The sequence below is a fragment of the Rhipicephalus microplus genome, chromosome 3, assembly GCF_043290135.1.
Source record: "Rhipicephalus microplus isolate Deutch F79 chromosome 3, USDA_Rmic, whole genome shotgun sequence".
Lineage (NCBI taxonomy): Eukaryota > Metazoa > Arthropoda > Arachnida > Ixodida > Ixodidae > Rhipicephalus > Rhipicephalus microplus.
The window spans coordinates 73,774,037-73,846,125 of record NC_134702.1 but is presented as its reverse complement, the minus strand read 5'-3'; the positions used below and the strand labels follow the sequence as shown (position 1 = coordinate 73,846,125).

At 49.2% G+C, this 72,089-nt stretch overlaps 1 protein-coding gene across 1 annotated transcript; it reads right to left on the bottom strand.

The window, feature by feature from the left end:
• Window positions 1–50,843: 50,843 nt before the first annotated feature.
• LOC119185337 (alkaline phosphatase, tissue-nonspecific isozyme) lies at window positions 50,844–71,189 on the bottom strand. The gene is made up of 4 exons (XM_075887887.1): window positions 70,992–71,189; window positions 69,903–70,077; window positions 67,902–68,033; window positions 50,844–50,884 (listed from the first exon to the last, which is right to left on the bottom strand). Exons 1-4 carry the CDS (start codon window positions 71,187–71,189, stop codon window positions 50,844–50,846), a joined length of 546 nt encoding a protein of 181 aa, XP_075744002.1.
• Between the last annotated feature and the right edge of the window lie 900 nt (window positions 71,190–72,089).

Here is a 72,089-nt window from a genome sequence, read left to right as displayed (position 1 = left end):
AGTAAAAAAGAAACGTAAATTTAATAAATAATTCATTCTTCGAGATTCTTTTCATAATATTAAACAATGTCAAAGAAATACGAAGTAGAGTTGAAAAGAAACAGCAAAAATATGCAAAGCTATGATGGATGAAAGAACCTTTTTAAAGTGAAATAAAGGAAGCCGGTTCGCTATCCTACATAAGGAAAGCACGCAAAGCAGCGTGCACCGCACATGCCTAGAAAGTCATAAAATTTTGAACTGTCATACAGTACGCGTCAACTTCGACTGTCGTAGAATAAGTACATTGCATGCTATGATGTTAAAGAAGGCTTGTAAGGACTGGCCCCAAGATATTTGCTTTTAACCTTGTTTCCGTGGTAGTCTCCATTCGGTTAAATGAAGTTTTACTTGTGCATGATTAACGTTGGTTGTTTGCGTTGTGCCCCTCCAGGTGGCAGTTGCCAGCCTTGCTTTCTCCCTCTTTCCTCCGTGTCGTGGTGTATCTCTGCGTGCAAATCAAATAAATAAATAAATATTACCCCAGCCTTTGTGTGACTTCAAGACCCAACAGCTCAAAGTCAGCCACAAAAGTGCTATTAGGGAATCACAAATGTGCTATTGGTAAACGTGGTTATTACTAAAGATATATATGCTGTAAGGAGGAGGAAGAATAATTATGTAGTAGGACAGAGATGTTAGCTAGTTCTCAGCCCTGCCAGCTGCCCTTTGTCAGGGAAGGAGCTGGTGGTGATATGATGAAAGAAGAGAGATTTTACAAGAAAAAGAGACAGCAAGAGAAGGAAAAATATACAAAAGTAGAATACGACACTGCTCATTCATCAGTGTGTGTCTAAAAAAAGATTTTTTTACAATGCCCTATTCTAAGCGAGGCTTTGTAACGGCGTACTAGTATGGGGTACGCCAACAGCTAAAGAATAGAACAAAGTTACAATGCTAGGAAAGAACATCCTTCACTGTTATGTAAATTACCAGCGTATAATGGAAGATTTGCGCACTTCAGTGCTCTTTATTAAACATTAAATGTTAAAGGCAAACCAGATATAATATTTTAAAGTTCTTCAAGAGGTACAAAGAAAATGACAAACGTTATCTCGCTCAAAAAACTTACAGGTTTTATCTAGAAGCAGTACAAATTATGAAAAACAAACGCTGTATTACCAATGGACACAAATAGTTAACAAATTCTAAATGGTTTGCCGTATGACGTCAGTCTAGCGCCATTTGATGTGAGGATCGCAGAAAAAATTCTGGCCCCGGGCCCGTTTACTAGCCTATACAGCCTACAAACCAGCATACAGTAAGCACATTTGACGTGGTGTTCTTTTTTTTTTGCGTTGCAAACAAAGCTCGTAAATCATGAAAAAAAATTCATGCGACAAGGAGCTTTCACGCTGAAGCCAATTTTTTGTCACTCAAGCGTCTATCGAGCTTTTTTATTTTTTTTTGTCACGTGCCATGTACTCTCCTAAAGGCTCAGGTGCCGCATGAAATGCGAGACGTGACCGTCCACAGCGTCAGTGTGAGGGACGAAAGATATATTCTTGAAATAACAGCATCGTGACGTAAGAGGTCACCAAAAAACGCCAGGCTGGCGCGGAAGGTACCGCACAGTCACAGCCACAGCTAGAAGAGCGGCCTTTCAGAGCCTTTTCTAAACACTCATTGGGTAACTGCTGCAAGCACACTTGCTTGATGCCCACTACGGCATTAGTAATAAAAAAAATTCTGGCGTAGTAGGCCGGCGTTCGCTAAGCTATCTTTCGTCATTCGTTTGAGGAGCGTGGTATCTGCTGAACTATTGCGAAGTATTCTGGGCCAATGGTCCATGCAGTGGTTGACGATGATAAGGAATTATGCCTGACGTGGGTATGCGCCATAGTTAGTAGCTGAACAAAAACAAGCCTTTGTAAAGTGTTGGATGATTGGACTACCCACTTGTTACGCCATTCGCATTGTGCGACGACTGCTTGTTCTTTCGCTGTTTTAAAATGCTTTATGAGTCATATTAACGCGATCGCTTTCCCGACATTAAGCCTGCCTAAAGCAAGTTTGCCAACAAGTCCCAAGCACTGGCGTGGCTGGGTTCAAGCCCCCACAGTGTCATCGGTAGCAGTTTTTTTTTTCTAATTTCGCACGATGTAGTTACGGACACCGGTGGCGGCGGTGGACAACTGCACGAGACCCGAGTTTGGATCACATTACAGCTTTCGCTGTAATGTATTGCCATCGTAACGTCACTATGACGCCACAGAATTTTGCGCCATTAGAGGACGCTGTCGTGAATTCAAAGATATTCTGATCACGAAGGCACTGCAGTAATACATAAGGGCTACAAAGCTTCCACTGCTTCCGATACCGGAGGCAAAGCAACATCTCTTTGGGCGCGGACAGCTTTCGAACAATACCAGTACCATCGACGGAGAGGTAAAAAGAACGTGGCTTTTGTGTGAGCCATGCATATAGGCCATCATCATAATCAGTTGTCTTAGTCATAGGAGATCGGAATACTTTTCTCGAACAAAATGTCAAATGTACAGGAATGTCTGTATCAATAACCTAATGTACCAGGTGACCCGTAATGCTGTTATTTCTCATTATCAACCCATAAATTTCTGCCGACGAAGCGAGTGAAATAATATTTTTCCTTTCTATTTATTTTGTCCAAGCTTTTATTACGCGGTGGAAGAAAAATCGCAGCGCCTATTTTTTCCCTCCAACAACCACAAACGAGGTTTAAATTACAATCAACTTACCTCAAACTTTCAGCGAATCGAAATTGACTGGAGATGAAGAAGAGGAGGAAGAAGAAGAAGAATGGACCAAGTGCAGTCGCCTGCATCGACTTCGGCGTCTACACCAAGAGGCAACGTCGCCCAAGTCCACAAGTCACCTCGAACTTCGGGGCAGAAGACGAGCAGCCGTGGCCAGGACCATCCCCACGAGGGTCATGGCGGCAAAAGATGGGCCTCGGGAAAAAGTGCTTCTGAACGGGCCCACCACAAGGTGACTGCATGCATTGAACACTTGTAGTCGCTTGTACGCATGCTCTACTTCCAGATAACCTTTCCAGACTAGCATTTCCAGACTAGTATTATTGACAGCGTGTTGCTTTTTTGGTAATTTATACCTGGGCTAGTTTGTTTCTACGCTTCCAAAGTATTTTGTTCACAGGGGAGGACCCGGGGTTTCGAAAACTAGATTCCCACGCGAGGGCGAAATACCGCTGCTCCATGGACTGAATAGTCACGTGATTAGTTTAATCCAGCGCAGCAGAGGAGACTTCGCGTGCACACAGCTGGAGCTACGCTCGCGGAATCCTAATTGGCGATTGATATGGGGGGTTTAATGTCCCAAAACCACCTTATGATTATGAGAGACGCCGTAGTAGAGGGCTGCGGAAAGTTTGACCACCTGGGGTTCTTTAACGTGCGCCCAAATCTGAGCACACGGGCTTACAACATTTCCGCCTCCATCGGAAGTGTAGCCGCCGCAGCCGGGATTCGGTCCCGCGACCTGCGGGTCAGCAGCCGAGTACCTTAGCCACTGGACCACCGTGGCGGGGCAACGCGATAAAAAAAAATCACTCTCCTCTTCCACTGTCACACGAAACACATTCAGGCGTTTCCGCAAAACTAAAACACATGGCTTTTAAGCTGGCTGCCTGCATCATAGCCTGGGCAATCCAATCAATATTGACAGATTTGACGGTGAATGCTCTCTATCAAGGACAGACAATGGTCAAATGGATGGTGCGAAATAGGAGCGATACATTACTAGAGTGTACTAGTATACTGCATTACTATCCGTGCCGTGAGCGGAGGAGAGTCAGTAAAACGAAGACAGCAAGTTCCCATCACGCACGCGTCACGTGATGCGCCGTCCACTGCCCAAATTCCTCCGTCCCCTCGTGTGGATCCAACTTACCAGCAGAGCTGTAGGAGCCTGGCGCTAGTCCATCCATTATGGACAAAAAAACCTTGTGGAGCGATGATCTCACATCGTTTTAGCTAGCGACTGCTGGCGCATCTGTGCATAGATTAGCGTTCGCTTCACGGTCTCGCTCTCTCAATATCTCGAACTTACATGGCAAGGCTGGCTGCTTGGTTTAAACTAGCTGGGCATACCTTGCACTGGTGGCGCCAGGCCAGACACACGGTGTTGCTGATCGGCACCTAGCTGGTCCTGGCCCACAGCTGAGCATTACTGGCTACCACTCAGAAACACTGGTTTCCGCTCTAATGCTGGGACACCTCGCGAGACTGAAAGCCGGTTTAGAGTGATAGAACGTGAGACTCGGTAAGTCTGTGCGTCGTTTTTCAACACTTGGGAAGACTTAGCGAAAACCGCCAACTGCCTATCAACTTCTTGAAACTCAGAATAAGCGAGAAAAACATAGCAAAACTTACCAATGTCTAGCGAAAGAGCAAACACTTAGCAGTGCTGATCAACAGTAAGCATAGCCACAAGAGATATAGACAGCGCAAACCACCGTAGAAGGATAGGCAAAACGAAATAGCGCCAGTTTGCAAGCAACATTAGTTCTGCGAAACAACCACAATATATCGACCGTGGCACACATGTGCAATAACACACCACACGTCACATCGCACATTCTGACACTCGAAGCACGTGCCGGCTCATACACCTGCAAAAAAAATAAACTTCAGCATAACGTATAACTACTGACGTATCGCTCATGCAATTATCTTTTTTTTTAGATATGTTTCTAGCATCTTTTGCTCAATCACCTCCTTGCTTCTACCCGGAACGGTGATGTTAACAAATATTGCCTCATATCTGCACGTGTTGCAGTGCACAGGCAAATGTAATGAAAAATATTTTGATCGAATGATCTTGCTCTCTTACATGATCGTTTATGCAATGGCTGGTCTAGTTGATGTAAACGTTTTTACAGTCAAGCGTGATTTTGTTGATCCCTCCCATTGCACAGGTGAAATGTGCCTCGGATCAACACCGACAAAATTTCAAAGCCGAAGGGCTGCCGCAGGGATGTCAGAGGGTGGGGGCCCAGTTATGTTCCTGAGGAGTTAAATGTTTTCCCCACATCTGTTATTTGGCCCAATCTAGCCGAAGCAGCTGTGACAGCGGGAGCGTTGGTTCTCCTAAAACGTAAACAAAACACTGGCATTCCGCTGGTGTTTAACCTACATTCACTCTTAGTGGTACGTCTCTATCTCCTTGAATAACGTTCATGATCAATAATAAACAAACGTTTGTGGCAGCCGTAGTAGTTCGCGGTGTGCGAATAATCAGAGAAAGTGCTGTCGCAACCATAGCAGAGTGTCGTTGATTCGACGAAGAGCTTGGGCGAAGGTCACCCAAAGCCTCTAGCCCGGCCATAATTGCGCTTATCTTGTTCGAAACGCTACGAGAGGAATGAACGCAGAGCAATGACGTGCTGCAAGAGCTAATTGCGGAGGTCATGCTAAATAATGAATGGCGTGTGTAAGATATGAAAAGCGCGTTTGTGTGAAAATGTGTGAGATTTGAAAAGCGCGTTTGTAAATCATCCAGCGTTTGTGACCGTATTGCCACGTTCCATTTCCCAAGTTTTTGTTATCGCCCGAAAACACCGCACGATTCTCAGCGCAAACCGCGCCTGCAGTTTTCTAGAAGGTTCCGGACTGTAGTAGATCATTTCGATAAGATCACGCCCACTGTGCGAACGGTACAGATTGTTCTGGAAGCTACGCCACCGCCAGCGATAACGCTAGAACATTCGACGGCAAGAGTATAAATGCCGACGCGCTTCGCCGCTTGTCAGTTGTTGATCGAAGGCCGACGCTCCGTTCGCCGCTATCAGTCCGAGACTGCTATCTGTGCGAGACTGCTGCTGTAATTGGACTTTCAGTTTACCGGGCACAGGTTCGCCCAAATAAACAGTTAAATCCTAACACGAAGTCTCCTGTCTTCGGCCACGTCACGACCCCGTGACATCTGGTGGAGGTGCTGCTTCGTTCATGTACCGCACGCCCCCGTCAAGCCGTGAACCCAGCCCACGTCGCGGAGAAGACGCCGACGCCAACCAGGAGCAGCGAACAAGCCGCCGACAGCAAGGGCTACCACCGGAGTACGGGATTCTAGAAGACAAGGCGCGGAAGACCAAGGCCATGACCGCGACTGCAGCGACAATGACAACCGCCGCATCTCTGCCCACGATGGTCATGCATCAACCCAGGGAACCACCAATTTTCCATGGGTCATCGTTCGAAGACCCGGAGTCCTGGTTAGAAACATACGACCGTGTGGCCGCCCTCAACCACTGGGACAACGAAGAAAAGCTCCGGCGTGTGTACTTCTACCTGGAAGACACCGCAAGGACCTGGCTAGAGAATCGTGAGTCCACGCTCCGAACGTGGGATGTCTTCTGCGGCGCATTTCTGCAAATGTTCGCGAGCGTCGCTCGCAAAGAAAGGGCCGCAGCTCAACTAGAGACCCGGGTTCAGCTACCGAATGAGAAGGTTGGAATTTTCACAGAGGAGATGACCCGCCTATTTCGTCACGCTGACCCAGACATGCCTGAGGAGAAGAAAGTTCGTTTCCTCATGCGAGGGGTCAAACAGGAGCTCTTCGCGGGACTAATGAGGAATCCACCAAACACCGTCCAAGAATTTGTATCCGAGGCGACCACCATCGAAAAAACCCTTGACATGCGCACCAGACAGTATAATCGTCGCCTGACTCCAGAATGCGCTGCTGCTCAAACCAGTGACTCCGAAAACCTGCGTGAAACGATCCGAGCGATCGTGCGGGAAGAACTGCGCAAACTGTTGCCTTCGGCGCAACCTCAAGTGGATTCGATTGCCGACATTGTGCGAGAAGAAGTTCGGCAATCACTTCGAATTCCCCATACACCGCTGCCCGAGCCAGAAACTATGAGCTACGCCGCTGCAGTGTGCCACAACGCTCCTCCCCGTCCACGCCAAAACGCCGCCCCGTCGCACTTCCGTCGCCAGACACCACCGCCGCCACCACCCCCACCGACGACCTACCGTTCACCAGCGGGCCAGCGCAGTGCGCCGAGGAAAACCGACGTTTGGCGCACCCCTGACCACCGCCCACTGTGCTACCACTGCGGCGAGGCCGGGCACACTTACCGCCGTTGCCAGTACCGACAGATGGGACTGCGTGGCTTCGCCGTCGATGCACCACGTCCGCAGCCAGGAGAACGACCACGTGACATCGCCGACTACCTGACAGGAACTCGGTGGACACCACGAAGCCCTTCGCGTTCGCCGTCGCCCAGCCGCCGCACGTCACCGCACCACCGACAATACTCTGGCCCAACGCGGGGCCGGTCTCCTAGCCCGTATCCGGGAAACTAAGGGCAGCAACCGGTGGAGGTGCGGTTGCTGTGCGACGAACTACCGAAGATCCTCCGACGACGACGACGCCACGACGGAGCTTTCCGAACACAACGCCAACCAGGCAAAGCCCTGACGGCGAAAGCTCACTTACTGAAGGTGACCTGACAACGCAACATGGAAGCAGCGGAACAAGCCGACGCAGCCGTGACCCGACGCCACGCCCTAACTGTAATGCGAGACGGCGAACTAGCGACCTCGACGTTCTTATCGACGGCCACAGTGTGACCGCTCTCGTCGATACTGGAGCCGACTATTCTGTCATCAGTGGGTCGTTCGCCGCGAAGTTAAAGAAAGTTAGGACAGCTTGGAAAGGCCCTGAAATCCGCACAGCCGGAGGTCATCTCGTAACGCCTGCAGGAATCTGCACAGCGAGAGTCACCATTAACGGCCGTATTTATCCTACAGACTTCGTAGTCCTACAGCGTTGCTCGAGAGATGTCATCCTTGGCATGGACTTCTTATGCCTTTATGGTGCTGTCCTCAACCTAAAAACAAAGTCGAAAACGTTATCCACAGAAGAAGCACTACCGCCGCGCACGCCGTCAGGACACCATGCCTTGAATGTGCTGGAAGAACAAGTCACTATTCCGCCTCGCTCAAGCGTCATTATTTCAGTCGGCGCTCCTAAATCACCTGACTTGGAAGGCGTCGTTGAAGGCAGTCAGCATCTGTTGGTCACCCGAAATATTTGCGTCGCAAGAGGAATCGCAGAGCTGCGGGGAGGCAAAGCAACGGTTTTGCTCACGAATTTCAGCAATGAGTACAAACATGTGAACAAAGGAACAACGGTCGCATACATCGAAGAAATTGTCGAAGCCACCAGTGCTTTCGCCCTCGCCGATTCTGCGGAACCTGCTCAGAGGCACCAAGCCCCTCCCATATCTTTCGACGTCAATCCCAGACTTCCGAACGATAAGCAAGAACAGCTCAAGGCCCTGCTCCTGCAATACGAAGATTGGTTTTCGTCGTCATCGAAAATTCGGCAGACCCCAATCACGAAACATCGCATCATAACCGAAGAAAATGCCAGACCACTCCGTCAGAGTCCGTACAGGGTTTCGACGCGAGAACGTGAGGCCATGAAGAGACAAGTTGATGAAATGCTGCGGGATGACATTATCCAGCCGTCCAAAAGTCCATGGGCATCCCCCGTGGTGTTAGTGAAGAAAAAGGATGGGACCCTACGTTTCTGCGTCGATTATCGCCGCCTGAACAAAATCACGAAAAAGGACGTGTATCCCCTCCCACGAATAGACGACGCACTTGATCGGCTCCATAACGCCAAGTACTTTTCGTCAATGGACCTTAAGACTGGCTATTGGCAAATCGAAGTCGACGAAAGAGACCGAGAGAAGACGGCGTTCATAACACCGGACGGCCTCTTCGAGTTTAAGGTGATGCCCTTCGGCCTTTGCTCAGCGCCTGCAACGTTTCAACGCGTTATGGATACAGTACTGGCAGGATTGAAGTGGCAGACTTGCCTTGTGTACTTGGACGACGTCGTCGTGTTTTCCTCGAGTTTCGACGAGCATCTTCGGCGCCTTGAAGCTGTACTTCAAGCCATCAAGACTTCCGGACTCACACTGAAGCCACAAAAGTGCAGATTTGCGTATGAGGAGCTCTTGTTTCTGGGGCACGTTATCAGCAAGTCTGGAGTTCGTCCCGATCCACGGAAAACAGCCGCCATCGCCGACTTCCCACCGCCCACTGACAAGAAAGCCGTGCGCCGATTTCTGGGCCTGTGTGCCTATTATAGGCGGTTCGTGAAAAACTTCGCCCGCATCGCCGATCCTCTCACTAACCTTACCAAGGCCGACGTGGAGTTTAAGTGGGGAACGCCGCAGGAACACGCTTTCCAGGAGCTTAAACATCGCCTCCAGACGCCTCCGTTACTTGCCCATTTCGACGAATTCGCCGAGACAGAAATACATACTGACGCAAGCAGCGTAGGTCTTGGCGCCGTTCTTGTGCAGAGGGCTGACGGACTTGAAAGGGTTATTAGTTACGCCAGCCGATCGCTATCCAAAGCAGAAGCAAATTATTCCACAACAGAAAAGGAGTGCCTCGCCATCATCTGGGCTACGTCGAAATTTCGCCCCTACCTCTACGGCAGGCCCTTCAAAGTTGTGAGCGACCACCACGCATTGTGTTGGCTAGCCACCTTGAAGGACCCCTCAGGTCGCCTCGCACGATGGAGCCTGAGACTTCAAGAATATGACATTACTGTCATTTACAAGTCCGGCAAAAAACACTCCGACGCCGACTGTCTCTCTCGTGCGCCTGTCGACCAACCGCTACCCGACGACCCGGATGACGACTACTTCTTAGGAACGATAACTACCGACGACTTCGCTGAACGACAGAGGGCCGACCCGGAACTTAAGGCCCTAATAGAATACCTCGAAGGCAGGACCGCCGAAGTCCCGAAGATATTCAAGCGCGCACTTGCGTCGTTCTTTCTACGAAACGGTCTTCTACAAAAGAAAAACTTTTCACCGCTTCGAGCTAAGTACCTTCTTGTGGTGCCTTCAGCTCTGCGACCAGAACTCCTGCAGGCCCTTCACGACGATCCGACGGCAGGGCACCTCGGTGTTTCTCGCACGCTCGCGAGGATACAAGAAAGGTACTACTGGCCACGTCTTACCACCGACGTCACTCGTTATGTTAGAACATGCCGGGACTGTCAGCGACGCAAGACACCGCCGACAAGGCCAGCGGGACTTCTGCAGCCAATTGATCCACCTTGCCGACCTTTCCAGCAGATTGGTATGGACCTACTGGGGCCGTTCCCGACGTCGGCTTTCGGAAACAAGTGGATCGTGGTAGCTACCGACTACCTCACCCGCTACGCCGAGACAAAAGCCCTGCCAAAAGGCAGTGCATCCGAAGTAGCTAAATTCTTCGTCGAAAATATCGTCCTACGTCACGGCGCCCCAGAGGTCCTTATCACCGACAGAGGAACGGCATTCACTGCCGACTTAACTCAAGCAATCTTGGCATACAGCCAAACAAACCACCGCCGGACGACAGCGTACCACCCACAGACCAACGGCCTCACCGAGCGGCTTAACAAGACGATCGCCGACATGCTGTCAATGTACGTCGATGTCGAACACAAGACGTGGGACGCCATTCTTCCGTATGTGACCTTCGCATACAACACGGCAGTGCAGGAGACGACGCAGATATCGCCATACAAATTGGTCTACGGAAGGAGCCCGGCAACGACGCTCGATGCCATGTTACCCAACGTCACCGACGAAGAAAACCTCGATGTGAGCGAGTACCTTCAACGCGCCGAAGAAGCCCGACAATTTGCGCGTCTACGTATCAAGAATCAACAGACGACCGACAGCCACCGTTACAACCTTCGACGACGCTTCGTGGAATACCAGCCCGGTGAACGTGTTTGGGTGTGGACGCCGATACGCCGACGTGGACTAAGTGAAAAGCTTCTGCGACGGTACTTCGGACCGTACAGGGTGGTTCGACGGCTCGGCCCACTTGATTACGAGGTTGTCCCCGACGGCATCACGAACTCTCAACGACGCCGATCGCGACCTGAAGTCGTCCATGTCGCGCGCCTCAAGCCGTTTCATGCGCGTTAACAAACTTAACTAGTGTTTTTTTTGTATTATTGTTGTATCGTAATTTATTCATTGTACTTTATTGCATTATTATTGTACTTTCATCTTTAGTTAAAGCATCGGGACGATGCCTTTTTTCAGAGGGGGGCAATGCCACGTTCCATTTCCCAAGTTTTTGTTATCGTCCGAAAACACCGCACGATTCTCAGCGCAAACCGCGCCTGCAGTTTTCTAGAAGGTTCCGGACTGTAGTAGATCATTTCGATAAGATCACGCCCACTGTGCGAACGGTACAGATTGTTCTGGAAGCTACGCCACCGCCAGCGATAACGCTAGAACATTCGACGGCAAGAGTATAAATGCCGACGCGCTTCGCCGCTTGTCAGTTGTTGATCGAAGGCCGACGCTCCGTTCGCCGCTATCAGTCCGAGACTGCTATCTGTGCGAGACTGCTGCTGTAATTGGACTTTCAGTTTACCGGGCACAGGTTCGCCCAAATAAACAGTTAAATCCTAACACGAAGTCTCCTGTCTTCGGCCACGTCACGACCCCGTGACAGTATCATAGAGGCTTGTGCACCAATCATCTGTTGCCGCTGACCGACAGATCATGATTTTAACTCCGGTTGAAGAAAGTTTTTGTTGCCATCTTATCGTGCCTATTTTTGAGGTCATTTCCGTGCCGGAACTACATCACTGAAGTCTTGGTGAACCCCGGCCTAAAGCACTTTCATGTCAAAATGCGATAATAGAGAGTTTTAGTACAGCGTACGCTGCATACGTGGCGGCATTGTGTACGTAAGGACGCCACGTTCTGCGTAGTGCGCATGCGCAGACCGCAACGCGCACGTATCGCGTTACGTACGCAGCCGCTACGTACGCACGCATGAGATGCGTGCGTGCGTACGTATGAGCTGATCGCGCCGCTCTCGAACAAGTTCGCATTCGCGACAGCGCGAGACTTCGTTTTGCAAAATGGAGGCATGGAAGGCAAGCATCGACCGGCTCTGTGGCTTAAAATATCGCCACAATCTGGCTATAACACTTGGATTGGCTCACATTGGCTGTCAACACCACGTGCTTCTATTTTGATTTACCAGATTACGCAACACGCTTCACGCTCGTTACGTACGCGTGTACTACGGTGTACTAAAAGCCGATTAGTGGCAAACGACGCCACGTAACGCAAGACGCTTGCGTGATGCGTACGTAGCACCATTCCGCAGTACTAAAACTCTCTAATAAGTGCTAAGCGTTAGTAATGATAACCATTATTCTTCACTGTTAGGCACATGTGGGCTTGAGCAAATTTCTACATGTGGTATGTTCTTGTTTGTTGAGCGCACATAAAAGCGATTCGCTGTTTCAACCTTTTGCCATTTTTACGATCTTACCTTCATCTGACCTGTTCATAGGTAACGAAAAATTATGATCCATGTAGGGAAAATCAAAGCCTGTTGACAACCTGCAGCGAGAAAGCAACCGGCATGCAAGGGACAAGCGAAAGAAGAGCCTCGTCACAGCCGCTGATACAAAAGTCAAGCCTTCGAAGGTTGCCGATGCGGACAAATCTAAAGCCTCAAAGAACGCGCACGATTCTTCGAAACCACCGAATGCCGCAGCTTCGTTTGATCCACAAGGCGCCAAGAATCTTCCATCGAATGCTGCCGCTGAAGCTACGGATGTTCGACAAGGCGCCGGGAACCTTTCATCGAACGTTGTCGCAGAAGCTTGCCATGATCATCAAGGTGCCGAGAATCTTCCACCGAACGTTGTCGCAGTAGAGGATCCAGAACTGCCTAAGCAAGGAAAGCGTATCACACGGCGCAAGAGGCTGTATTTACTTGTACCAGGTGAGTTATTTTAGTCTTTGGGACAATCAGTGGTCCTTAGAAAAAAAAAAGCTACGCCTAACGTCTCTAAGTCTCAATATAGGCTAACAGTGGCGTCTCCAACTTACGCTACATGCATCCTTTCACAAACGTTTCACAGAATTGGCGGGGCGTTATTTCACGTATCTTGAGCAAGGTTTTTTAAGTTGTGCAAGACAGTCATGAACCTTTTATAACAGGCAACAGTTTTACAAGATGACTAAACCCACATTAAAAGCACCAGTTTATTGTCTGTGAAGGGACATTCTTTATATCGTAACAGGTGTACAAAGGTCGAGGGACCAGTTTTTACTAGACACATTAGCGCGAAGCCAAATAGTAGCGAAGCTAAGGAAAGCATGCTGGGTGTATTGAGTAGCTTCGAATTGAAGTTCAGTACTTTTGAGATACAGTAAATATGAATGAACGTGTACGATCAAGCCGTTTTCAGCGAAAGGGCCGTCACTCATAACCTTCGTAAATTCTCATCGTCTACAAACGAGAGATTTCTTTTAGAATGGTACATTGTCGCCAACGCTTCCACACACTTCTGGTGTTTTGTTAGATACCTGAAATGTGGGTGAAGTTCACGCATAAGGCTATAAAAAATACTGAACGCTATAGTTGGAAGCTCTGTCCTGCAACAAAGCATTATAAAGCTCTAACAATTAGGCCACAATCACACGCATGCATGTAATGTACCAAAGTTCCCTTCTAAAATGTATGCTTCCTGAATCGCATACCGACCTCTCGTTCTGCGAAAGTATTAATTACGCTGGGCACGCATTCTTCAGACTATACATTGCATTGTGGAACGGTGCGCGTCTTTACACTTCATTTCCTGGAACTGTAACTTCGACTGGGTCCACTTGTAAATGTAATAAAAAAGGTTCATGGCCAACCTGCAGAACACACTTGACTTGTAGTCAAGTGACGTGCAAAGCACGCCGTTATTTTCGGTGAACTTGTTTGTCTTATACACTGAAAGGAGCAGCTGTATCATCAAAAAAAGAAGGCTAATTCTTTTCTCGTTAGAAACTGCACAACACGAAAGTGAAACGTCTTCTTACAAAAGTAGTTCATTGCTTACAGTACATTAATGTACGATAGTTAATGGAATGCCTGTTTGTGTCCGACAGCGAAAGCAACAATTTTCGTGAATTCATCAACGTTGACGCTTAGTGATACATCTCCATCCTGATGACTAACGTCTGTAATCATTGATTGATTAATGATTAAACGCACCACGGAAGTCATGGTTGCCTGTTGTAGATGTATCAGTTAGCGCTAAGAGCGTTGTGTAACAGCCAGAAGAGCAGGACTGCTCGTACGCCAAACCTGGGCTAAGGTTGCCTACCCTCGTGGTATGTTATTGAACGCCACTGTCCTATAAGAGGTGAATGCAACGCGCATTGGGTTTTCTCTGTTGGCCGGCCATGCTCTTTCGTCTAAGGGAACGCGGAGTTACATCTAGGCGAGCAGGCGCTTATGCGTTGCAGAACTATTTTTGATATGAATGGACGCTATCAGTCACTCCAACGCTTTGGCTAAGGTCACCATCCGCCCTGTGTTAAAGCGTTGACGAAATCACACTTCTATTGGAAACGCACCGCATATATGCCAGACGCGTAGAAACGGTGCGTTGAAAAAACTGATCATGGATAACACAGTCATGATGTATTGTTGTTATACTTTACCAAGAGAACTGTGAGCGGGCATTGGTAGATATTAAAAGCATATTTTTAAAGCCCATAAAGTATGTGACCGTTGCGCAGCGGGTATCGCACCCGGAAGCTGTTTTCGCCAATCGAAAGGTCGTGGGTCGACTACTGTTGGCGGAAAAGTGATCTTCTGAAGTTATTTTTAGACGTCATTGCCTTGACGGAAGTTCATCACTAAAATCTTGGTAGACTCCGGCATAAAACATTTTTGTGTTAAAAATGCTATAAATAAATTATCTATGGAAAGTTGTAACGATAGTCTGTGATCACTGATGGTCGTTCTAAAATGATGGTTCGAGTTCAGGTCAGGTTTCGTAAGCCTGTAGAACCAGCTTTCGCCCTTTTAAACGTAACGCTAAGGCATCAGAAGCATCATCTAACAGCAAGACTGGTACGAAGTTATCTTTTTCCTCGAATGGCAAGCTTATAGGCTTCGAAACATTAAATGCTTTTTCAGGACTCTCTGAGATGTGAGCATTATAGCCCGCAATTAAAGCCTTTTAGATGCGGAGCATCTAATACTCGAGGCTTGTAGTGCGGCGCCGTCCGCAAGCTTCCTCCTCCTTCTTCCACCATCTGTGCATCCCTTCCTCCTCTACACACCGCGCGCGCTTCACTCCTCCACCATCTGTGCACCCTTCCTCCTCTACACACCGCGTGCGCTTCTCCTCTTCACGAACATTCGCTAGCTGTATAATGTAGCGCGCATGCGCCGTCACGCTTCGAGAACATCGGCAGCTGACGCGCGCGCATGCGCCGTCTCGCTTCGAGAACATCGGCAGCTGACGCGCGCGCATGCGCCGTTGCGCTTCTCCCCCTTCTCGAACATTCGGCAGCTGACAGTGCATGCGCCGTCGCGCTGTATATATACTCAAGGTCGGTGCTCGCTCGATCAGTTGCCGCTCGTCGGTTGGTTTGTATGGCGCGTCGACGTCCGAGGTCGCAATGATCGACGTCCCTTCGACCAGCGCCGGCCAAAGTGTTGGCGGAACCGCAACCAAGTCGTCGTCCGAAGACAAGGCAGCGCGGAGAAGAGCTCGCGACGCCGAACGTAAACGTCGGCGTCGAGCGGAAGATTCTCAACTTAGAGAACGTGAAGCCGCTGAGAGACGTCAGCGTCGAGCAGCAGCACCGGATTCGGCCGCTTTGAAACGTAAGCGTCGACAAGAGGACCCGGATTTTCGAAAACGGGAAGCCGAGTGCAAGCATCGGCGACGAGAGGCCGATCCCGATGCTGCCCGCGAGCGCAAGCGCGCCGAGGTAGCGGCGTGGCGCGCCAAGCAGTATGCCACGCCCAATTAACACCCAGTTAACCAATTATATGCTCCGCATCCTCCTCAGTGTTCCCCCGAGGGAAGCTGCGGGCAATTTTTTTGTGTGCATCTTCTCCGTGATGTAATGCGTTTTCAATCTAGCATTTAAATCTTAGCTAGAAGGAATTTTCTTGTCTGTTTTAATGATGTCCGTATTTGTCGCATCCTGCGTGCAGCATACCTTCGCCATCCCATTTCGTCAGCCTTCAAGACAAAAGGAGAGCAAGACACGCCCTCACCGTCTTCTAGACTCGTCATCTCAATTGTGGTTGCCTTGGCAACGGTCCTGGTATCCGCTCTCACTTCGTCGATCATGACCTGGCTGCTTCCTTCTGACGGTTCAGTACACCATCTGCTCACACAGCAAATACAGGGCGTCTGCGATTCCAAGGATTGCAGTACCGCCGTCAGGCTCCTGGATTTCTCTTTGAACAGTGGCGCCAGCGCTTGCCACGACGTCTATGACTTCGTCTGTGGCCGCTGGAACAACACGGGTTTTAACGGCTCGTCCCGGTCATACTACGAAAGTCTTCACGACCAATACGTTCCCCTGGCACATAACACGCTGACAACCAAGAGGTCTCACCACAGCTACAGTATTAGGCCGGAAGTGCACCAGCTCGTCACGCTTTATAGGTCCTGCCTCGCCTTTTTCAGCAACGGATCATCGAATTTACAGGAGCTGTGGAAGGCGGCTGGCGTGGATGTGGCAGAGTGGCTCAATGTGACCAATTTTGCTGGGCTCGTCAGTCTAATTGTCAACTCCACATACCGGAACAAGATGCCTTCGGTGGTGCACATACAATGGAGTGATCGAGGTGACAATGAAGATGTGATCGTGCGGACGGGCCGTTCCTTAAAGACAGATGCGCCGATTTCAGATATAGTTAAGGAAGTTCTTGACAAAGTTCCGAATGCTCTGTTGGCGAACGCGACCAAGGCGGAAATATCGGCAGAGTTCCTGCGGTTAGAAGACGCGATCAGTAACCTCACAGAGGCGTCGACAGGCTACGAGCCTGCGCTTCCCGTGGCCGCGACAGCGCTGGACATGCCGGATTTGCACGTCACTTGGGCGCCCCTTCTGAACCGTACTGGCTTTGTGACGACCGTCATGTGCAACAATGTCAGTGGCATCAGAAGCATCATGGGCGCCCTCGCTTCCACGCAGCTACGAGTGGCGGCTCTCTACGCGTTGCTGGTGCCCTTCTCAGCCCTGATGCGCTTAGACGTTCGAGCGGCGGAACACCGAGGCAACAATGACTCCGCTACGAAGAGGAAGATCTGCCTGGGAAGCATGGAGCTTCTCCTACCGAAAACCTTTCAACACACGCTGCACAAAATCGTCGACGTGAGAGTAGCCATGGTTGACTTATTTCTCATGTGCAAGCGCCTTCTGATGGTCACTCAACATCACTTGACCATCGCCAAGGGCGTGAAGCTGAACGCGACGCTTGTCAAAGAAGCTTGCGCTCAAGGTAAAAAATGTTTCTTTAGTTTAGAACATATGTCACTTGCTTCTTCACGACTACTGCTATCTTTGTTGTTTCTTTTACCATGCAGCACTTTCATGTTGTATCACTGCTGGAGCCTCCAATACAAAATGTTTTCGTTCTTTAAGATTTTAATCTCTCAGAAAACGCGTGTCTCCCACACCTTTTTTTTTTGTCTCGCTTTCTTGCATACGTTCATCCAGAACAGGATTGAATCAATTGACTCGTAAACTTGTTAAAATACCGAACATTGCGTCTTTACCTGTAGTATGTGGTAACATAAAACATGACAGAAAAAGAAGGACGGGGTGTAATTAAATGCTGTCGATCATGGGATCTAGAAGAGTGTCCTTTTCCTCGCGCTCATTTGTCAACAATAATACACGTAGCACTTCCAGCATGGCATTTCTTTGTAGGAGTCAGTAATTATGGACTCACAGTGAATACGCAAGCATAGAGAAAATGCTATACATGTATTCAGTACTACCTGGTTCAGCTGCGCTGCTGTAGAAAATGCTGCTTTGTCCATAATTATTGTAAGCAGGGAATTTCACGGTGTTTTTGTCAGCATTCGTGGCATGTTACCGGAGGTATAAAATGCATATATTGCGACGTCCTCAACTCCTTCACATTTCTCTAATACGCATTCCACAAACTCTTAAGAGCTATTTTCACGTAAAAACGCTTCCTGCGTACGGGCAGTGGACTTGGGATTAGCAAGCGCCTTTTTTGCCTGAACAGTTCATACAAGAAATGCCTGATGATCCTGAGGTGAGAAATATGATTATTTGAGGCGATCGATCATTGACAGTAAGCATTACTTGACAGTAAGCATTAGAAGCAGTAAACATTGACAGTAAGCATTAGAAAGCGTAAATACGCTTTCTGAGGGCCAGACCAACGTTCCCTTTCATTAACTATAGTAACTACGCGTCTCTTTCGTTGTTATGGATTTCAAATCCCAGGCCTCGCAGCATAGGCATGCGCACAAGTACAGGTATAGGCAGTGGAGGGGTCCCCCTAAATTCATTTAGGAGTGTCGCTCAGTCCATCATATAACTCCCGAGATAATGCCACTTTTTTATGATTATGGTTGCCGAGCACCCCAAGTGGTATATTCTAAAAACGGCTACCTTCTGACTTTTATCTTCGGAAAGGCGGGGAGCAAAGGCCAACCATTGTGAACACGACGCCAATGCTTATGTTTTTTAGCACGCCGTTGAGTGCAGTGGTGCTTGCGACTGACTGATCTGATGGGTGTGAAGCAAAGGTTCGCCCACTCCCCTTCTTTTTTTTTAAATGGGATTCCATGTGCCCGCCTGCCTCGAAGTGCCATCCCCCATCGACGGCCCTTCTACTCCGCAGGGGCACGCAACGCCGAGCCTGCAGTGGGTAGCAACGAGGCTGTGCTGAAGACTACAAAAGTTTGGCACGGCGACGACTTCGCCGTCAACCTTGTGCTGTACACTGGAGCCACGGGCCGGGCCGTGAACGTGGGCGAAATGCTCCTCGAGAACCTTCGTCACCGGCGGTTCGTGTCTCTAGTCTTCATGCTTCCCGACTTCTACTACTCACACGCCACCGAACCGAGCATCAATTACGCCACGCTGGGTGTGTTGCTCGCCGAGACGGTCGCGGAACACGCCATGCCGGTGCCGCGTCCTACGGGCTACAAGGAATGCTTCGCCTCGTACGCAAAGGTGCGTTTCTGGTTCAAGAAATTAAAGGGGAAAAACCGCCGATGTGGGCCGTATAAAGCACACTGATTGCGATGCTAAACGATAAGCTTTGCGCGGAAACCATTAGAGAGTAACTGCTGGGCGGCTGAGGGGGCCTGGTGGAGGAGCGGAGGAGCTTGCAGAGTGCAAGACGAAAGGAAGAATAATATCCGAGCTTATGGTGCGCTTGTTTTGCCGGAAACAGAGGAGTACAGCGGAGCAAGGAGAGTAAGCAGAGTAACTGTACATGCTCCCTACGTGAGAAGGTATCGCGTATACACTTACTGTAGAAGTCAGTTGAGTTACTGTATATTTCTAGGAGTAAGTGCATCGCTGCGCCACCTGTTGAAAAAGGTTGAAAATATTGTCCATCGAGCTCAGGTTTTGCCTGCAGAACGTTCGCACGCTGTACGCTGCGCCGAGGGGTCGAAATGAGCGGTAGAGCGGCACGTTCCGTTGAGTCGCTGGCTGGCGCAGTTGGCATCCCCGCTCATTCAACCGCTCAGCTATTACTCTCTATTGTGACCGCCATTTTAGAGAACTGGTGCCTCGAGTAGCTGCTTATGGCAGGGTGAGTGCACCTATAGTCAGTTGATAAAAGGTAACAATTATTCTACTCGACGAGAACTGTCACGAGATGATATCGTGACCTGGTGATCAACCATTTCCGCAGTGTTTACGTAATGGACGATAGAGAGTCATAGCTAAACGTCTAAGCGGGCCTCAGTAAACGAGCGGAGGCGCCAACAGCGCATGCGCGACACTCTGACACAGGCAGTGTGTTTTTCTTTTCTTTTTTTACAGAGCATTTTACGTGTGCCCGCTCATTTCGTTCCATGGTGAGGCGCATGCGGCAGACGAGGTTACGAGCGTTTTCAAGGCAAAACCTCTGTTCAGTGGACAGCGAGTTCTACTTTTCTTTTCAACAGGATGCCCAGCAATGCGCTTCTTTCTAAGGGGCACAAGTCTGCTAAAGCAGGCGGGGTATCGTTCAGCTATTTATCTCTCTTCCTTGCACTCAGCTGCACTCTCCGCTCCTCCGATCAGTCCCCAGGCCCACTGAGCCACTAGGCGATTGATAATCTCAGCGTTCGTTGCACCACGGTGGACGCAAGCCTGCCAGACGCTTGCACAGGTAGCCTGCACCTTTAGCCTGCAAGGTAGCCTGCAAGGTAGGCTGCACGGCTGCTGCGGATGTTAAACAGAAGGTGTCCAATATGGCTCGGCGAGAAGTGGGTTCTAAAGAATCGTCTGTCATATCTTATGCGAACAGTCGTCCACATCGAAGGTGAACATCACATAAGCTGATATAGGACACATTACTTGTAACATTATTTTTTGGCTTATCGACACCATGATCAGTCACCATACAACGGGCATTTTTCTCCTGAAGTACAATAATCTTTTGAAGTACAATAAACTGCTACTGGAGATTGACCCTGCACAAAAAAAGCAGCACGAAGCTGGACAGCTTGCAAATATGAGTCGAATTTGTAGCCACAGTTGATTGGGAAATGTGTGTGGGGGGGGGGGGGGGGGGGTTGGAGCGTGAGGCTAATTTCTTAGAAAGAAAGTCATCCCATCATCCATACCAAAAGGGTAAAAAAAATGTTGCCCTGTTATACGACTTACTAGATAAATTTCGGCAGTGGAGTGGGAGGGGGAGGGGGGGAGGGCTTTCTGAGCGCCGCCATGTCTACGAGCATGATAACAGTATACGTAAGCATGGTAACACGGACGAAATAAAACCACCCCTCTTGCTTTCGGCATGCGCAGGCAAATCTTGGGCTCACGTTGCCGCTTCCCGACGTTGACCGCGTGTGGCGCACCAGGTGGGCCATGATAGCCTCACAGAAGGGGAGCTCCAGGGATGGCAGGGACCTCGACCTGACTGCTTCGAAAAGGCTCACACAGCTCTTCTACCTGCGCTTCGCTCACACTTTCTGCGGCGAACGGGACAAGACGCGCCTTCTGGCGCTGCGTTACGCCGTAATGACGTCACAGAACTACGCCGAGACATTTGACTGCCCCATGCCCAAACCAATCGAATGCTGACGCGTCGCGAGTGCTCCACGTGGTCAACGGCAGGCTGCGATCCGAGTGACATGCACTCCGGCTTGGTCGCTGTGTACCACGTGCGATTCTCTATGCAGCGACTTGGCCACCTAAGTCGCCATAGTGGACGTACACCTTAATTTGCAGTGCCAACTAATATTTCATTACGACTTCAATATTTCCATTATTTTGTCAGAAGAAGTTACTTAATTCGCAATGTGTGTTATACTTGACGTAGTCTGTAGGTATAAAAGGAATTTTTCTTGAACGCAGGACAATTTCATTTCTATAGACTGTCTCAATGCAATGTGCCGGAATTCTGTCTTGTTTTTTTTTTGCAAACCTCAACATATTCCTTTTGTTATGTTGAGCCGCCCCTATTTTTTTATCTGAACCCGCGAACGTCGACCACCCAGCAGAGTAGCGCCGTATAACAAAACATGGCAGCGGAACGAACGAGAATATGTGCATTAGCGCAATGAGTAGCGCTGTACAGCTGTGTTCTATCTACGTGGTTTTGGGGAACTAGAAACTGGGAAGCCAGGAACCAGCACTTCTGATTCGATGGTCGACGCTCGCGCGTTCAGTTTTTTAAAAATGGGCAGCTGTACAAATAGACCTCAATGTTTGTTTTGTGGGTGATGCACGTGGTGTGGAAGAAGACACCCAGTAGAAAAGCATGCTATTATTTCATACTAACATAACCAGACAGCAACCTGACTGACGGTGAACTAAAGCAATCTAGGCTGTCGCAGCAGTTTCCTTTAGGCAAGACAAAGTGTCTGATAAGCACATGTGTACGAAATAGTGCATGTCGTTATAAGAATTTGTCACTTATATACCACAGTTTGTTTCTTCGTTCACATTCTCTTTCCTCGTCAATTCCTATCAGTGGATGACCGCCATTGTAGTTGCCGGTATGTTCGATGAGAGAGGCACATGCGTATACAGAATCTTTAATGCAGCAGCAACACTTGTATACAGGTTGTTTTAATTGGTTAGTATAATTTATTTGAATATTTCATTTATTAACGAATAGAAACGAACCGCTTCTCTTCATATCGTCAGGATTAATGGTAATAAACGTAAAAGAAATGTTACCTTTACGTCCCTCTATATATATCGCGCCTAGCATGACCGATCCTAACCAAACAAATTGACGATATACGAAATCCCTAGTATAGTGGTTCCTCGTTAATAAATACACGCCAAGAACAACACAAACTCAACTGATGTATTCTTAGCGAAAGCTAAAAATCTACACATACAATTAATCCAAATGTTCTTGTTGTGAGCAACGGCATCAATCACGCTTCTTCGGTAACAAATCAACGTCCATTACTACCTGCATGATGCAAACCGGGCGAACGTGTGAACTCACGGGTCGGGCAATTGTTACAACCAGACCAACAAACGAACATGTGACACATTCGTTACACAAATTCTGTTTAATTGTCCACCAATACAACTGAATGAATGAATGAATGAATGAATAAATGAATGAATGAATGAATGAATGAATGAGAGCTTTACTGAGTTGAAAGAAACTACTCTCGGCCGCTGTTTTAATAAGGTTGGAGGGCAGCCTAAGTTGCCTGATTAGGGTGGTATAGAAGGGGTAGATCACCCCATGCGAGAGCAAATTGATTGAACATTGGGCTAAGTGGGGTACAAATATTCACGTCCGATGCATTGACAAGAAGTGATGGCAATTTGATAAGGACTCTGTTGACTGATATTCTCGTTCTCTGGCACAAATATGTTGATGGCAGTTTCTACCGATCAAGATTGCGCGCAAAGGTGCGTCTAGCCAGACATTATAAAAGTTATTTCAAACAATGAAATATTTCTAAAACTGAACGAAACGAATATTTGTAAAAAAATAACTATTACTGGCTTATAGATAAAATCGAAGAACCACTTGGCTCGTAGACATGAGTCACGTTATTCTTTTTTTTTTCGAGACTGAAGTCCTGAAAGGCCTAAAAATTCGTATAACCAATTATTTTCCAACTTCCCCTAAGCGGGTACGAGCCATGGTTGAGGCTTCATCCTAATCCTCATCGTGTACAGTGCCTACTCATCAGCTGCCATTAGACGACTGGAACATTTTGACTTCAGGTTACGGCTGTGCTCTTCGATTACTGCCGACAAGCCACCGATCTTCTTTACTCAAGATTGGCGCAGTTGGTAAACTTGTGCATGCTTACCGACTCCGTAGCCTCTACAGCCTAGCTCGCCAGAAGATGTGCGAGTGCCGATGCCAGGCCCTAACTCAAGTATAAGGGTCACCTCTAAATATTTTCTTTCAGGCTTCAATTCTTGCGCTTAGCTGCTCCGATGTAAATAACTGCCAGAGAGAACGAGGACGAGAGGTTGCGAATGCGGAGTGCCCTCACGAACAGAACACAGCCGAGCAATGAAAACATAATAAATATCAACAAATCAGACTAAAAGCGCCTTATAATAATGACTACGGATTGAGATTCGGAGGACAAATTTTGTAATGCAGCAAAACGCTACGCCTTTGGGCGGGCTGGTTCGAGGTCATTCGCAGGAAACAGTGCTATAAAACGGGTCGAAACAAATAAAAAAAAAGATCACTGCGCTAACAACAAAGTATTCATTTCTCAGGCTGCATAAATACACCCCGCCACTTTAGCAAAACAATCAAGAAAAACTATGGAACCATCACGCGCATACTAGTTTCAGGCTTTTTGTCGTTGTTTCGCGAAGCTATCGAGTGTACATATACCCCGCCACGTTGGTCCGGTGGTTGGAATGCTCGACGGCTGATCTCAAGGTCGCGGGTCTGAATGCCGCCCGCAAAGACTACGGTTCAAACGGTGGCAAAAGGCTAGAAGCCCGTGTGCTTAGACTTAAGTGCACTTAATTTGAGCTCAGGTGACTGAACTTTCCGGAGCCCTCCCCTGCAACATCCTTTATTATATTTGTAGTTCTTGCCATGTAACGTCCGGCCACGACGATATGGTTATCGTAGACGCACCAGTAAAATCCTCCGGGAATTCCGACCTGCTGTGGTTCCTTCACATGCTCGCAGATCTAAATACGTGGGCCTCAATCATTTCAGCTCCTCCGGAAAGGCAGCCGCCCCGGCCGAGTTTCGATTCCGTGACCTTCAGTTCACCGGTCGAGCACTACCACTACACCACCGTGATGAATCGTCTCTCGTAATCATATCGTGGCTTTGGGCTATGAATCTCCAATTATTATAATGTACATATGCTGCCTGAAAGAATGACCATTTAAAATGAACACTTGGTTTTCATAGCAGTGGTCTTTGTTTTGAAATTTCGTTCTGTCTTATAGCGCTCTTTCTTGCATATAAACGCGATGCAGCTGAGATTGTTGTCTCTATAATGTGCGCCCCCTCACGTCACAGAATTCGGTCTCTCCCTTCCCAATTGGAGGCATTAGGTCACCCGGGATAAGATCGCCCAAGAGGGGAGGCGCTATGTCTCCTGCGTCGTCCGGAGGTCAAGTAGGCTCCGGCAGCGTCGACGCGCCCCCGACGTCCGCGTAAACGCTGAGGGCCTCGCCGGAGCCGGGAGCGGAGGAGCACTGCTGCACGAATGAGGCAAGCGCACGACGCGTGCTGAACTAGTCTTCATCCTCGCTGTTCCCGCGTTTTTCTGCCGATGCCGCTCTACTACCGCGTCAAAGTGAGCTCTCTAGGTGGCCTGTCTAGCACGCCCAGTGTATTGTGATGTTAATAACAGCTCCTACGATGCGGATGTGGTAACCGCGGCACCACTACTGCTAATAGGGGTGCGCGTAAATTATTAGTAAAGTTTGGAACAAGCTCGAATACAAATCAAATAGCGAGTACAATAAATTGAATACGAATACAAATTGAACGCTATTGAAATAGTTTTCAGCAACCATTTAAAAAAAGTCCTATATTTTAACAATACCTTATTTGTAAGAAATAGTCACAAACGTGAAAGAATAAACATTAAGTTCACCTTTAACCAGCCAAAAAAAATGTCATAAATTCAGGTAAGCTTGTATAGGCAGTTACAGCCTATACAACATATTTTGTAAAAATACCCTGAATTACAGTCATACATTGTTCACCACATTAAAAATTAAGCGAGCATGAAAATCGAGCGACGTTTGACGGATCAACGTCCCTGAATCTCATGATGAGCGTAGTATGATGGTAACTCTCACTTGACATTCACCCAGGTTTCAAAATTATAAGCACGTTCGTCTTTGATTATTAAGGCATCAATAGTCCCGTAAAAGACTCGGCTGCATGAATCTTGGTATTATAGCCGTTGAAACAAGAAAAGTACTCTTTCGATGTTTTATTGTGTAGTTTTTTTCTTTTGAGATCTTTGCATCAGGGCTCAATATTAAAACATTATGGAGGAAAAATTTATAGAAGATCACGATATTGCTGATTGCGAAATCTGATGGCTGCTTTGTGTTACGGCAAGGACAACTTTCTTTCAAGTTTTTGCTTTCGTCAATGTATCAACCACGGCATAAATCATAATTTTTGTGAAGTACAGCAGCACGTTGTACGGCGTAGCACTACGCCAACTTCAACGTTGTTCATGTTTCTACGGATGAGTGAGGTACCCGCTACACATCTGTAAGGTGATGTGATGCACTTCATTGATGCTGAGTGTGGCTGATGGAGGTGAGAAATTATGGCGAAGCCCTCACTTTAGAGTTCCATATACCCATTGCGCATTTGAAATTGTGTGATGACTGGTCATTATTTTACTCTCCTGCCATACTATTTATTAGACAGGTGTACTGCATTATGCAGAATTGCGTGTTTGGCGAATTGGATGATGTTCATCGTGGAATAATGCACAGCGTAGCGGGTTAGATACGGACAAAGAAGAAACACAGCGCTGAACTCTCAACTGAAATTTATTTGGAAAAAGAAGGGACATATATAGGAGACAATGAGCTATCGAAACTGTGCGCATGGGCACATGTGTTACAGCACAACACGCTTCATGTCTTGTCTAACAGGAAGTTATATTCTTCATCACGAAGAGTGATAGATGGATGACTTATGCACTTGTTATTGGATTTCATTTAACGCGTGCGCTGATCCACATGTCTGTATTTGATGGAAGTTTTCTGCAAGTAGGGCACACATCCGCATGATCTACAATGCGCTGCCAAATGAGGCGTGATTGCAGCACCTGGTAATGTCAGCTCATGCTCTCGTAAGTGCACGTTAATGCACCGGCCTGTTTGGACTACGTATTTGCAGCCGCAAGATAGTGGAAAGGCATAAACTATGCCAGTAGCACAAGGTACATATTTGGGGACATGACTGGAGACACATTTTTTTCTCTTTCCCTGGCTGCTGGCACAACGCTCTATCCACCAAGGCACACACATTACCCACTTCAATGCGTTCGGAGAACAACACGTTGACGCCATAATGAGCACTGATGTTTTTCGAACCGTGTGTGGTGCTGTGTGTGTATGGAATAACTGCATGCCTCTTTTTCTTGCTAACTTCTGGGGCACTAGAATCACGGCGATGAAACTTCTTTACCTTCGATATAAGTTTTTTCCGATACGGAGCAAATCACGTCACTCGGAAAGGCGGAATTGTCAAGGAGGGCACTCTGCGTATCAAAAGCTTGATTGATTTGTGGGGTTTAACGTCTCAAAACCACCATATGATTATGAGAGACGCCGTACTGGAGGACTCCGGAAATTTTGACCACCTCGGGTTCTTTAACGTGCACCCAAATCTGAGCACACGGGCCTACAACATTTCCGCCTCCATTGGAAATGAAGCCGCTGCAGCCTGGAATCGAACCCGCGACCTGCGGGTCAGCAGCCGAGTACCTTAGCCACTAGACCACCGCGGCGGGGCGTGTATCAAAAGCTTGCGACATAAAGTGTTCGAAAGACTTCTGAAGAGCTGCACCAAGCACACTTGACACAACGCCTCTCTTCACGGTTTTTGAATGGCCAGAATTAGAAGTCAAGATCGGCCTAATGGATCTAGGTTGGTATTGCCAACAAATGTGATCCTTAACGAAAACCAGTCTTAAGCCGAGGAACTGTAGCACATCGTTTTTTGGCAGCTCCAAAGTGAAATGCAGACCCATGCCGTGTTTCTTAAAGACCTTCGTAATATTATTAACAACCAGTACAGAGCGAATGTTAGTGTCCAGTACAACTAAGAAGTCATCGACATATCGAACAACGTGTGACGCTAATGCATGAAGAATATAACTTTCTGATAGACAAGACATGAAGCGTGTTCCGCTGTAACACATGTGCCCATGCGCACAGTTTGAATGACTCATTTTTTTATATATATGTCCTTTATTTTTCCAAATAAACTTCAGATGAGAGTTCAGCGCTGTGTCCCTTCTCTGTCCGTATCTAACCCGTTGCGCTGTAAAATAGTCCACGATTAACTCCCTTGCCCGACATGCGCCTGTCTAGATTCTTTCTGCAAATAAATTTCAGGCACCATCGTGGCTTTGTGGTAAAATATATACTCGGCTGTCATGCAAGAGGCCCGGGCTTCAACCCTACTCCATTTTGGGTAGCTTGTTTTCTTATTTTATTTTTTTTTCAAGTTTATCGGTGGCGCTAATGACGGTGACAGTGACGGCGATGCTGCTTAACGCAAAAACAGGCACCTAAGAAGTGCGTTTAAATATTGAGTATGGGCAAGTCATGATTGATTTGTGGGGTTTAACGTCCCAAAACCACCATTTGATTATGAGAGACGCCGTAGTGGAGGGCTCCGGAAATTTTGACCACCTGGGGTTCTTTAACGTGCACCCAAATCTGAGTACACGGGCCTACAACATTTCCGCCTCCATCGGAAATGCAGCCGCCGCAGCCGGGAATCGAACCCGCGACCTGCGAGTCAGCAGCCGAGTACCTTAGCCACTAGACCACCGCGGCGGGGCAGTATGGGCAAGTCAATTCTAGTACCAAATCGAATAGTATACTATTGCAATTGTTACCCAAGTTGTCGAATACAGTCCAGTCCTCTTATAAAAATATCAATTTGAACAATATATTTGGTTATAGCATTGCGATCCTGCTGCAGCGTCAACTTTTGTGTGTTTTCTATAATGTAAACAGCCACCTACTGCATGCACTAATGCCGAATTATGGTTATAACAACCAATTCTGGCTAGCTATAAAGATGAATTCAAGCCACTCAACCTCGGCCCACAATTGCCCAACGTCCCCGAGCACACCTTCAGATTCACATTATCCTGCGTCGCACATCTAGACCACACTGCGGCAAAGCTGACTATCGAATATTGAAAGCGGGGGTTTTTGTTAGTGCACTTTTGGACATGCAGTATGAGTAAAAAGTGAACATTTGATAAATTTTCTGTGTCCAGAACTTCAGACTTTGTCATAGATTGGTTCTATAGGGCTTGTAGTGGTTCCACCGAAGTGTTTGAATTATCAAACATTTCCTAAAAATCGGCAGCTTTGTCATTATTGTCGCTGATGTTTGTTGGCATATGTCACCCAATATTATGGCTTTCCCGCAACACCCTGCAGTTACTTCGCGGGCTTTTTTTTGCGCTACTCGTTTAATCAATTATCGGTTATAACAATGAAAATTTTTATGGTGCTTCAGTATTGGTATAAGTGGGTTAAACTGTAATCGCACACTCCTGCTTAACAGATAGAGACATGGTGAAAGAAGTGCAATTCAGCGAGGCTCGTTTTCTTTGGTATACACAACCTAATCAAACTAACAATGATGCCGAGGAAATTATAGGGTACATCATTTTACTGCACTAAAGATGAAGAAGAAGGGATGGCAATTCTAGACGTGGGATCTGCCAATTATTAATTTATTTATTTATTTATTTGTTTATTTTGCAGTGAAGAAGATGAGTGCTACTCAGAAAGGGAGGGGGTATGACTCAGTCGTTGAACAAGACGACGTTTGGTGGGCTAGGCACTCAGACTGGTTCCGCCATTACCACTCGACGTGTCGTGACCGCTCTCCTGTTTTATAAAAGAGTGCCACTCTAAAACGCCTCATTATAACTGATGGAGAGTGGTGGGTAACGCCTAATCCTGGAATTGCGAAACCGTACGTTGCCTCCAGTTGCTACGATGTTTACGAACGACGATCAGCAGACGGCCGCCTCAGCTCCAACTACTGCCGCTCCTGTCTGTCTCGGCTCCTTTCGGCAATGCGATCCGCCTACCTTCAGTGAAACCGATGACAAAGACGTAGAAGACTGGCTCGACGAATACGACCGGGGGAGCAAGCACAACAAGTAGGACGATGCGCACAAGCTTACTGTCGTCCAATCTTATTTGACTGACGTAGCCAGTCTGTGGTACCGCAATCACGAGAGAGACTTCCCCACCTGGTCGGCCTTCCGAACGGCGTTCACGAACTTGTTTGGCCGTCCAGCGTTTCGCAAACTATGGGCCGAACAGCGCTTGCGTACTAGGGCTCAGCAGAATGGTGAGAATCACACCAGTTATATCGAAGATGTGGTCGACCTTTGCCGGCGTGTCAACTCGGCCATGACAGAATCCGAGAAGATCAAACACATCTTGAAGGGCGTGACTGACGACACATTAGCAGATGCTTGTCGCCAAAAGCCCGCAAACGGTAGCGGAAGTGATCCAACTTTGTCAGCGCTATGATGAGCTCTGGAAACAGCGTGACACCACTCGTCGTGCCAACACGCCATGTGCAACAATCTCCGCTTTAACGTCGCCTGGCACTACTATAAACCACAACACTTTGCTTCTCGGGATCAAGCAATTTGTACGAGAGGAGGTCGCACGCCAGTTGTCCCTCGTGCCTTATACCTCCGAAGGTGCCCCATCTACTTTAGCACCATCAATACAGCGAGTAGTCCAGGAGCAAGTGTCCGAGGCGCTACCAGCAGCTCACGCACCACCTGTGGCTGCTCCATTGACCTATGCCGAAGCACTGAACGGAACCCGACGTCCACTTGTCGCGAACGGCCACGCTTCTTTGTCACGAACGCCTACGTCCACGTGCCCCTTTGTCGTACCGACTGAGCCTATGTACCAGGCTGCCCGTCCTTTCTCCCGACCACCAACTCCGCGCTTTCAGAACCCTTGGCGCACGCAAGACAACCGCCCCATATGCTTCGCCTGTGGAATTGCGGGGCACGTGGCACAATTTTGTCGACGGCGTGAGTTTTTCCAGCGTGACGACGTCAAGCCCAACAATTATGCTTTCCCACAATGACCAGAGCCTGCTGTCTCTGGCGAGACTGCGACCATGGACACATTTTCACCTTGCCGGAACTTCAACAGACACCGGTCGCCTTCACCTCAACGCCATTCCCTTTCCCCTATGCTACGTCGACCTCGCCCTGTCCCTGAGGAAAACTAGGAGCCGCCGTTCCGGGGGCAAGAACTGCGGATCTTTCGAACTCCACAAGACCTTGTTTTTCGCCGTCCAACGTCGTTGCTGTCTTCGTTGAAGGTATACCTGTTTTTTCATTGGTCCGTACTGGCACCGCAGTGTCTGTAATGACTGAAAAACTTTGCCGTCGACTAGAAAAAGTCATAATGCCTCTTCACGACTTCGTTTTGAGCACTGCGAGTGAGCAAGGAATTTGCCCTTCTGCTGCATGCACAGCAGGTGTCGCTATTGCTGACAATGTTTATGTCGTCGAGTTTGTAGTGCTCCCGCAGTGTTCCCATGACATTATATTAGGCTGGGATTTTCTCTGCACTCATCATGCCGTCATCGACTGTGCTCGCGCCGAAGCGGAATTCGCGCCGTTACGCGACGCTGCTTCACTCGACTCGTCCCTTCCACCTGCAAAAGTTTTCGTTGCTGCCGACACTTCAATACCCCCGTTCTCATCCGCCCTCGTTCCGCTTTCCTGTGACGTCTCTCTGGCTCAACTGTAGTGGCTCAACTGTTCTTTTTACGCCTTCTGAAACCGCTGTTCGCCGGAAGTGCTTCCTGATTCATTTCGCCGTTCTGAATGTTCACGAGGCATCAAGTGCAATTTATGTTTCAAATCCGTTTCCCTCGCCTTCCAAGTTACTGTACGGAGAGTGCTTGGGCTTTGCCGATGACATTGATCCCTCGAGTGCACGTGCAGTTCCTGACCACTCGACTACGCTACCTATTGACGCTGTTGATTGTTGCGCGTCATCCTCTTCCCCATCATTCACCGACGCAATTTCGCGCTGCATCGACACCAACCCTACGGCCCAGCAGCGCACCGACGTCATCGCCCTCATCGAGCGCTTCCGTGCCAGCTTCGACCACCAGCAACTGACTTTGGGCCGTGCTTCCACAGTATCTCACGATATCGACACTGGCCTTCACGCTCCTTTACGTCAGCGTTCGTATCGGGTATCGGCATCAGAGTGTCGCATAATCGCGGAACAAGTTGACGACATGTAGAAGCGAGGTGTTATTGAGCCCTCTAACAGCCCATGGGCATCTCCAGTTGTTCTAGTCAAGAAAAAAGATGGCTCAATAAGATTCTGCGTCGCCTACCGCCGGTTGAATAAGATCACACGCAAAGATGTTTACCCGCTGCCCCGCATAGGCGATGCCCTTGACTGCTTACAAAGCGCGGAATTCTTCTCGTCACTAGATCTGCGTTCAGGTTATTGGCAGGTTCTCATGGCTGAGGCTGATCGCCCAAAGACGGCTTTTGTTACCCCTGATGGCTTATACGAATTTAACGTCATGCCATTCGGGCTCTGCAATGCGCCTGCCACTTTCGAGCGCATGATCGACAACATCCTCCGTGGCCTGAAATGGCAGACATGTCTGTGTTATTTAGACGATGTCGTGATATTTTCAAGCGACTTTTCAACGCATCTTCAGCGGCTCGAGACAGTGCTTACTTGCCTCACCTCCGTCGGTCTACAGCTCAACCTGAAGAAGTGCTGCTTCGGCGCCCGAAAACTCCTAATTTTGGGCCATGTTGTATCTAGAGATGGCATTCTTCCAGATCCGACGAAACTCCGTGCCGTTGCCGAATTTCCTAAACCGAAGACCTTAAAAGAACTTCGCAGCTTCCTTGGTTTATGTTCATATTTTCGTCGTTTTATTCGCAACATCGCCTCCATCACATCGCCCTTGACTGACCTTCTTGGCGGCAACAACGACCCTTCTAGTTGATCGTCAGCTTGTGATGATGCATTTGCCACACTCCGCCACCTTCTTACGTCACCCCCTATACTGCGACATTTTGATCCTCTTGCCCCGACGGAAATACACACGGATGCTAGCGGAGTTGGCCTCGGTGCTGTGCTCGCCCAGCGTAAACCTGGATTTGATGAGTACGTCGTCTCTTACGCCAGCCGTGCACTCACAAAAGCAGAAGCCAACTATTCAGTCACCGAAAAAGAGTGTCTAGCCATCATATGGGCCATAGGCAAGTTTCGACCCTATCTTTACGGGCACTCATTCAGCGGGGTTAGAGATCATCGCGCATTATGTTGGCTCTCCTCGTTAAAAGATCCCACCAGCCGGCTCGCCCGTTGGGCGCTTCGACTACAAAAGTACGACATTCACGTCGTTTACCGATCTGGCCGAAAACATTCCGACCCAGACGCTTTGTCCCGATCACCTTTATGGTGTAGTGACAAGTCGCCGTTTTCGCCTGCCCCCGACGTATCTGCACCTAGTGTCAGCGACATGCTACAGAAGCAACGAAAAGATCCTTGGATCGCTTCACTTATCAACTTGTTGAGTCGAGCTCCCTCGCAAAATATCCCTAGAGGTATGCGCCGTCAAATACAGCACTTCGTTATCAGATATGGTTTGTTATACAGACGCAACTATCTCTCCGAAGGACGCCAATGGCTCCTAGTCATTCCCAGTCGTCTCCGCTCAGACATATGCGCCTCCTTTCACGCCGACCCACAATGCGCCCATGCTGGAGTGTTAAAAACCTACACCCGCCTGTCCCACCGCTACTACTGGCGTGGATTGTATCGCTTCGTTCGTCGCTACGTACGTTCCTGTCTCGCTTGCCAACGCCGGAAGAATCCTACTCCAAGTTCTCCAGCTCCACTACAACTCTTACCTAGTCCTGCCCGACCGTTTGACCGTGTTGGTATCGACCTGTATGGGCCTCTTCCGATTACACCGGCTGGAAATTGCTGGGTAATCGTCGCTATCGATCACCTTACGCGCTATGCAGAAACTTCACCCCTCTCTTTTGCATCAGCCAGTGACGTCGGTCGTTTCATACTGCATCAGATCATTTTACGTCACGGTGCACCACGTGAACTCCTGAGTGACCGAGGGCGTGTGTTTTTGTCGGACGCCGTCGAATCGCTTCTCAAGGAATTCCACGTCATTCATCGCACCACCACCGCGTATCATCCTCAAACTAATGGCATTACAGAACGATTCAACCGTACATTAGGAGATATGTTGTCAATGTACGTCGCAACCGATCAGACCAACTGGGACAGTATTCTCCCTTTTGTAGCATACGCGCATAATACTGCTGTCCAGACAACCACTGGTTTCTCTCCATACTTCCTCCTTTATGGTCGCGAGCCCTCTTGCACGCTAGACACCATCCTTCCTTACCACCCGGATGTTGCTGAGTCGACGACGATGTCACAAGCTGCTAAATACGCGGAAGAGTGTCGTCAGCTTGCCCGCTCCTTCACAAGTGCTGAACAGCAACGACAGAAACACCACCACGATAGCCCGACGCCTCCGGCTTCTTATGCATCAGATGACCTTGTCTGGCTTCGCATCCCTTCAACCAGCCCTGGTATCTCAACGAAACTTACGTACAAGTATGACGGCCCTTACCGTGTGGTTAAGCAAACTTCACCCGTCAATTACAACGTCGAGCCGCTAGAGCAGCCCCATGATCAACGACGCCGTGGACGTGAGACCATCCACATAGACCTCCTAAAACCGTATTATGATCCCTCTATTGTCTCCTGTCCATGAGTCGCCAGGATGGCTCTTTTCCGTAGGGGAGGAAAATGTAGTGAAGAAGATGAGTGCTACTGAGAAAGGCAGGGGGTATGACTCAGTCGGTGAAGAAGGCGACGTTTGGTTGGCTGGGCACTCAGACTGGTTCCACCATTACCACTTGATGTGTCGTGACCGCTCTCCTGTTTTATAAAAGAGTGCCACTCTAAAACGCCTCATTATACTTTATTTATTTATTTATTTATTTACACTCATGGTCAAAAGACATTACAAAGGGTAGTGGTAAAAACAATAACGAAATAAGTTTCTAAGTAAAGAGGTAATACATTGTTCCTGGTTATACAACAACAGTTTATTACAGGCAAAAAATGGGTGGGGGGCAAGCTTGCTGCCAGTTATAGAACACCACTCTTCTTACCTAACGTTTACTACCTCCACAAAATCACAGAGAAATCCTAAATTAAGGGTCTTCCCACGGGGCACTTAAATAACAATAGCGCAGATAAACATTATGCTAAAAAATCAAGGTTCGGTTCCTAAGAAGCACGATGGATGAATGATGAATGAAATAACTTTATTAAGGTCCAATAGGTCGGGCTAGTGTCCTAGCCTGAAGTGGGCCACTCCCACGTTGGGAGCGAATGACATACCCTTCAGCCGCTTCGCGGGCCCATTGGAGTGCCCATAATTGCCCCTCAAATGCATTACTGCGGAAAGCTGCGTCCCATAGTGCTTCAGTATTTTCCTTGTTGCGGCGTAACGCGGAGCAATGCCAGAGCATGAGCAAGATCTGGGGTGTCATGGCATTTATTGCATGTTGTAGGAACACACAACTCCGGATAAATCCTGTTAATTAAGAGTGGGTTCGGAGAGGTTCTTGTTTGTATTCGCCTGAGTGTAATGGCCTGAGCTCCGTTTAGTTTAGTGTGTTGAAGGCGAAGACTCTGCGTCCTTGATAGAAACGTTTCGTTAGATCGTTGTCCGAACAGAGGTGGTCCTTGCATGCTGAAACCTCAGCATCTTCTTGCCTTGTGGCTGCATGGTTGACAAGTCCTCGTGCAGCATTGTGGGCAGATTTGTTTACGTTTGTTGGAGTACCATTCATTTCTCCCATGTAAGTAGGAAGCCAAGTAATTGTGTGTGGCTTGTCCCTTGAGCATTGCCAGAGCCTGTATACAGATTACTCCTTTGCCAAATACTCGCACGGCTGCCATCAAGTCGCTGTGGATACTCGACCTATTTGGGTCCAAAAGTACCATTGCAATGGCTACTTGCTCGGCGATTTCCTACTACTTTTTTTGTTTAACGTATACATGAGTGAACTTCAATTACAGTAGGTTAACGATAATCTTAGATTACTTACGATGCCATGGGTGCCTGTGCGTTGTTTCACTGACAAGTCCAACGTAGAAATATGTGTTCGGTGTTTCACTGACAAAGTGTTAATGTGAATTTTTTTCTTTTTTTTTGCGTCGTGAATGCTCAGTAACGATACAATAATTGTTCTGCAGTGCACATTTACTGCAGCCACAACATTAAATGCATTATACTGGCAGCGTTAAATGCCGCTGCTGACGCATCACCGTACTTCGTTTGGAAAGCTTTTACAAGAATGGATTCAGCAATCTTTTGCCGGCCATTCAATTTCAACGGCAAAGTGCCAAATTTAGACCGCACCAACATAACAAACTTTGTTTCTGATGCAATTTTCCACATCAAATTATTGCAATAGTATTTATATACACACTCAAGATGCACATTTCCGTCGCCATCGACGCCACCGTGATGTTCCGTGCAAACACCTAATCGCACTGCACGTCGTATATGTTTTGTGTGCGAGTGAACGCGTGCGACCACAGCCGACGAAAGCGGCTCAAGTGGAGAGGAAACACGCAGAGGCACAAAGCAGGCTGCATCCTCCAACAGGGAATGCGTATGTTGATCTCGGCTAGGTCGATTGTATCTCGCCCGAACCCCTCGATATAACGTCAAAGTTCGTACGCCAGCTGTCTTTGAGTTGCGCTAAGTTGGTTCTAAGGAAGTGTTTATCCAGCCTTTTTGTAGTATAACATTCCACTTTGTTGCTATTGCATTTATTGTTACACCTCTATGGGGTAATGGCGGCGACTTCAAATTTCTCCTTTCGAATATTGGAACTGCATTATTAGAAAGCTTTAGTTTGGCATTTTTACTTTCCGCTTAGTGGAAGGGCAACGCAGTCCACGTTCTCTCTCGTGCCCTGAAATGCAGCCTCGCTGACTACAGCGTGGATATCTTCAAGTAGACGCTTTATTTTTTAGATGCGAAGCCGCTCTTTCACTAGCCTATGTAACGCTGTCCCATACGTCCTCACCAATTTCTTCGCCGCATGCATTTGACGGACGGACGGAAAAACTTTATTTAAAAAAAAAAGAAAACCCTGCAGGGTTACCGGCCCGGACTCAGGCCACCCCGACGTTTTGTGCGGCGAGGCGTAGCCTTTCCACCGCTGTCCGGGCCCGCTGGAATTCCCACAGTTGATCGTGCAGATTTGAGCTAGTCAGCGCACTTAGCCAACGCTCCTCGAGAAGGTCCGGTTTTATATTAGAGAGTTTTAGTACTGCGGAATGGTGCTACGTACGCATCACGCAAGCGCTTTCCGTTACGTGGCGTTGTTTCCACTGATCGGCTTTTAGTACGCCGTAGTACCCGCGTTCGTAACGAGCGTGAAGCGTGTTGCGTCATCTGGTAGATGAAAATAAAAGCACGTGTTGTTGACAGCCAATGTGAGCCAATACAGGTGTTATAGCCAGATTATGGCCATATTTTGAGCCGCAGAGCCGGTCAGTGCTTGCCTTCGATGCCACCATTTTGCAAAACGAAGTCTCGCGCTGTCGCGAACTTGTTCGAGAGCGGCGTGATCACCTCATACGTTCGCACGCACGCATCTCATGCGTGCGTACGTAGCGGCTGCTTACGTAACGTGATACGTGCGCGTTGCGGTCTGCGCATGCGCACTACGCAGAACGGGGCGTCCTTACGTACGCAACGCCGCCACGTACGCAGAGTACGCAATAATAAAACTCTCTAGTATGTCATGATACGTGACCAGTCTGTCTCTGTCGTCTTGTATCGCATATTCATTATTGTCATCACCTCCATCGTCCCCATCGTCTCCACCGGAGTCGTCCCCCCTTCTGTGGTGGGTGCGGGGGGCCGGACCGTCCCTATCCGAGTAGTGGTGGGGCAGGCACTTGAACGCTGCCAAGTAGGTCAAGTCGCAGCTGAGCGTTGACGTCACTCTCTCCCTCACCCGCAGCAGCTACCGGCTCCTCCGCCAGCGCCCTCTTGAACGGGATTAGGCCTGTCCGCTCCTCCGGTCGTGGCCTGTGACGTCACTCAGTTTTGACCTACGGCTTCCGCCGAGTGGCTGTGCCACTCGCGCTGCTGTGCCGCGCTGTTCGAGTTGGCTGGCGTGCTAAGCCTGGCGAGCCGTTGACGCGGTGTGGTGGTGTCTTTTGTTGTTACGCTGTTGTGGTGTTTCTGGCGGCCTGAGAAGAGGTGTTTGTCTGCATATGTGAAAAGCTGCGTTATGGTGTGATGTGCTTGGTCGTTAACCGAATGTTCGCCTGCTAACTGTCGTAATGGGGCTATGTTGCGTGCCGAATTGTCGCGGGAACTACGACACCGGACCAAAAGTTCGAGTGTTCTCGTTCCCCAAGGATGCCCGACGAGTGGTATGGGAGCGTGCCGTTCGCCGAGATGACGTCGATATTCGTTCTCTCCGCGATCCAAAGGTATGTATACGTTTTAATTACTCGCTGTTGAGTAATTTGTGCTTTGTTATGTTTCCGCGTGTGTTCATTTCTGTGTTGAACCATTCGCTTTGGCTTTGCCGCTTTGTTGTGATGGGAATTCCGCCATGGCTATAAGGTGGCCCGCATGTTTTAAGTGATGTTCTTTCTAAAAGCGCCGGGACGCATTCTAAGTTCACGCAACGCTCGACTTTGCTGTTTGTTCTCACTTATACTTGCTCTCCAGCGCACCGTCGAGAAATTTCGATGATGCAAGTATTAAAACGCATGCGGGAAACGGCTGGCACTCGTTCTCGCCGAGTGCGTTGTCGTTCACTTCTTTAGGAGTAACTCGTGAACTTCACTGGCCGAGTTCAATTCTGTTCACCTTTCTGCTTGCCTGCTTCCTAGCCGGCCGTTCTGCAGCGTGACATCTATGTGTAAATATGTTTTTGAAGGAGTCATATGCGTCGTTAGAACGAAGGTAGGCAGGAAAATGAAAAAGTCTGTGGAAGGACAACAAGTTGCATCAAAGAGCGTGTTGTTTTATTTGTACACACGTTATCACTCAACGTTTCGTGATGAGTGTTTAAAAGATATCTCAGAGCACACTTTCTTGGATTCTCTATATTTTATTCGATTGATATGCAATTATCTTGAGAGCTGTCGTTGGAATTTCGATGTTGCCGCAGGGCACCACGCACTTCTGTAACAGCTCCGACTTTTAATTGAGAAAAATGAGTGGCGTAATCACATGAATTCATGTGTTATTTATTGCTTGATGCTGCACCCGCGACTTTCTTGTGCTTTTATAATTGCATGCCCATCGCGCTAGCCGCTTCCGTTACTTTGTTTCCTTGAAATGACCCGCCGTGGTGGCTCAGTGGCTAAGGCGTTGTGCTGCTGAGCGCAAGGTCGCGGGTTCGATTCCCGGCCGCGGCGGCCGCTTTTCTGAAGGAGGCGAAAAGCAAAAACGATAGTGTGTACGAGACTTAAGCGTACGTTAAACGTCCCCATGGATGGTCAAAATCGACCTGGAGCCTTCCACTGCGGCGCGCCTCATCGCCTAGCTGTGCAGTTTCAGTGTGTTAAACCCCGTAATCAATAAATTTCCTTCAGATGTGTGCTGGTGCCTTTCATTGATATGTGCATGTCTGTACAGAGCTAAGATTTCCGTATTTTCTAGCCAAGTAAATGAGGAGGATATGAAGGAGAAAATCTCTAATAATGCATTTTATTTTTGTCAATGGTGTGCAGGTATGCGAGCCCCATTTCAAGCCTGAATACTTGAGGACGACCACCACGTACACCGATCCTAGAACCGGCAGGAAAATAGAAGCTGCCATGGGTGCCACTCGGCTTACTCCGGACGCAGTGCCGACAATCTTTCGAAATTCCCCTGCTTACCTGAGTGACTGCGCACCAGTGCGCGAGGAGCCCGAGGAAAAGCGGAAACGTCGCGAAGCATCGCATCTGGAGGAAGCTATTCGACAGTCCATTTCTTCGCACGAAGAAGAGGACCGCCTAAATAGGCTGCAGTGATACGAGGACCTTGTATCGCAACTACAACGCGTCGACCTCTCCAGCTACTGGACAGCAGTACAAGCAGCAAACGCTGTTCTGTTTCTTCATGTAGAGGGCGAAGATCCACCGGAAGTTGAAAGATCTGTGGTTGTCAGCAGGAACATGGAGGTTACGGCTTTCTGGAGGAAGACGAAACTACCTGGGAAAGATCTCCTCATCCCATCTAGACTGGGTGATCTGCGCTGCCTGCAGACCACACTAGACAGTGTGAGACGTTTCAGGAGCCCAGACGTTTGTGTAAAGGATGACAAAGTGAAGGCAACTTTCAACTGGTTGTTCTCCTTGCTGGACAGCCTCAGTTCAGATGATCTTTTGCCGCAGGAAAAAATAGAAACCCTTGGATTTATCAAGGAACAGCTTGAGCTACTGCAGAAAAATGACCACTCAGTGCGGTACTCTGCTGACCTTTTGATATTCTCTAGCATTTTGTACACTATTTCCCCACACGCCTACAGATTCATTCACAGCGCTGGCAAGGTAGCACTGCCACATCGATCTACGCTCGTGCGAATCTGTTCGCAATATAACGTGAACCCTGCAAATGAGCAGGACGATGAAGGGTTTTTACGTTATGTGAAGAAGCGATCAAGCCTTCTCAAACCACATGAAAAGATTGTGACTCTAATGGTGGATGAAATCCACATTCAGCCATACTTTGAATACAAAGGTGGCTGGGTGACGGGGGCGGCTTCTCATTGGGAAGAAGCAGCCAAAACTGCTCATGTTTTTATGATAAAGTCCTTGCTATCAGCGCACAAGGATGTCGCTCACATTCTGCCAGTGGCTAACATCGAAGCAGTTAAACTGCATGAGGCCCTGAGAAAGACAATTCTAGAGCTGGAGAAAGCAGGGCTTACTGTCATCGCAGTAATCACAGACAATTCGATAAACTGAAAGGTGATGTCCTTTTTTTCTAAGACGCGAACAGTTGACATTGTGTACCCCCACCCAGCAGACAATTCAAGACCCCTTTTTTATGTGGTAGATCCTGTACACCTTCTAAACTGTGTAAGGAACAACTGGTTGAACAAAAAAAAATCCTGGTACGTGCATCTTTTTCCCTGAATTTCCCAGCACTTTTTCATTAGTTCAGGTAAACGGAGCTTCTTTCAAAGCTCTTCGGGACCTGCATGCTTCTGAGCAACACAGTGTCTCAAAGTTTGGCTATGGATTGAGCTTCAAATCACTGCATCCATCCAACATTGAGCGCCAGAACGTGAATCTTGCTTTGAAAGTTTTCAGTTCATTTGTGGTGGAGGCGCTAAAAATTCGCGGAAATGAACTCAGTTTGAACTACGCCGCGGGGACAGCGCAATTCATTGACCTAATCTTGAAGTGGTGGCATATTGTCAATGTAAAAAGCCCCTCAAAGGGCCGGCGCCTCAGAGATCCGCTTCAGGATCCAGTAAGGAGTTTGAGTGACAAGCAGATCGAATTTCTTAACAATTTCGTAGACTGGTTGGACACGTGGCGAGACATCAAGATGGATACCGGGGCATTAACCACAGAAACTCATGCAGCGCGGCGGCTTACTTGTTACTCGCTTGTCGAAATGTGCCGGTACTGTCTTGAAAAACTGAATTTCAACTATGTCTTGCTGGGTAAATTTCAGACCGACAGTTTGGAGGAAAGTTTCGGACAGTACCCTCGGCTCTCTGGAACAAATTACCACATATCAATACAGCAAGTCTTCGAATCAGAAAAGAAGCTGAGGCTACAAGACAGTTTGGTTTTGCCCGATATGCAGGAAATACAGAAGCCATGTGCTATAACATTTGACGGAGCTCAACTGGCACAGGAGTATGGTGTTAAGATATCAGACTGTGATATAAAAAATAAGGAGTCCAATTTGGCAGTAATTACGTACATTGCAGGATTTTGTGCACATGCCGCGTTAAAGAAGCTGCCTTGGGAGTATTGTGCCACGAATATTACATCTCAGGACCGGGAAATTCAGCTTGAGAGATATGTTCTGATTGAAAACCTCTCGAGAGGCGCTCTGAAGTTTCCCCAGCCGACTGTCATTAATGCAGTTCTACACGCCCACATTGTCTTGGAACAGCTTACCAGCAAAGAGAATGCCTCACGTTTTCATGCAACTCCTAAACAGAGGGAGGTCCTTGTGTCTATCACAAGGCACCTTTGCGAATGTGAGGATTTTGATGTCTGTACCAATGGTCATCACCCTGACACTGTGCTGACTAATATACTTGTGGCAGCAGCAAACACCCTTCTGAAAAACTACGTTCAGATGAAGAAAGATATTTTGAACACTAAAAAAAACGCAGTCACAGCAAAGGAAGCTGCAGAAGTTTTCAAAATGAACACGAAGTTTTTGTGCGTTCTATGTACATTGCAAATGTGAAGAACACAGCTTTTTTCTTCAAAAACTCTCATCTATTCTTTTCTCATACAGTTAAGTTATGTTACTGTAGTGTTCATAGTCTCTGCACAACAGGGTATTTTACCGTACACGCCAATGAAAGCCCTCGCCATTCATATTGCTTACTATGGCGGTTACTGAGAAGCGTGTATCACCTGCATTCTGCCTGCACGGTTGCGCGAGGCTTCATTATCATCTTCGCCATTTTATTGTTCTCGAGTGGTCTGCAACATATTGCTTAGTAAATCAATGATTTGTTTCTGTACTTACTGTATGCCACCTGGTTGCCTCATTTCAATGTTTTGTATATTGCGCTGGAGTGTTTTGCATTGCAATGCTTAGTATACTAGCGATTGATAAAATTAGTTGCGAGTGTAGCAAGTGCGTGTTTTCTTTGTTCCCTTAAGAGTTTTCATTCAGAGGGCTCTGCTTCACCTATATGGCATGATGATCAATAATGAACTCGACCAGCTTTGAACCTGATTGTTTTTTTCTCACGCGCCATCTATCTGTATCATTGCGAGCACAGCATGTGTCTGTAATGACCAATTACATATAACTTGCCGTATGATCAACCTCGCCGGCGTTATCGCTATTTCAAATTTTCATGCTCTTTGTGATTATTGTGCGCAACACTATTATTTATAGTCTGTACATAAGGAACCCGAAAAGCATGTACTTCTTTGACAAAGGCTGGGCCAACAGATGAAATGTTAGTAAAATGAATGTGCAAATCCAATGTCCGTCGTACTCATTTTTCTTCATTATAAACTTCCGAGGCCGACGTCATTTTGTTGTTGCCACCACTATGTGTATAAGTGAGAACGAACGTTAAAGCATCGTGGCTTGCTTAAAGCAGCGCTGATTACAGTGCAAAATGCAAAATAAAGCGGTCACATATGTGGAACTCCAAGCGATCGTTTGTTTCCGCGGTAGGCGACGAGACGCGCCGCCCGCGTGGCTCGGTCAACACGCGTGACGTCACGGCGGCAGTGAGCAGGCCTGAACTTTTTTTTTAGGTGGCATTGCCTCCGCCCGCTCGCAACGCACTTTTCCCTCGCTGCACCCTCTCCACCAACCGCAACGCTCGACCGCACTTCGAGCGGTAACACTCTTTTGGCTCGTTTATTTGTGATGAAACTTACACGAAATCAAACCCACCTCCCATGTCTACCTTTCAAACAACCTTTACTCGAGTAAACGTTACATCGCGTTTCGATGAATCATTTATTGATTGATTGATTGATATGTGAGGTTTAACGTCCCAAAACCACCATATACACATCAATATGACACACATATGATACACAATATGACAATATGAAAATATATGACAATATATGACAATTTGACCTCTTTTGAACCCACGCCGTGCGCACCGTTGCTGCTTCGTAATCTATTAGGGTTTCCTTCGGGGAGATGGTCCATAATTTCTTCGATAAAATTGACTGGTAACGCATTGTATTAGGGTTCCCTTCAGGGAGATGGTACATAATTTCTTCGATGAAATGGAGTGGTAACAAATCGTAAGAGCAAGGGTGAATATTTCAGTTTTCCATACTTGTTTTACTTTGTAAAACTGGGCTGTAATTTTATCTAACAAAGCTGAACTTGTCCAGCGGGAGCTGTAACTGAGAAAGTTTCGCTCCTGAACGGAATATTGTCACGCAGCAAAGGACGACGCAGTTGTCTATGAGGAAAACAAGTTTATTGGAGTGAACCTGTGCTCCCCTAATAACTGAAAAAAAAAAATACACAGGCGGCGAAGCAGCGGCCAGCAAAACGACGGGCACGCTAGTGAGCGTCGGCGATCAAAAAACGTGGCATCGGCTGTGCGGGAATTTACATCCCTCGGCGCGAGGGTTTCTCGAATAGTCGAATTGTATCGGGAACGCCGTGATAGCGTTTGTTAGAAACGCTGTTCGTTCGAACAGCGTTTCTAACAAACAACGCTTGAAGCGTTGTTTCCATGCATGGTTCGCGGCACTATCGAACAACGCCTGAAGCGTTGTTCGATAGCGTTTGTTCGAAACGCTGTGGTAGCGTTTGTGGTATACAGCGGTAACCGCGCAACGTGAGGCTCTGAGTCTGCGTGCGATGCACAGCAGGAAACATCGTTGTCACGATGCACCAGAATCCTTGACCTCATTTTTCGAAACGCTGTGAAAACGGCGATAGCACAGGCCGGCGCAGCCAGGCCGAAAAAACTAAACACAAATAAACAAACCCAATGCATGGTTCGCTGCATTACCCCCCCTCTAAGAGTGGATCGACCCGATGCTAACATAAGAGACAGTCCAAACAAATTAAAATAAAAGTTCGTCATCGTCCGTAGAAAGGTTTTAAGCGAACCACATGGACGACTTCGGGCCGCGTGCGTCGTCATGATGTACGGGAGTCCCCATCGGGGATCACTTCGTACGTTAGTTCGCCAACACGTCGTAGAATCTGGTAGGGTCCGAAATAGCGTCGTAGAAGTTTCTCACTGAGTCCACGTCGTCGAATGGGAGTCCAAACCCACACACGATTTCCAGGATGGTACTCGGCGTCTCGGCGTCGGAGATTGTAGCGTCCGGCATCCACCAGTTGCTGGTCCGTTATACGAGATCGAGCGAGCTGGCGGGCCTTCTCCGCACGTTGGAGGTATCCTTAGACGTCGGCGTTGAGGTCGTCGTCTTCTACGTGCGGAAGCATGGCGTCGAGCATCGTAGTCGGCCGTCTTCCGTAGACGAGCTTGAACGGTTCATCTGCGTGGTTTCTTGAATAGCCGTGTTGTACGCAAACGTGACGTACTGGAGGACTTCGTCCTACGTCTTATGTTCAACGTCGACGTACATAGACAGCATATCCGCGATTGTCTTATTGAGCCGTTCCGTTAGTCCGTTCGTTTGGGGGTGGTACGTCGTCGTTCTTCGGTGATCTGTGTTGCTGTAGCGTAAGATTCCTTGCATGAGCTCCGCAGTGAAGGTCGTTCCGCGGTCCGTGATTAGGACCTCAGGGGCTCCATGTCGCAGCACAATTTGGTTAATAAAGAACTTTGCAACTTCTTGTGCAGTTCCCCTAGGAAGAGCGGTGGTCTCTGCGTAGCGCGTCATGTAGTCTGTCGCTACGGCAATTCATTTGTTCGCGGATCGGGATGTAGGGAACGGGCCAAGAAGGTCCATTCCGATCTGTTGGAAGGGCCTCTTGGGACGGCAATCGGCTGCAGAAGTCCGGCTGGTCTCGTCGGTGGTGTTTTTCGTCGCTGGCAGTCACGGAAGCTCCGGACGTAGTGGGTGACATCGGATGTAAGGCGGGGCCAGAAGTATTTCGCCTTGATTTTTGTAATCGTGCGAGCTGTTCCGAAATGTCCGGAAGACAGGTCGTCGTGGCACGCTTCCAAAATTTCGTCATGAAGGTCTGCGGGGACGACAAGTAGATAATTCGTTCTCGTTCCGGGGTTGAAATTCTTCTTCACTAGGATGGAGTTTTTGAGGCTGAATGCTGGTAAGTTGCGCTTGAACGCCCTAGGCACGGCGACGTTGCGTCCTTCGAGGTAGTCGATCATGGCGCGGAGGTCGGGGTCGGCACGCTGCTGGGCGGCTAGGTCGCTTTCTTTCACGACTCCGAAGAACGCGCTGTCTTCATCGAAGTCCTGCGGTGGTGGGTCGACGGGGGCGCGGGACAGGCAGTCGGCGTCGGAGTGTTTCCTGCCGGATTTGTAGAATATTGTAACGTCAAACTCTTGCAGGCGCAAGCACCACCGCCCAAGACGGCCAGAGGGGTCCTTCAAATTGGCGAGCCAACACAGCGCATGATGGTCTGTCGCAACCTTAAATGGTCTACCATAGACAAATGGGCGAAATTTTGAAATGGCCCATATGATAGCCAGGCACTCTTTCTCAGAGGCAGAGTAGTTTCTCTTCTCCTTCGACAGACAACGGCTTGCATAGGCAATTACCTTTTCGTAACCGCTTTTCTTTTGGACGAGGACGGCACCCAAACCGATATCACTGGCGTCCGTGTGCATTTCCGTTTCGGCGTTTTCGTCGAAATGAGCGAGCACGGGCGGGTTTTGCAGGCGTTGTTGCAGCTCGCAGAATGCCTTTTCTTGGTCGTTTTCCCAGCTGAAAGGGGTGCTTTCTTTCGTCAGGCGCGTGAGTGGCTCTGGAATGCGTGCGAAGTTTGCGACGAAGCGCCGGTAGTATGCACACAGTCCGAGAAACCTTCGCACACCCTTCTTATTTTTCGGCCTTGGGAAGTTCGCAATGGCTGATGTTTCTGCCGGGTCAGGTAGGACTCCCGCGGCGTTCACGACGTGACCCAAGAACTTGAGTTCCTCGTACGCGAAACGGCACTTCTCAGGCTTCAGCATTAACCCCGACGTACGAATGGCCTCGAGTACAGATTCCAACCTTGTGAGGTGTTCGTCGAAAGTCCGGGCGAATACGACAACGTCGTCGAAGTATACGAGGCAAGTGTGCCACTTCAGGCCTGCAAGCACAGTGTCCATGACTCTCTGAAACATTGCGGGCGCCGTGCACAGCCCAAACGGCATCACCTTGAACTCGTACAGACCGTCCGGGATTATAAATGCAGTCTTTCTCGGTCTCTCTCGTTCACTTCAATTTGCCAGTAGCCGGTCTTCAGATCCATGGATGAGAAGTACTTGGCGGGGCGGAGGTGGTCTAGGGCGTCGTCGATTCGTCGCAGGGGGTACACGTCCTTTTTGGTGATTTTGTTTAGTCTCCGGTAGTCAACGCAGAATCTTGAAGTGCCATCTTTTTTCTTCACGAGTACAACCAGCGCAGCCCACGGACTTTTTGATGGCTGTATTATGTTGTCGCTGAGCATGTCATCAACTTGAGTCCGGATAGCTTCTCGCTCGTGTGAAGAAACGCGGTACGGTGACTGTCTGGTAGGTCGGGCTCCATCTTCGGTAGTTATCCAGTGCTTCGCCACAGGTGTCTGACGTAACTTCGAGTTCGAGGAAAAACACTCGCTGTAGCGACGGAGCAACTCAAGTAATCTGTCCCGATTTTCTTGCGACAGCACCGGGTTCACGTCGAAAGGATGTGGCAGCCTGGAAGCATCTGCGCGTGCGCGTTCAAAGGTGGTGACCGCGATCACTTGACTCGCTTCTTGTGTTTCTTCGAGGAACACAATTGCAGCGCCCTTGTTTAGATGCTGGTACTCTTTGGTGAAATTGGTGACCAAAACGTGGGATCTGCGTTGCTTAAACCGCGCAATGCCTCTTGCGACAGACACACCGTGGTCTAGAAGCAACCTTTGGTGAGTCTCCACGATAGCGTCGACGTCAGGAGCGGCACCTTCACAATTGACGGCGATCATCAAGCTTGCGCGGGGTGGCAGGGTGACGTGATCGTCGGCGATCCTTACAGCAGCACGGTGTCCGAGGTTCGGTTGCGGCGTCATGGAGTGATCGGAAGAAAACATTATCGACCTGGTCTGAATCAATTATTGCGCCATTGTCCGTCAAAAAGTTCATTCCGAGAATTACGTCGCGGGAGCAGTTAGGCAAAATGACGAACTCCGAAGGGTACGTAGTGCCGTCTATGGTGACGCGCAATGTGCACATTCCACTTGGGGTCACGAGGTGGCCTCCTGCTGTGCGTATGTGCGGACCGTCCCATCTGGTCGTAACAATCTTTAGCTTGGACGCGAATGACCCGCTCATGACCCGCTCATGACCGAGTAGTCGGCTCCCGTGTCGATGAGGGCGACTACGTCAAGGCCGTCGATGGACAACTGGACGTCGGATGCCACTTTCCTCGAATTTCGGGTGTGTCGGGGCGTCGTATCGCGTCTTGCACGTGTTGATGGTCGGGCACTATGCGTCGTCATCGTCATCTTCTCAGCGGCAGGCTTCGTCATTTCAGGTACGTGTCCCGCAGCGTAGCTGTCGTCGTTTTCGGGGGTCTCGTCAGGGTGTCGTCGGGTCGTCGGGATGAGGGCATGTTGTGAGTCACGGTCTCGCGTCGTTGGAAGGTTTCCATTTTCTCGCCGTTGTGCAACTTCACCTCCAGAAGTTGCTGCTTTTAGTTTCCCCCTCGTGGGCTAGGGGACCTTTCACGAGCGAAGTCAGCATGGCTGCGACGGTTCGGGGATTATACGGGTAGGGCGACGGCAAACGGTTGAAACGGGATGGTCCACGGCTGGTGTTCGACAGGTATTCTTCGATCTCAAATGGGCGCTGGCCGGCTCACGGGCGGGGTGCGTCGACGGAGAACCCACGCAAACCCAGCCTCTTGTACGGGCAGCGGCGGTAGACGTGGTCGGCCTCTCCGCAGTGGTAGCACAGCGGACGATTATCTGGCGTTTGCCACACGTCGGTCTTCCTGGGCGCCTGGTTTCGGGTTACAGGGGGTCGGGCCGGCGACATTGGGCGCGGTACGACGGGGCCTCTTGATAACGGGTTGGGACGGGTCGGGGTCGACAAGCAGCAGCGGAGTAGGTCATCGCTTGTGGTTCGCAAGATGCTTCCGACGGCGTGGAATTCCCCAGTGCTTGCTGAACCTCTTCGCGGACGACGTCAGTGAGGGAGGCGACTTGGGGCTGCGGCATTGCTGGGAACAATTTCCTCAGTTCCTCGCGAACGACGGCACGGGTGGTCTCCCGCAAGTCTTCCGTCGCCAATCCAGGGGCGTTTACCGGGTTCACCGAAAGGGTGTTGAGTGGTCTGTAGCGCCATCATCACCATCGTCATTTTTTCCATCACCGCGCCGCGTCTCTCGCGCAGCTGGCGCGAGCTCGAGCTGCGCGAGAATGAGAACGAGCTTCTGGCCTGGCGGTTTGGACGCTGGTAGTCGACGTGGCTCCGCTTCAGGCCTGCAATAAAGTGGCGAGATTGGCACGGCCCCATCGGCCGCCTTCGACGCCGTCTCACGTCTCTCTTCTCTCCCCGCTACATTGGTGACCCGGACGTCTCTCTTCGCGCACCGCTACATGCTACATGCACTGGTGGGCAGAGTTGCGGGAACATGGCCGCGGGCCGCTCTGCGAAGGGCGTGTTCTCCGGGTCACCAATGTAGCGGCGAGAGAAGAAGAGACATGAGATGACGTCGAAGGCGGCCGATGGGGCCGTGCCGATCTCGCCACTTTATTGCAGGCCTGAAGCGGAGCCACGTCGGCTACCAGCGTCCGCCACGCCAGGCGTGTCAGCTCGTTCTCCTCGCGCAGCTCGAGCTATCAAACGCTGCGCGAGAGGCGCGGCGCGGTGATTGAGAAATGATGATGATGATGATGATGGCGCTAGAGGGTTGACACGCCTGGCGTGGCGGACGCTGGTAGCCGACGTGGCTCCGCTTCAGGCCTGGAATAAAGTGGCGAGATCGGCACGGCCCCATCGGCCGCCTTCGACGTCATCTCACTTCTCTCTTCTCTCGCCGCTACAGGTCTATTGTATTGCCGCGAACGCATATCCAAGGTCCTCTCGATCATCGAAGCCTCGGTAACGAACTCAGCGACGGTCTTAGGGGGGTCGCGGATAAGTCCAGCGAAAAGCTCTTGTTTAACTCCCCGCATCAGAAAGCGCACCTTCTTCTCTTCTGCCATTTTGGGGTCAGCTCTCCGGAACAGCATCTTCATCTCCTCAGCGAACAGTGCAACACCTTCGTTAGGGTGTTGCATTCGCGTCTCCAACAAAAAAGCGGCTCGTTCTTTCCGCACAACCGTAGCGAATGTTTTGAGGAATTCGCTCTTGAAGACAGTCCAGTCGGTTAGAGAGCCTTCATGGTTCTCAAACCACGTTCGAGCTGCATCCTCCAAATAGAAGAAGACATGACGAAACGTTTCTTCGTCATCCCACCTGTTAAAGATGCGGATGCGCTCCTGCTTCTCCAGCCACTCTTCCGGGTCTTCACTAGGAGATCCTCGGAATGATGGGGGCTCGCGAGGTTGTTGCAGAACGACGGGAGGGTTGGTAGCACTGGTCATGGTGCCTGCGTTGATCATCGTGGTTTTTACGTCTTCTTTCCTTTTTTTATCCGGGAGCAGTCCAAACTCTGGCTGAAGGCCTTGCTGTCGGCGGCTGACACGAGTTGGGCTTGCTTGTCGGCTTGGCAATGGCTTAGGGTTCATGTACCCCGCACCTCCACCAGATGTCACGCAGTGAAGGAAGACGCAGTTGTCTATGAGGAAAACAAGTTTATTGGAGCAAACCTGTGCTCCCTGAAAAAAATACACAGGCGGCGAAGCAGCGGCCAGCAAAACGACGGGCACGCTAGTGAGCATCGGCGATCGAATGACGCGGCATCGGCTGTGCGGGAATTTGTATCCCTCGGTGCGAGTTCAAGAACGCCGTGATAGCGTTTGTTAAAAACGCTGTTCGTTAGAACAGCGCCTCTATCAAAAAACGCTTGAAGCGTTGTTTCTATAGAACAACGCCTGAAGCGTTGTTCGATAGCGTTTGTTCGAAACGCTGTGAAAACGGCGATAGCACAGGTCGGCGCAGCCAGGCCGAAAAAACAAAACACAAATAAACAAACCCAATGCATGGTTTGCGGCAATATCATAAATAATATACCTGTTTAAGATTTTCGTCCATAAATTTTGTATATAAACGTTTATAAGAAAGGTTTGCGAGCTCCGCAAATTTCGACCATCTGTTGTTTTTTAACGTGCACTTCTTTAGCTATACAACAATCATTTCACCTCCAATGAGGCCGCAGCAAACGGTATTCAATGTCGTGACCTTCAGGGGCATTCGAGAACATAACCGCTAGGGCGGGTCGCGGTGGGATCTGCAGATGTAGATTGTTTTTTGGCGCGTCTCAAGAATCGCATCGACCATATAGATCGCATCGCTGAAGCCCGATTCTTTCACTGTAGCCATGGTCGGTCCTCATATATCGGCATGATACTTGTCGGAGGTGCAAGCTTACGATGCACTAAGCTTCGATTAAACGACCCTGTTATGTAGCTTCAGATGCGGGCCTACTGTGTATACTGTGTCCTCTTCCTTCAAGGAGGCATTGATACATCAAGGCACAACTGGCATCCATCAGGTCAAGGTTCAAGGTTGACTCATTAAAAGCTGCTAGCTTCCGGTATGGTGTCTTCCGGGCAGGCTGCGAAGACAAGAATGCACCAAGGAACGTGGGAAACATTCTCGTATAACGAGCCCAGACGCTCGGCTCATTGCCCGGTGTACCTTGATGATGCAAGCAACGAAGAGAAGGCAACAGGTTAGACTGCAATCGCCCCTTCCGGCAGTCCATCGGTCAGGCGTGTCTAAAGAGTTTCTAGCGAGCGAGCCGACGGCTCTGCAGAATTCGACGTACCACAAATGTGTTGACGCCACTTTGGAAGGTCGCTTGACGTAGAACGACGATTGCTGGTGGCGATTAGCAGCAGCACAACAGTGTCTATCCGATCGTGCGTCCGGACGGAGGGGTGGACAGAGGTGCGGACGCACGGACTGACGCATGGACGGAAGCAAGAACGAATGGACGGACAGAAGCATGGATTCATGGACAGACTCACTGTTCTAGTTATAGTTATATCTGGTTATATATCTAGTTGTATTATTCCCAATATTCCCAAGACCATATACAAACTACGCCATCTGTTTAGCAAGTCATAAGCTAGAGGTAGCTACGCACGGCCGGGTTAGAGGAGCAGCCCGCGGCCTGCGCCCCCAAAGTGAAAACAATAGGGCAGATTATTCACAGTTCTTTGCTGGCGAGGGTCGGAATGCAGTGCTATGACCTAGCGGTGGTATATACAGGAGGAAACTATAGTCACTAAGCGCAGGCCTCAGTCGACGTCCCGCTTCTGACCAGCCACACGTGTTTGCATTTGAATCAAGGAGAAAACACGCGCACGTTAATCATAAAAGGGTACTTGTTTCTGATGAAATAATCCACAGAGACGAGTGTCGGTGACATAATCTTCAACAAAATTTCGTTTCAATTTGAGGTTGACTTAAGAAAACTAGTAACAGAAGAATGCCCTTCGAGGACTCTGACAAGAAAAGGTTGTCACGTCAAACACGCTGGGCAATTTCTTCTTTTTTTTAGGGGCGAAGCTCCTTATAGCGGCACCCGTTCATCCCTCATAGCCGTTGTAATAGTGCGTAACTAGTATAACATTTTGACCTTCAAGGTGGTGCCAATGAGAGATTTCATTTCTTCTGTGTGTTGTTGAACAATGAAAGATAGTGCTCAATGTACATGCCAATGGCTGCAATAAAAGGGAATGAGAGACAAGAAAATTCGACATTTAGTTAACGCGCACGCTGCGATCCCCATTAGCAGTGATTGGCATGTACATTGAGCACTATCTGCAGAAAAGGTTGCTACGTTATACTCGCTGGGCGTAACCTCCTTGGTTTTGCAAAGGTTTAGCGAGCGTTGGGCAGCAGTGCCATCAGTACTGTGAACAAGTCAATACCATGAACTCGAGGTGGTTAAAGGTGGGAAGTATACCCGAAGCGCAAGCCGTGAGAAAGTGTGCGTGTGCCACCTCTCGTTTAGTCCTTGGAATGTCCGCTGGATGGCGGTGCTTCTATTAGGGAATATATGATGAAAAGATGCGAGATGGTGGTACTTGGAGTGTTGAATAGATGGACTAACGGACACACAGACAGGTGCATGGATGGACGCATGAACGGATGCAGGGGTGGATGCATGGACGAACGCATAGAGTGATGATTGATACGTGGGGTTTAACGTCCCAAAACCACCATATGATTATGAGAGACGCCGTAGTGGAGGGCTCCGGAAATTTCGACCACCTCGGGTTCTTTAACGTGCACCAAAATCTGAGCACACGGGCCTACAACATTTCCGCCTCCATCGTAAATGCAGCCGCTGCAGCCGAGAATCGAACCCGCGACCTACGAGTCAGCAGCCGAGTACCTTACCCACTAGACCACCACGGCGGGGGGACGAACACAGGGACGGACGCACGAACATACGCACTCACGCACGCACGCACGCACGAACGGGCGGATGGACGCATGGACGGTCATACAGACGGACGCATAGACGGACAGAAGCAAGAACGAATGGACGGACGAATGCTTCGCCACATTCTGCGTCATTCACTCCGTGAATATGCTATCAATTTTTTTTATTGTTCAACAACGAACAGAAGACAAGAAAGGGTTGCTATGTTATACTCGCTGAGCGTAACCTCCTAGGTTTTAGAAAGATTTAGTGAGCGTTGGGCTGCAGTGCCATGGATACAGAGGACTAGTATATACCATGAACTCGAGGTGGCGAAAGGTGGGAAGTAGACACGAAGCGCAAGCCGTAAGAAAGTGTATGTGCCTCCAATCAGTCGGTCCTTGGAATGTGTGCTGGATGGCGGTGCTTCTAATGAGGAATATATGATGAAAAGATGCGAGATAGTGGTACATGGAGTGTTGAATAGGTGGGCGAACGAACACGCAGACAGATGCATGGACGGACGCACGGATGGCTGCACAGACGGATGGACGCTTGGACGGACGCAGGAGCGGATGCATGGACGAAAGCAGGGATGGACGCACAGATGAACGTGCGGACGCATGAAAAGACGCACGCACGGACAGGCAGATGGACGCACGGGCGGCCATACAGACGCATGCATGGTTGGACGTAAGCAAGAACGAATGGACGGTCGGATGCATCGCCCCACTATTCATCATTCACTCCGTGAATATGCTGCTATTTTTTAGCTTCCTTGGTATTACCAAGGTTTAGCGAAGGGTGGGTTGCAGTGCCACGATCTAGCGGTGGTGAAAGGTGGGAACTAGAATCGAAGTGCAAGCCGTAAGAAAGTGCGCGCATGCCTATACGTACGGAGGAAAGAAGCTCCCACGACTTAGACCTTCGCTTTTAAAACGCATAGAAAAAAATAATATCAATTGGTCCTGCAGAAGTGCCACGACCGATATATATATAAGAACATGTGGGTGGCTGCATAGCAAAACATAAAAAAATAGTCCGTAACTGATATTTCACGTATAGAGATTGATAAATAGTCGTGTTGGGAAACACTGCCCTTGCGCCACGAAGCGGGCCGAAAAAGAAGAGGAGCGCCAGCAAAACACATTGAGTCATTCCTACTACTGAGCAATTCATCATTCGCCGGATATGCAAGCCGACGGGACGGCTTTAAGCTCTCCCATAGTAGAGTACCCTGTGCTCTAAATCGTTACCTCGTTTTTCTAACCCCCCCCCCTCCCCGTCGTCGTGTGTTCACGGCGTAATCATTGATAACAGGGCCTCATCAAGTGTGAGGTCGGTGGGCTGGCTGTGTTCTCTTCCATAGTCGAGTTGCATACTCTAAATCGCTACCCACTGCGAAGCATTCCTTAGCGAACTTCGGCGACTTTGAGCGTATCTATCCATCTAGCCGTCTACGACTTTTAGCTCTCCAGGCCGTTTCGATTATGGTGTCGATACCAAATTTAGGATGGCATAACATGACTGTATGAAGTACGTAACATGAAAATCATGACAAATATGTCATGATTTATATTTCAAGATCTTGCTGCTCTTGCGGTGGTTTCCTTCATATGACATGTAGCGAAATTGGCATGGTATGACATGACTGCATGGCGAACACAAGTGACAGCCCTAACGTAGAAATCATGACATGCATGTCATGTAACAGCATGACTACATGCCAAGCTCATGATGTGCACGTGGCCATTTCACTAGCGTCACATATACCAAATTTTGTATTACAGTACGTGAATGATTGAAGAAGGTTTATGACTGGAACAAACATGATAATCATGAAATGCGTGTCATGAAACAACATGACTACATGCCATGTTCATGATGCACTAGCGGCCGTTTCGCTAGCTTCACTTATACCAAACTTGGTATTACGGGACGTGAATAAATGACAAAGGTATGATATTTGTGAAAACATGATAAACATGAGTTGTGTGTCATGTTCCGACATCACTACATGCTGCGCTTATGATGCGCTAGCGGCTGTTTCGCTAGCTTCACGTTGTTATGAAGCGCACCTCCGACGACGTTACGAAGGGCGCCACGAATCTCGCCGCTGCCACGACTGTTACCAAAGACGGCGACGTCAAACGGTCCCGAAGGCGCCACTGCTTCAAACTCTGCCGGGAAGGTCACCAGCCGCTTGGTAGCGTAGGTTTCTCAGCTCGCGACTGCTTCTGCGCAGAGGTGATGGACGAGCGGACGAGACGACGGTGAGTTAAACAAGGTATGGTTAGGTATGTACAGCATATACACAGAGGCGTTACAAATTCGGCACTGGGGTCTACAGTTTAGCGACACGAAGAGCCGAGCTCCCTTCTCTGACACATAGGTCTACTACTCGCGCCGCGCCGCAGGGCTTTTTTATATGCACCGGGTGGATTCTTTGAGTAACCAATAGTCCTACCAGAAGCGCCACTGGTCGTCAGGTTAGAATCCTCCAATGGGGTCGCCGCTAAGCCACGTCATTCTCATCAAATAGGGAGCCGCTGCACGTGGCTGCATCCAAGGACGAGTGACGTCGCCACGCATTGCGTGGTGGTGGTGGTGGTAAAAAACATTTATTTCAAAAAAAGTCTACTAGAGAGTGCCGACGTGGCCCATCGGCGTGCTAGAGTGGCAAGACCCTATTCCGGGACGCCAGTGGAGCTGGAAGCTGCCCGTGCGTGCTCCACCAAGGAGCGTTGTGCAGCCAAGGTAGAGCAGCCGAGCAAATGCTCCTCCCAAGCCTCTCTAGTTGGGATAGAAAAAGGTGATGAGAAAGGGACGGGATTAACTGGGCACGATGCTACGACGTGATATTTGTCGGCGAGGACATGACAGGTCGAGCAGGTGCCATTGATTTCCGGCAAAAAAGTGCCTGGCGACCGCCGGACTGATAAAGGTGTTCGTCTGTATAGGCGGCGTAGCAGTCGTTCGTCCGCTTTCTCCAAACCACGTGCGGGGTCCGGGTAGAGGCGGCGCGAAACCCGGTAATAAGCCTAAATTTCGCGAAAGCGCGTCAGGTTGGAACTGCCAGATTCCGTCTCGGGACATGGAGGGGCAACGTCCCGGACAGGAGAAGCGCGGGCAGCGGCGTTTGCCGCCTCGTTGCCGGGCAGGCCCGAGTGGCCTGGGGTCCAGGCAATACGAATGGGATGAGGGTTAAAGCGCCAAGAGGCTGCCTGCAGTAGGCTAGCCGCCAGCGGGGCAATGGAACCCTGAAGGTACTGAGAACAGGCCGAGCGCGAGTCCGTCAGGATGGTGCGTGAGGCAGGGTGAGAGGCGGCCAAAGCTATGGCAACCTTTTCAGCGTGCGTTACTGTGTCTGCTCGAAAGGAGAGGCCATCGACGTGTTTGCCCTCTGTAATCACGGCAGACGTGAAGTTACCCGAGGGGGAGGGACCCGAAACGTCTACGTAGAAAACACCAGGACGATCGGAGTGCCGCGTATGAAGGGCCGCGGCGCGTGCTAGTCTACGGCCAGGATGCAGGTCGGGGTTCATATTACGGGGAAGAGGTTCCACCCATAGCTTTTGACGCCAGAGCTTTGGTACCAGCTGCAGAGGGTCTTGGTCAGATATCGGGTTAAGGCCAAGTCTGTGTAGAAGACGGCGCCCTAAAGGCGTCTGCGACAGTCGATTGATTTGGTTAACGCGATGAGCTTCGCGCATCTCTGCAAAGGTGTTGTATACCCCCAGAGCCGCGAATCGGCTGTCGAAAGTTGCAATAGGTAGGTCCAGAGCGCGTTTGTATACTGAACGAAGAAGGACGTCCAGCTGGTGCTCGTGTCGACGACGCAGGCGAAGGTAAGGCAAGGCGTAGAGGACGCGACTGGTCAAAAACGCGTGGGCCAATCGGAGGGACTGAGACCCGCGGAGGCCGCCGCGTTTGGTAGAAACTCGCCGTATTATCCGGCTCACCTCTTCGCTGGTGCGTCTGAGGCCTGCTATTGTGCCCTTTGGATCCAAGGACGTTGTGAGGTGAAGGCCAAGAACCCGAATATTTTGCACTCACGGGACGGGCCCGGACGGAAGAAAAATTTGAGGCAGCGGTAGCGGAGAGACTGAAAGAAGAGCCGATTTAGCTGGAGAGCACTCCAGGCCGCATGAACCAGCGTAGGTGTCCACCAGAAGGGCAGCCTTTTGCAGGCGTTCTTCGATTTGCGCTAAGGAGCCGGTGTTTGTCCAGATTGGGATATCGTCCGCATATAGTGCGTGTTGTATTCCCTCGACCTCGCTTAGAAAAAAGGGGAGGTTCATCATCGCCAGGTTAAAAAGCAGAGGAGACACGACTGCCCCTTGAGGCGTACCCCGCGTGCCTAATAAGTACGCGCCGTGTTCGGTAGAATTAAGGCGAATGAAGGCGGTGCGATGTGATAGAAAGGCGCGAATGTAGTTGAAAGTCTTCTGCCCGCAGTTTGTGGTAGATAAGTTAGTGAGTATAGTGCTGCGTTTGACGTTGTCGAACGCCCCGCGGAGATCGAGAGCGAGCACGGCTTTATCGTTATGGCGCATAGTAGTCGGCTCTATGATATAGTGTTGAAGCTGGAGCGGAACGTCCTGCGCCGACAGATGCAGGCGAAAGCCAAAACATTGTGTCGTCAAAGGTCCTCCTGGCCTCCAAGTAGGCGGAAAGGTGTTCGCGAACCATGGTTTCCATGAGTTTGCCTGCGCAAGACGTGAGATGGGTCTCAGTGCCTGAATACTAACGGACTTTGCCGATTTGGGTAAGAATGTCACGACCGATGTGGTCCATTCCGTTGGAAGTGGAGAGCCGTCCCATATCGAATTTATAAGGTGGAGTAGCGAGAGGTGTGCTTGGTCAGGAAGATTCGCCAGGAGCGATACTGTGATTCCGTCGCGTCCAGAGGCCGTGCCCCGTCGCATTTTCGTGGGTGCAAATCGTTAATCGGAAAGCGTGTATGAGGCGTCGAGGTCGGTGTTAGGGGCGCCGGAATACGTATATGCTGGGCCTGCGGGATCAATTGTGCGGCAGATGTAGTGGTCACAAAGTTGTCGCGCGAGTTCATCCGTAGTGCCCTGAAAGGCATGCAGAGCACGGTGGAGCTGGCGTAGCGTTTCTCCCCTGGTGGTGGAGGGATCGAGAAGCCTTCTAAAGAGTCGCCACTTACTCTTAGAGCTCATCTGGTTTGCAGCCTTCGAACAGGTGTCTGCCCAGTTAGCATCGGAAAGTTGTGCAGAGTATTCGGCCGCTTCTGCAGTGAGTGCCTCAATGCGAGCGCGAAGTTTCCGATTAAGTTTGTTGCGTTTCCAGCGCCTTACGAGCCCGCGGCGAGCGTGCCAAAGATGTAGGAGATGTGGATCGATTGCAGGAGTCAAATTAGAGGTTGCAAGGGTGCGAGTATTCATTTGTTTCATATGGAGGGCGTATGATGCCCACGCTGCATATTCGGTCGAAGAGAGGACGGCGGGAAATGGTTGCAATCTGAACTGAGTCCAATCGGTGAGACGGGCTTGGCCCAGTGTTGGCGCATTTTCTGCCGCGGTGTGAACGAAATGCGGAGTAAAAAGAGATCGCTGCCTAGGGTTTCGCATAAATTTTCCTATGTGGCATCGCGGATGTGACGGGTGAGGGAGAGGTCGGGGCATGTGTCTCGCGTGACCGAGTTGCCGGAACGTGTGGGTTGTGGCGGATCGGTAAGAAGCGTCAGGCTCAGCGAGGAAATGAGCTCCTTCAGCTCTCTGCCCCGGGCCGTCTCATAGTGGTAATCCCAGTGAGGGCTGGGGGCATTAAAGTCCCCGACAATCACCAGTGGTTGTCGGGCGGCTATACGCAGCGCCCGATGGAAGAGATGCGCAAATGAAGCCCCCGCAAGGCGAGGGGCACAGTACACGTTTAAGATATGTGTTGATGGTTCGCCCCTTCACTGAGACAGCACTGATATCATGCAGTAGTCGTAAGGAAGATCCAGATCGAGGTCAATCTGTATCGCCGTGTAAGCTTTATGCACGAGGAGGCATGTGGTGGTGCCGCCTACATAGTAGCAGTATCCAGAAAGGGATGGAGCAGGGCCAGATTCTTGGAGCGCCAAGACGGCCGGCTGAGAGCCAAGTGAGCTGAGGAAAAGGGAAAGATGTGAACGCTTTCGCCTGTTCCCGAAGCCTCCAGGGTTCCACAGTATGATCTCGAATTTAGACGCAATATTTGAACGGGATGTACGATTGGTAGCCATCGTGACTGTCTTAGGTTTTATATTTGGTCCTCCATGTCCCGCTCGGAGTCCTCAGAGGCAGGGAGGGGCACGGAGGCCGGATTGTCCGACGGCGGGGTGGTGGTAGCCACCTTACGACGACGCCGTGGAGCTGTACCCTCACTGCTCACCGAGCAGGAGCGGGAACGCGATGCCTTGGGTTGAAACTGGGTGACTGCCCAGGCTTGAATAGCCTGGTTATCCTCTACTACTATGCGTTGGACCGAGAAGCTGGTGAGGAGGTGATTAATCGAAGCTTCGACGCGCGTGAGGCGTTCCTCTATGCGTGGGGCGCGCTCTGCGCTAGGGAGAGTTTGGTTAGCGGGCAAGAGAACCTGAGGTGCCCCAGGAGCCTCAAGAGCTTCTGGAGTAGATGCGGCACCGGTTCCGAGTGCTGGAGTACACATGGCTGCTTGAACCGGCGGCTTAATGGGAGTGGACCTAGCACGAGAACTAAGCTTGGACGTAGCTGGCGTAGCCGCCTGGACAGAGGAGGCAATACCGGATGGCCTTGCAGTACACTGTTGTTGGGGTTGAAGTCGCTTATTTAAGAGTTCGAGTTGTTTAGTTAAAAGAGAATTTTGCTTTTGAAGTGCCTCAACTTGCTGGCGAAGGGCCGCAAGTTCGGGAGAAGGAGGATCGACAGAAGGGGGTGAGAGAGGCTTAGAAGCAGCTTTCCCTGCCCAACTGCTCACCTGAGGTACCACCGCTGGTGCTTCGAGCGGTGGGAATGCTTGAGTGTCGGCGTGGAGTGGTGGAGCCGAATGACGCAGGTTGGTGCCGCTGTCTGGCTGTGACGAACATGAGGTGGTCCCTCGAGGAGATGTTAAGGGCTGCTTGCGTTTCCGATATTTTCGATATTTTGACGTGCAGCCACTGGTCCCAGTCTCATGGGCGTCGTGGCAGAGGAGGCACTTGGGGTGGCAGTCGTGGGTATTGAGACCTGCAGGTGCGGGGGTTCCACATTTGGCACACTGGGTTGGAGCGCGGTGAGAACACTGAGGTGGTCAATGACCGATGGTACCGCACTTGGTGCAAACAGGGACCGTTTTCTTGTAGGCGCAGATATACGTCGCCACGCAGTGGTAGAAGAGGAAGCGGGGTAACTTCGTGCCCTCGAAAGTCACCACCGCTGCCACGGAATCTCCGAGTTTGCGGGCCGCGAGGATAGTACCTCGAGGCCAATGCAGTTCTGACTTTATCTTCTCCGGGCTTTCAGCAGGGTTTATGTTGATGACGCCCTTGCATGTATTCCCTGGTGCCTTGGCGTGGCCCCGAACGGGCAGCTGCTGATCCCCCACTTGCAGCTGGAAGTCCCCGAGGAGTCGCTGTGCCATAGGCAAAATCGTGGTGCTACAGACCAAGATGTTTTGTTCCCAGATCGGCCACACTTGAATATTCGTGGTAGTCTGGTTGCCGAGGTAGCTGCGGATGGCGTCGCCCGCGCGATCGGCCGGGACGAATGTGCGTAGCTCGCAGGGAACGCGAGGTTTCACCACTATGATGTAGTCGTCGCGAGAGAGGCGAGCAGTTTGACGCGGACGCCACTTGCGTTGCTTCGCTGGCTGCGAGGACGGAGCAGCAGTAGGCACAGCACCGGAGGGATGGCGCACCGGCATTCCTTGCAAGGCTGGGGAATGGTGGCCCGCTGTGGCGTCTCGTTGTTGTTGAGACGCAGACTTCGATTTCGCTTGCTTGCGTTGACAGTCTCACCATGTTGTCGAGGTATTCATCTTCTAATGGCATAGTGTTTACGGAGGATGAAATCTCCATGGACAGCACTTGGCTTTTGGTAGGATTATAGCCCGTAACCACGTTAGCGGCCGCCATCACCGGGCTGAGAGCCCTTAGCGAGGCGGCGTTGTAGCCGGGATTGAAGGATGTCCCTCAAGTTCTCGAAACCGGACCCACCTGGACGAAGGTGTTGTCTAGGCGAAGCGGAGAACTTGGCGGTGACGATAAACCCAAGTTTCAGGGGTACCAAGGTGGATGTCCGCAGAAATAGCAGAAAACCTATGGAGGTGATGTGGAGTGCGTCCGTCACCATCGAGCGCTCGAAGCGCCCCCCCTCCCCCGCATTGCGTCAGACTCGCCAGACAGGGAGTCGCCGATTGCTTCGACGGGCTCGCAGGCTGAGGTGACTCACTGTGCATGCGCGGCAGAAAGGCACCGCCGCGTGATGACGCCGTTGAGTTGTCCGCGTCATCCGGGCTCGCGGGCTGGCCTTGACACAGATTGCCTTTTTCAGAGGCGTGGACGTTCGATGTGGACTCGCAGGCATAACAACATGTATCGAACTAGGTATTACGTGACGTGAATGGATGACATAGGTAAATCACACATCCAAACATGATAATTACGACATGCGTATGATGTAACAACATGACAACATGCCACACTTACGATGCGCTTGCGTCCGTTTCGCTAGCTTCACGTATGCCAAATTTGTTATTACGTGACACCAGTGGATGACGAATGTATGTGACTGGTGCAAACATGATAATCATGACATGCGTGTGATTTGAGAACATGACTACATACCACAGTGAAGGCACAGATACATTTCGACGTCACGCGGTGTGCATGCTCGCCGGCGTTCGTTTCGTCGCGTCATGCCGGCGTTGCTACGCCAGGCGCCGGTTCTGCCATATACTCGCAGCAGCGCGCCGCGCAGCGTTGCTTTGACGCATGCGCGTTTCAGCGCGCCCGGCAGCCTTCCGTGGCGAAAAAAATTCCCAAGCATTTCCCCGAGGGTGAACATGGTTAAGTGCGAATGCACGGGGTGATGCTATGAGGGGTATTTATTAATTCGCACTAATATATTTATTATACACATTATGGTGCCTTTATGGTGTAATGGTTCCTCGGAATCGCAATTTGATCACACGAAGGAGTTTACGTTAACTCACTGGCGAATGCCAACGGATTTTAACTTTACTCCCCCTCATAGCATCTCCCCGAGCATTCGCACTTAACCATGTTCACCGTCGGGGAAATGCTTGGGAGTTTTATTACTGATGATGATGATTAAGGTAAACAATGAATTTAAGTGTTGTTTGTCATGAAGCATTTGTACACAGATACATTATATACGAAGTATTATTTATTTACACTTCACGACGCGTCCAGACGAGCAAAGTCCAGGGCTCGCACCCTCTCCCGCGCGGCACGTTCACTGGCTGGAACGGCTTCGGGAACGCCCACTCGCCGTTGACGATTGTGAGCGGCGTCTTGACGCCGGCCTTCATCGCCCTTTTCCACCTGACGCTTGCGTTGTCGTTCCGCTTCTTGGGCCGCGTTCGCGGCTCGATGCTGACGCTTCATCTCGGCCTCGCGAGCGCGCAGTTCACCATCCGCTGCACGCTTCGCCCGCTTGTCCTCGGCCTCGCGAGCGCGCAGTTCGGCATCCGCTGCACGCTTCGCCCGCTTACGTTCGGTCTCACGAGCCCTTCGCAGCGCCGCCTTGTCTTCCAACGTCGGCGAAACCACCGCGGTACCGTCACCTCCAACGACGAGTGCTGTGCTGGCATTCGGTTGTACTGCATTTGTTGTTGATGGTAGCGTTGCCTCCGGGACATCCATCGCACGATCCGCTCTCGACGGGAGACTGAGAGAGAAGGCGGGCGCGCGCGAGAGAGTGGTGCGCGCGCAGCTGCAGTGAGCGAGGAGAGCGGAGGAGTGAGTGAAGGGGGAGGGGGTATAAGGCGTGTTACTGACACCGATATCAGCGTCGCGTCCGTGGCTTATTCGGTAGAGCGTCGCGCTGCGGCCCGCCAAGTCCTCTTTCTTTTAAAGGTAGAGAGAAGACTGCGGACGCCGCCGACGGCGGTGGATGGTTTGGGGTCGCTTATAAAGTGTATTCACACTTAAAAAGGAAGCCGCAGTGTTGTCTAGTTAACGCATCGGTGTGAAATGCAGTATGACGCATTTAGCGCCGGTAGCCGTCAGCCCGCGCCGACGGACGCTGCAGTCACACCTGGCGTCAGACTATAGAGTACTCGCGTTTTGCTTAAGTGGCGTTGCTGTGACCAGCGTCCGCGTGTGTCAACGCTACATTTGAGTATATTGGGCCCTTCATGATGCCCTCGGGGCCGGTTCGCTCGCTCCACATACACTGAATAGGTGACCAGTAAAAGAGCGAGCGATTGTGGGATGCACCGTCTGCCCCAGGCTTCCGGTTCGAGAAGAGACGGCGAACCACTTCGCCGCAAGCCTAAGATTATTCGGGATTCGCGCGCGCAGTCGCCCGTTTATATCATCATCATCATCATCAGCCTGACTACGTCCACTGCAGGACAAAGGCCTCTCCCATGTTCCGCGAGTTAACCCAGTCCTCTGCTTGCTGCTGCCAATTTATACCCGCAAACTTCTTAATGCCCGTTTATCTACGTCCTGACAAACTATGGTCGGTTGTTCCGCCGTTGGCTGCTACGAGCGTGAAAGGCAAACCCAGGTATCATTCCCTTGGAACGAAGAAAAGAAAATGGTGTGGGCTGCGGCTGTGAAGAGAGCCGCAGCGACAGGTAGCCTGTGAGTACGGAACGTTGAAGCCAGAGTGTGCGAAAACCATTTTATCACCGGTACGTGTGTATTGCACACTAAAAAAAAGCTTACGCATGAATTTGCTACTAATATTATAGAGAAATAAATTGTCACCCATGCGCGCCTACCAAAAATATTATGAGAACGCGCGGGTGAAATCTACCTGCCATACGAGATGAACGCCGGCCATTGCACCCATACACATGACAAAAAAACGTGAAAGCTTCACTCAAGAGTAAGTTTACACGAAGCGCTGGACGAGTCCATTTGCGTTTATCTTGGTCAAACTGTGCGCCAGGACGGCACCCAAAGGAAGACGAGCGTTAAACAAGCGCAGGGTTTTGATTATTCGGCGCCATCTATGTCTGACTGTATTGTTGATGTGCCGCCATGCCGTGCGGCTTGACTAAGATCAGCGTTCATATAAGCATCCGGCTTCGACTAAGAAATGCATCTTAAAGCACGCTGAAGGCTAGAAAAAAATATCTCAACGCACTCAATAAGTGTCGCGCTTCATGCCGATCGACTGACGAGCTCGGCCATAACAGCGATCCCGAAATGAACTCTTAGCACACTGCTAATGTCCTCCTTGTCCCCTGAGATTTTTAAAATTGTGACTTTTTATCTGCAGTACCATATCATACAAGGAAATTTGTTTTGCGTGTCGACTGATCTGCTAGCCAAACTGACAGCACCCCCGAGATGCATAAAAGCATTGCACATCATATTAGTGCGACAAAAAAGTTTCTGGACCATTCATGGCTTTCGTAGCTCGTCATCGTCACAATTACGGGTGGCAAAAAAAGAAAAAAACTACTTCTAAAGCATTGACATTGCACGGCGAGGTGCTTTTTTCAACGAAGCAGTACGAAAATGCACGCGTGGCACGGCTGACCCGTGTGGTGCGTCGAACCGGAAGCAGTCGTATCCCACAGTTTCCTGCGATTGCCTATTTTACCGGTCACCTATTCGATCTTACGTGACGTCAATGGATGACGAAATATATGACTGGTGCAGACCTGATAATCCTGACAGGTTTGTCATGTAAGAACATGACAACATACCATGCTCATAGCGTGCTCGCAGCCGTTACGCTAGCTCCTCATATACTAAATTTGGTATCACGTGACTTGAATAGATGGCGAAGGTAAACGACACATCCAAACATAATAATCATTACGTGGAAGTCAAGTACGGCATCATTTGTCTCCACCTCATAATGTTGTGGTGATCTTAAAGTGACATAACAACATTGCTCATTCGTGCTTCGCATATCATCGATTCCCACAGTAAGTGGGATCTGCCTTTTTTTTTCTGTAACGTATACATCTCTGCTAACGCACTGACAGTGGTATCATACAATTAGAGTGTATACCTCCCTCCGAATGAGATTTCATCAGAGAAATACACTTCACAATCTAAAGTAAATATGTTTCTAAGGCGAGAGCCTTAGTTCCTTCATTAATCATGAAAACTGATCAGCATGTTGAGTCGGCGTGTTGCGTCGGTGTCTACACGAGCGATGCAAAAAAAAAAAAACAGTCGTGGCATGATGACGTCACCACATGGCATCAACATAATGCCATAGAGCGCTAAAACTTTGTGCTGCCATTCTGACATCGTAATGACGTCAAGTGGAAGGACGTCACCTGATGTCACTGCACGATATTGTAGCTTCATCCACGGTTGGTCGAAAATGGGGGCAGTGAATCACTATATAGGTGAAGTGTCACTGATCTTGAAGGCAAAAAAAAAACCGCATGTTAGGTACAGAAACCTTTCGGTGGTTTGCTGGGCAGGAACGTATATTCACTGCGAAGTAAGAGATGTATTTCGCCTTTCTTTTGGTCTTGACTGATCGATATGTGGGGTTTATTGTCATAAAATCGCCATATGAATATGAGAGACGCCGTAGTGGAGGGCTCCGAAAATTTCGACCCTTGAAGTTTGTTAACTCGTACTAGAATCTGAGCACACGGACCTGCAGCGTTTCGGCGTTTTCCCTCCATCGATAATGCAGTCACCGCAGCCGGGATTCGATCACGCGACATGCGGGTCAGCAGCCGACCTTAGACAATAGACGAACACTGTGGGGCTTTCGTTAGTCTTAACTGTGTGAAGAAGACCCTGGTAGTTTTTTTGATAGACAAAACTGCAGTTCAAGCCTGTCTGCATTATGCACTTAATCAAGTTTTTCTACTACTACTACTACTACTACTACTACTACTACTTAATAGACAAAGTAGTCTAAAAAAAGATCATCATGCTACACAAAGTACAAACGAAAAAATAGAAAAGAACCAAGCTGTGTCCCTGCCCCATCTATTCACTTTTTTTCTATCTTGCCTGCTTCTACCAAGTGATGAGCCTTTACATGATGGAGACCAGGGCGCTGTCAGAAGACGCCAACACACACAGCGGCCACTGTTGTAATGCATTCGTCAAGTACACCTCAAGAAAGTAAAACATCCGCAGGCACAGATGTAACCCACAGCTTTCATACGTATTTCGAGAGCGTCTCTTCTCTTTTCTTTCCCCTCTCTCTCATCTTTATGCCCCTTTCCCATTCCACCAGCGTAGGGTAGCAAACCGGGCATGTTCCTGGTTAACCTCCCTGCCTTCTCTCTTGTTGTTCATCCCCCCCTCGAGAGCGTCAGCAGCGTTTGGGAGAACACGGCTTTGGTTTCCGTTTCAACCAGGCAGGTATTAGTCGGCAGCGCATGCGCCGAGACCGCATATGCCTTGCCAGCGGGCAAGGAAGCGGCTTCCGGGGTAATTACCGCAAGATTATCTGCTATTGCTGTGCTATGATGAGCGATCGTGCTGCGCTGCACTGCAAACAAAAGGCAGCTGCTGACCACCAAAAGCTGCATGGTATGTGAAAGAATGACCAGTTTTTCCATCTACGTGAACAATAGCCGAACGCCAGAGGTCAACGCCAGATGGATGACTGTCCCATTCACTGTACGGGTTTCGTACGCGTTTGCTAGAATCGTATACGTGGAAACTTACGACAGAAAAATGAACGAAGAAATGTGATTCGTCTATATTCAACTGAAATTCTCCCCGCATGAGATGATCGAAAAGCGAAGTAGGCTTACGCACAGACTAGCGTCACTTCTGGCATTTGAACGACCAGTGTATAGCAGAACCAGTTCCTTCTAAGTGTCTCAATCGTTCATGCCGTATTTTATTACAACAGGATGGAAACGACGTTAACAGAGCGCGAGCCCTATATATACGCAGGCATAACTTGAGCCCAGCGCAATCTAAAGCGAGACATTACGCATTTAGGAATGATATTTACAATCAATTTATGACGGCACCATTTCAGCTGTGCAACATGTATTATGGATGAGGAAAAAGAGGGCCCATTAAATTGATTGCCTCGAAGCCACGACGAGGGAATCTGCTCCAGATCTGCGCACTATATTTTAAAAAAACGTGAGGTACCGCATATCAACTTTCTGGCACTTTCTCCGTGGGTTCGTAGTCGATGGAAACAAGGGTGTTAGATTACACAATCGCATACCTTAACATAAGCACATTGAAGAACCGCAAGTGGTTAAATTACTCCCCAGTCTCCCCACTGCGATGTTCCTCATCATTGGGTCTGCGTTTCCACACATAAAACTCCTGATTCAACATGGATAAGCAGTACAAAAGTGCGTTCAACAGGTCGGCCGACGTTTCTATGGGAGGACCTATCTTTGTCAAAGTCGTCTTAGCATCCTTGTCGTGTTAGTTTTAAAAGGGTTGGTTTTAAGGTCATCTCCAGTGGTGGCGCCCGTGTCACTGTTCGTAATCACAGTCTGCAAAGAAAAAAATCTGTGAAGCATAAAAGCGTAGCCCTTGCCCTATTTAAAGCAAGGTTGCGACGACGCCCAGGATTGTCATCCCGGAGGTAAAAGGAGCTGTAAGAGAGACAGACAAGGGGCGAAAAAAAAGAAATGAAGTTCCTCTGTTCGTTATGCTTATCCTACATTGTGTTTCCAACCATCTGCTACCATCTTGATTTCAGATCTGATTGAATGTTTCAATTATTATTGACAATAAACAAACCCAGCCATGCATTAATTTTGGCACAATGACGTTACGCGATCTACGTATATTTTACTACGGGCGAACCTAATAAATAAACAATGAGCCTCCGCTTCTTCCTAATGCCTTGAAATTTTGAATACATACCATCTGTGAGAATTGGATACACCTCCGTGCAAAATTGTGGATCAATCAGTGGCTTCGGTATTCATCCTTATATGACAAGTAATTTGCAAATCAGATATATTTCGCACCAAATGGCAACGTTAACAAGGAAACCAGTACGATAAAATAATGAAAAGTGCTGGTGATTTTTTCACTTAGAGACGAAAGCGTCTCGATGAAAACAACATTGCTTACCTTCAACCATGAGCGCGAAACCGTTTCCACGCTTTTGCAGTATTTCAATGGCCGTGACCATTATGTCGAGCACAGACGGCTGCTTGTCCTGGCGGTAATCTTCGTACGACATGTGGTCGCCCGAAAAAAGACCTGCGCGAGAGCACAGTGACGTCCACGATAAATCCGTCGACAAAGTACCAGCACATTCCTCTGGACAGAACGTCATAACGAATGTCAATTGATTGCCAGATAATCATTATGTGCTACTTTCCGGTCACCGTAGGAACGAAAAGGGCTACATTTAAGTCGGGAATAATTCCTCCCTTTCGCTATAGAAGAATCCTTTGAAAGCTATTGAACACGTGTTTCAATCAAGAAATTGTTAACAGACCGTTTTCTACTTACATCACGCGCAAACATTAGCGGACCTGGAGTAAGCGACATCATCGGCATATTCAGCTAGACAGCTTCGACACGTAAGGCGCCCTACAATCTGCAGGGTCATTTCATGCTGTTCTAGAACACGCTTCATTATGGTGCAGTGTGCTGCAATACTTTGGCGTAGCCAGAGGAGGAGAGGTGAATGACTGCAAAAAACACCGCCTTCCATGTTTTCTTTTTCGTTTGTATGCGAACTCATACAGGTACACATAAAATCACATGGACGAACGCACATGAAGGAAGATTAGGCTCTCCCACCTGAACAAATTGTTAGCTACCTCCTTGATTGTGATGCCACCTGTAATGCGCAGGGAACAATCGGCTGCATGTAATGGAATAATCTGAAGTTAACATTCGTGTAGCTTTAACCTATGTACATTCCACATTATTCATGCTCGGTATTACCAGTGCACCCTGTAGCATTAGAACTCCGTGAAGTCTGAACCCACATATACGTGCATCTCGGGAATATATTTTGCGTTACGTCCGAAACATTCCTTGACAGAGTCGAATAAAAGTGCTTACAGCTAATTATTTTCCACTAAACTTCAGGGTACCACATATTAACAATTTTTAAGAATTAGTAAAACCGTCTTGAAACAGTACGTTAAAAGTACACAGTCGCGCAAATAGAACATTTTGCTGCGCTGTGCTGTTCATCCAGAGGAAAAAAAACTGAAAACCATAGACTGTAGGTCGGAAAATCTACTCGTGAATCGACTCACAAAGACTCAGATTGAGTCACGATAGTGAATTTTACTGAATACAGATGGGTAATATGTTCGTGAGCGCAAGTCCAAGTGAGGCCGACTGAGAAAAACTGAATTGTTTTAGCCAAAGTAAGCCCTAAGCACTAGATATGTGCCTTGAGTGAGCTTGAGTGAGCGCCACGTTTTTCACCGACCTATGGTTCCATCTATTGAATTTCAGGTTCACTGTGAGCATGTATAAGCTAACGTTTGTACTCACGTCTACGCACACATCTACTTCAACCCACTAGCGTCCCTACGCCAGCTCAATATACATTGGTAAAAGGCGCGGGTGGAGAGGGCGGTTGTCCCGACTTCTTCTCCCACCAGCTAACCCTTTCACGGGAAATTATTGATAAACATACCTCCTGTGAGTAGTCTCTCTCAATAAAAGTGTGCTTACAAGATTTCAACCACTGATAACTTGTATTCGAAGATACGACAAAAAAAGGTGCCTCCGCTGAACACTAAATATGTGACGCATTTACGAGCATTTGCTATATATGGTCGAAATAGCTAATTATACGCCGGAAGACTGACTGGTCGACTCGCTCATGCTTATGCAGATATATTTAGCTTTGTGTACGCCCTCTAACGAGTCCGGTTGCAGAAACTGTTGATGAGTCTGATCCCAAGAAAGTGCTCATGAGAATGTCGATCAGTCTTAGTCCAAGTAAGCACAGCATGTATTTCTTGAGTGCCCGATTTTTCGCCGACCTATGGACTAGACACACATTTTCATTCTATCTAGGTGTAACGGTACAACGCAGCAAAAGAACGATCCAGCATTTGCTAGTCCCCGTCAAAGTCCTATTGAGGGAGAACTCACCGAGTAGGTAATCAGTTTTGTTGGTGTCGATGGCCAGCAGCTCCTCGCGAGATCCAACGAACTTTCGGTTCTTCTTGTCCTTTTTCCAGAGATCAACCAGGTCGAGGCCGTCGCTGCGCTTGCCTCCGCCTCGCTGCTTGTCTTTGAAGTACGCTAGACCCCCGCCCAGAATAACCTGAGCCGAAAGCATGCATGTCAACACATTCTCTGCGAATATTTAATTAGTAATAACTTCAGCAATATCCTAATTTACTGTCGAATACAGAAATTCCATGCACCAGACTTTATTTGAACAAATGTGCGAAAAGCGCGCTTTCTTACAAGGATGTGTTAATGCGCGATCGAAAATGACTGTATAAAAAGAAACATATGTACCAAGCCTCAAACATTAAGCGAATCTCGCTTATATTACGAGCCTGTGCCGCCAGGATATCTTTGAGTAAATACAACGATGACACTCCAAAGGGAAGATTGCATAATACTCTGCCAGTGAACTAAAACGTATATTTCCGAGAAAATATGAAGCATCACCATTTCATTTTCGTACAGAACACTGCCTTAACACCGCACAGATAAGAGATCATTGGTGGTGGCCACCTAGGTTCTGCCTAGAAAGGCACCTATAGATGATCTGCCAAGGCTGTGGCTGGAGCTATATGAGAACACAGAAGCACGTCAATTCTGTGACACAAATTCAGACAGCGTACCAAGAAAACAGCGTGATCACTGCGTTTCTGCGAGATTCCAAGTTGGGCCGTTCAATGTGCATGGTTTAGCATTCCCGTGACAATGAGTGAAAACAGCAACGTCACATTTCACTCAACCGCACCTGCATCACTGACATCGTATCGCACTCTCTATGTATATATATAAAGAAAGGGTGTTAGAAAAAGTGCCGATTTGTAACTGTTTCTCCTTACGAAGACCCCTCAAATGACCGGTATGGGTTTCGGGAAAGAAAAAGAGGTATGAAAGGGAAAAGAAAGAGGCAGAAAACATAGGTGTTCCGCAACTGTAGCAAAAAAATGTTAGAAAAGTAGAATTAAAAAATAAACCAATCAACGGCATTTCGCCGCGTCGAATCCTCACGTTCATGTTCCTTCCAGGTTCATCCTCTACGAGCTGCCGGGCGATGTCCTTGCAGCGAGTGCGCTTGGGTATTTTGGTGTCCATCTCCCAGTCACGATGCGCCGAGTGGGCGTACAGGGCAGCAGGCGTAGCGTGTGTCACCCGCGTGGTTGTCACAAGACCCGTCGCAGTGACATTGTTAAAACGGAGCAGTGACATTGTTAGGAGCAGTGACATTGTTAAAACGGATCCAACGTCGATAATTTGGGTGCAATGTGTGTGTGTGTCAGGTGACTCCGGCCACGGTCATCCTAAAGCTGCTCAAAAAAAAGCTCGAGGATGATCCGTGTTTGTCATGTGTTCTAGCTATCATGATGTGCTCACTTAGATGTTGCCCGGGTGTGAAAATTTGTCTCCATGATGACTAGAGACATTATTAGTTACATTAGCATTGGCATTGCAGGCACAGTTTTTTCACAATGTCATGTCGTTACTGAAGTTTTCTAATGTATATGCAACGCATCATATACGTTATGTTACTCTGGGCTTGCTGTTTGGCATATGTGCGCAAGTGTGTGTATGTCCGAGAGTCCGTGTGTTTAATGTATTCGTTTTACAGTGAGAACATTGACAGTGTTTAAATCACCATGTTCTGCTCATGTGTTTTTCGAAACTTGTCAGTGTGAGGCACGAAAGATATATTCTTGAAATAACAGCATCGTGATGTAAGAGGTCACCAAAAAACGCCAGGCTGGCGTGGAAGGTGCAGCACAGTTAAAGCGACAGCTGGAAGAGTGGCCTTTCAGAGCCCTTTCTAAAAACTCATTGGGTAACTGCTGCAAGCAAACTTGCTTGATGCCAACTACGGCATTAATAATGAAAAAATTCTGGCGTAGTAGGCTGGTGTTCGGTAAGCTATTTTTCGTCATTCGTTTGAAGAGCGTGGTATCTGCTGAACTATTGCGAGGAATTCTTGGCCAATTGTCCATGCAGTGGTTGACGATGATGAGGAATGATGCCTGAAGTAGGTATGCGCCATAGTTAATAGCTGAACAAAAACAAGCCTTTGCAAAGTGTTGGATGATTGGGCTACCCACTCGTTACGCTTCGCATTGTGCG

Coding starts and splice junctions, on each gene's coding strand:
- LOC119185337 (XM_075887887.1), bottom strand. CDS start 71,189: ATGTCACTGCTCCGTTTTAACAATGTCACTGCGACGGGTCTTGTGACA. Junction 70,078..70,991: donor AACCTGGAAGGAACATGAAC/GTGAGGATTCGA, acceptor CTTTCGGCTCAG/GTTATTCTGGGCGGGGGTCT. Junction 68,034..69,902: donor CAAAACTGATTACCTACTCG/GTGAGTTCTCCC, acceptor GCTCTCGCGCAG/GTCTTTTTTCGGGCGACCAC.